This window comes from Aegilops tauschii, chromosome 4, assembly GCF_002575655.3.
Source record: "Aegilops tauschii subsp. strangulata cultivar AL8/78 chromosome 4, Aet v6.0, whole genome shotgun sequence".
Classification (NCBI taxonomy): Eukaryota; Viridiplantae; Streptophyta; class Magnoliopsida; order Poales; family Poaceae; genus Aegilops; species Aegilops tauschii.
The window spans coordinates 438,100,869-438,167,814 of record NC_053038.3 but is presented as its reverse complement, the minus strand read 5'-3'; the positions used below and the strand labels follow the sequence as shown (position 1 = coordinate 438,167,814).

General features: G+C 51.1%; 3 protein-coding genes across 3 annotated transcripts; 2 read left to right on the top strand and 1 right to left on the bottom strand.

The window, feature by feature from the left end:
• Positions 1–11,167: 11,167 nt before the first annotated feature.
• Positions 11,168–11,996, top strand: LOC141021942 (uncharacterized). Its single transcript, XM_073497802.1, has 2 exons — positions 11,168–11,888; positions 11,992–11,996. Exons 1-2 carry the CDS (start codon positions 11,168–11,170, stop codon positions 11,994–11,996), a joined length of 726 nt encoding a protein of 241 aa, XP_073353903.1.
• A 4,758-nt stretch (positions 11,997–16,754) lies between these two features.
• On the top strand, positions 16,755–23,023 carry LOC109762280 (putative protease Do-like 14). Its single transcript, XM_073497801.1, has 8 exons — positions 16,755–16,959; positions 19,071–19,231; positions 19,474–19,758; positions 19,840–19,967; positions 20,428–20,545; positions 20,620–20,712; positions 20,823–20,897; positions 20,976–23,023. The coding sequence occupies exons 1-8, from the start codon at positions 16,755–16,757 to the stop codon at positions 21,081–21,083; spliced, it is 1,173 nt and encodes a 390-aa protein (XP_073353902.1). The 3' UTR covers positions 21,084–23,023.
• Positions 23,024–40,123: 17,100 nt separating this feature from the next.
• Positions 40,124–40,735, bottom strand: LOC141021941 (uncharacterized). The gene has a single exon (XM_073497800.1). It carries the CDS (start codon positions 40,733–40,735, stop codon positions 40,124–40,126), a length of 612 nt encoding a protein of 203 aa, XP_073353901.1.
• Between the last annotated feature and the right edge of the window lie 26,211 nt (positions 40,736–66,946).

The following is a 66,946-nucleotide window of genomic DNA, read 5'->3' as shown; positions in this document are numbered from 1 at the left end:
AGGTGCGGCGCCTCGCTCACTCCGCCCGCACGATCAAGATCTGCCCCCCTCCTCCAATCCTTCGCGGCGGTGGTGATGGGAGATCGGCGTGCAGACAAGAGACCGATGGAGGTGTCAGATCCGGAGGCGGAGCGGCGCAGGGAGCGGGAGCTGCGCGACAAGGCGAAGCGCGTGATGCGCGAGCGTTCGGGTGGCCGCGAGGCCAGAGAAGAACGTGGCGGATCTCGTGACCATGGCGGGCGTGAGGGGGATTGGGGTCCTCCTCCCCCGTGGTGGATCCAGCAGCAGGAGCGCAAGAAGAAAAAGAAGGTTCAACAACGGCGGCGCGAGCTTGAGAGGAAGCATGAGACTCACCCCTACTGTAGTGGGGGCCACGGGGATCCAATGGCCAAGAAGCCGCGGGCACCTGCAGATCCACTGGCGGTGGCGCTGCCCTCTGCATCTAAGGGTACGGCGGAGGAGCCCATCCCAGTGGAGGAGGCACCGGACGTGGAGTGCTTCAAGTGCGGGCGCCTCGGTCACTTCCAATCCAAGTGCAAGTTCTTGCCCCTCTGTGTGCTCTGCAAGGAAGAAGGGCACGCATCCGCTCACTGTCCGACGAGGGGCCGGCAGCTTCACCTTCAAATCATGGGAAGTGCCATATCTGGGGAAGGGTTCTTTTGCCTAGAGTTCGAGGATGCGGACGAGACCGAAGCCCCCATCGATGCTCGCATCAAGAACGCTGCCATCCTCTCTGCGGAGCCGGGGAAGCTTAATCTTCGGATTCTCAAACAAGAACTGAAGCACATGGTGACCGGAGATTGGGATTGGCAGGTAACACAAGTGGGCGACGACGATTTCGTGGTGGTCTTTCCTTCTGCAGATCTGTTACACATGGCGAAATCAAGTGGTAAGTTGTTTTTGTCTATCAATGACATTACTGCGCGTGTGCGCGACATGCTTCACGAGGAGATCCAGCCCATGGTGATGCCTGAGACTTGGGTGCGGCTCCATGGCATTCCAAAGAAGCACAGACGTGAAGACCGCATCAGGGAGGGGTTCCGGATGCTGGGCCGGCCAATCGTGGTCGATGAACTGTCTCTGATCAGGTTGGGGCCTGTTCGGATGAAGCTCGCTTGCAAAGCCCCGGAGAAGCTGAATGGTGTTGTCGAGGTGTGGTTCAACCACGAGGGATATCAAATCAAGGTGGAGCGTGAGACCCTGTTGGGGAACGTAGCAGAAATTCAAAATTTTCTATGCATCACCAAGATCAATCTATGGAGTAATCTAGCAACGAGGGGAAGGGGAGTGCATCTACATACCATTGTAGATCGCGATGCGGAAGCGTTGCAAGAACGCGGATGAAGGAGTCGTACTCGTAGCGATTCAGATCGCGGTTGATTCCGATCTAAGCACCGAAGAACGATGCCTCCGCGTTCAACACACGTGCAGCCCGGTGACGTCTCCCACGCCTTGATCCAGCAAGGAGAGAGGGAGAGGTTGGGGAAGACTCCATCCAGCAGCAGCACGACGGCGTGGTGGTGATGGAGGAGCGTGGCAATCCCGCAGGGCTTCGCCAAGCACCGCGGGAGAGGAGGAGGAGGGAGAGGGGTAGGGCTGCGCCGAAAGAGAGACGTTCTCATCTGTCTTGGGCAGCCCAAACCTCAACTATATATAGGGGGAAGGGGGCTGCGCCCCCTCTAGGGTTCCCACCCCAAGAGGAGGCGGCCAGCCCTAGATCCCATCCAAGGGGGGCGGCCAAGGGGAGGAGAGGGGGGGGGGCGCCACTAGGGTGGGCCTCAAGGCCCATCTGGACCTAGGGTTTGCCCCCTCCCACTCTCCCATGCGCTTGGGCCTTGGTGGGGGGCGCACCAGCCCACCTGGGGCTGGTCCCCTCCCACACTTGGCCCACGCAGCCTTCTGGGGCTGGTGGCCCCACTTGGTGGACCCCCGGGACCCTCCCGGTGGTCCCGGTACATTACCGATATCACCCGAAACTTTTCCGGTGACCAAAACAGGACTTCCCATATATAAATCTTTACCTCCGGACCATTCCGGAACTCCTCGTGACGTCCGGGATCTCATCCGGGACTCCGAACAACATTCGGTAACCACGTATATCTTTTCCCTATAACCCTAGCGTCACCGAACCTTAAGTGTGTAGACCCTACGGGTTCGGGAACCATGCAGACATGACCGAGACGTTCTCCGGTCAATAACCAACAGCGGGATCTGGATACCCATGTTGACTCCCACATGTTCCACGATGATCTCATCGGATGAACCACGATGTCGGGGATTCAATCAATCCCGTATGCAATTCCCTTTGTCTATCGGTATGTTACTTGCCCGAGATTCGATCGTCGGTATCCCGATACCTTGTTCAATCTCGTTACCGGCAAGTCTCTTTACTCGTTCCGTAACTCACATCATCCCGTGATCAACTCCTTGGTCACATTGTGCACATTATGATGATGTCCTACCGAGTGGGCCCAGAGATACCTCTCCGTTTACACGGAGTGACAAATCCCAGTCTCGATTCGTGCCAACCCAACAGACACTTTCGGAGATACCTGTAGTGCACCTTTATAGTCACCCAGTTACGTTGTGACGTTTGGTACACCCAAAGCATTCCTACGGTATCCGGGAGTTGCACAATCTCATGGTCTAAGGAAATGATACTTGACATTAGAAAAGCTCTGAGCAAACGAACTACACGATCTTGTGCTAGGCTTAGGATTGGGTCTTGTCCATCACATCATTCTCCTAATGATGTGATCCCGTTATCAACGACATCCAATGTCCATGGTCAGGAAACCGTAACCATCTATTGATCAACGAGCTAGTCAACTAGAGGCTTACTAGGGACATGGTGTTGTCTATGTATCCACACATGTATCTAAGTTTCCTATCAATACAATTCTAGCATGGATAATAAACGATTATCATGAACAAGGAAATATAATAATAACCAATTTATTATTGCCTCTAGGGCATATTTCTAACAGACCCTGCCCAAAAGGGGTGGTGAACGGGCTGGGCTTGGATCTGGCCCTTCCAATCTTCCTGCCAAGGACGCGAATCCGGGCGCACGGCCGCTGGGCAATGACAAACAGGGTAGGGCTGAACCAGGCAATGAGTTGCATGGGTGCGAGGGTGGCCCTAGTGATGCGGCGAACCAAGATGCCAAGATGCAAGACAGGGGGGAGGATCAAGACGACAGCATCCAGGATACATCCATTGACACGGAAACTTGGGATAAGTTGGGTGCGTTGTCGGCTGAGACTTGTGCCATGGGGGTGGCGACTCAGGACACCGCGGTGAGCGTGCCTCTGCTAGCCCGGTCGCTGGAGCTTTCCTTCAACGAGTTCGGGACCAACCCTGCCCCGATCCAGGTGGCGGCGACTATGAGTGGCGCGGGCGGGGTCTCCTCGGCTGTTTCTCTTCCTGCCTCATCCTCTCCAGTGGCCGTGGGGGCGGACTCTGGTTGCGTGGTGATCGAGGGTGGCGACCTTACGCCTGCTCCGCGTCGGGGCTCCAACAGCGGTGGTAGGCAACCTAAGAAAACGGCGGGGAGGAAACTGGCTAACAAGCAGGCGATGGTGGTGGCGGAGGTGGAGACTTCTGACCTTGGTGGTGAGTTGGGGGCGGCGCTGGGGGTGATGGGTACTAACAACAAGGCCAGGCGCACCAAGGCGATCCCGGTAGTGCAGCGCGCTCCTAGCGTTCGGGCCAAGGCCAAGCTCGGTGATCTCTCTTCCTTGGAGAGCGCCAAACTCCGCATCGCCGACAAGAACATGGACGCCGCAGGTAACCCCTTGCCATCTTTCCGCATTCTAAATGCCTTCTCGGATGAGCACCTGGCGAGCATTTTAGACGATTGCGGCATGGAGACCCGAGGGTCTGAGTCCGATATTATATCGCTCGTGCGTGCTAGGGAAGAGGCGCAGGCTGCGCTGGCGGCCGCCGCCGTGCGCTGCGCTAACAACAACGAGTTAGCCATTGTGCCAGTAGAGGCTGGTGACGAGAGAGTGCCCGACGAGGTGACACAAGCTAGGGAAGCTGGTGTCCTTCCTTCTAATGGCCGAGCGACGGCTAGGAAGAGAGTGGCGAAGGCGGTGACCTCTCGGGGTGTGCGCCTATGTAACAGGGTTATTTAGATGAGGTACATGTTCTGGAATATCCGTGGCTGTGGCCACGGTGGTCGGCGCACACAACTTAAAGAATACATGGCCAAAGAACGTATTGACGTGGTTGCGCTCCAAGAGACGATTAAAACTGAGTTTACCTTCAGAGAATTGCTTGCTTATGACCCCCTACAACGTTTTGATTGGCATTGGGTTCCCTCTGTTGGGCATTCTGGTGGCATTTTGTTGGGTTGTAATAAAGATGTATGTGATGTTCTGCATTGGGATGTTGGCGTTTTCCTTTTATCCGCTACTATTAAACATCGTGTATCAGGTTTGTCGTGGGTGGTCGTCTGTGTTTATGGACCTGCCGACCACTCCAGATCGCCGGCGTTCCTGTTAGAACTGACCAACCTGGTGGGGCCAAAAGGGCAATCAACCTCCCTGTGCTGGTGGGGGGTGATTTTAACTTGATTCGCTCGGGGGCGGATAAGAATAATGCTAATATTGATTGGGCTAGGGTGTCCTTATTCAATAATGCCATTGCGGCAGCAGCATTGCGGGAAGCAGCACGGACTGGTGCCAGATATACCTGTACTAACAAACAAACGCAGCCGGTCCGTAGTGTGCTGGATAGGGTCTTTTTTACGCCTGAATGGGAGGTGCTGTTTCCCATGTGCTCTCTCGTGGCGGAGACGCGCATTGGATCAGACCATGTTCCGCTGATTTTTTCCTCAGGGGAGGATCTCATCCATCGTAGCCCTAGGTTTTACTTCGAAACGGCTTGGTTCGAAGTGGAGGGATTTGCCCAGTTGGTGGTAGAGCGTTGGGGCGAGATTTGTACTCATCTGGGGCCCCAACGCGGGCCAGCAGAGAGCTGGAACGTGGCTGCCGGCAAGCTTCGTGCCTTCCTTCGCGGGTGGGGCGCTAACCACGGTAGCGAGTCCAAGAAAGAGCGCGCGCGCATTGTAGAGACAATTGCGATGTTAGATGCTGAGGCAGATCGCCGCCCCTTCTCGAAGGCCGAGTGGCTCATAGGTACGCATTAGAAAATCAAGTAACGGCGATTTTGCGCGCGGAAGAGGAATATTGGCGACGCAGGGGCGGAGTCAAATGGGTCACGAAAGGAGACGCAAACACAGGATATTTCCATGCCTACGCGAACGGGCGGAAAAGGAAGTGCTCCATTCTGCGTCTCCAAACAGATCACGGTATCCTGTTGACGCAGGAACAAATTATGACTCACATCTACGAGTTTTTCATAGGTCTTTTGGGGACGGCCGTTGAAAAACCGTTACGATTGCGCGGTGATCTGTGGGATACCGCGGAACGTGTCTCGCAGGAGGAGAACGATAGGCTTGCCCTTGCTTTCCTACCTGAGGAAATAGACCAGGCCTTACACGACATGAAAACGAGCACGGCGCCTGGGCCGGACGGATGGCCTGTCGAGTTCTTTAAGAAGTTTTGGCCCTGCCTTAAACACTTGTTCTATGATATTGTCAACGGCTTCGCTTTAGGCACGGTGGACCTATCCCGTCTGAACTATGGAGCCATTAGCCTTATTCCTAAGGTGAAAGGGGCGGATAACATTAAGCTTTTTAGACCCATTACCTTGATTAACGTCCCGTTCAAAATCTGTGCGAAAGCTTATGCCTCGCGCTTGGCTCCGGTCGCTCAACGAGTTATTAGCTCTAGTCAAACAGGTTTCCTCAAACATCGTAACATCCTCGAGGGACCAATTGCGTTACAAGAGATCGTTCACGAGTTGAAACGGACCAAGGCACAGGGAGTGCTGCTTAAATTAGACTTCGAGAAAGCGTACGATCGCGTGAACTGGGAGTTCGTGCGAGAGGTCTTCCTCAAAAAGGGTTTTGAGGCAGGATTCGTACATCGCATCATGCACCTCGTGTGTAGTGGGCACACGACGGTCAATGTCAATGGCACAATGGGCAAGTTCTTCCGTAACAAACGCGGTCTCCGTTAGGGAGACCCAAGCTCGCGCTCATTTTTAACTTTGTTGCGGATGCCCTGGCGGCCATGATTAATAAAGCAAGGGCAGCGGGGCACATTAAAGGGCTGGTATCCCACCTTATTTCTGGTGGGGTTATGCATCTGCAATACGCAGATGATACGATGCTCTTATTCGAACCCGACGACCACAACATTGCTACCATCAAGTTACTACTACTTGCGTTCGAGATTTTATCGGGGCTTAAGATCAACTTTCTGAAGAGCGAAGTGATCACCATTGGGATGGATGATCTAGCAAGCACTCGGATTGCGAATCTACTTAATTGCAAGCTAGGGAGCTTCCCGATTAAATACTTGGGCCTCCCGATCTCGACCAAGAAACTTACCATAGCAGAATGGGAACCGCTGTATGGGAAAGTCGCTAACCGAGTGAGCCCTTGGAGGGGCAGGTTTATGTCCTCGGCGGCGAGGCTTATCCTCACCAACTCGAGCTTATCTTCCCTTCCTATATTCACAATGGGAATGTTCCTACTTGCGGATGGGGTTCACGCTAGACTTGATACTCCGCGTTCCCGGTTCTTTTGGGAAGGAGCTGGGACCAAGCGCAAGTACCACTTAGTGAAATGGGCAGCGGTGTGTAGGCCAAAAAAATTTGGCGGCCTAGGTATTACGAACTCTAAACTCATGAATGTGGCCATGCTTACTAAGTGGTGGTGGCGTCTCGCCCAAAACGAGTCGGGACTCTGGGCAGACATCCTCCGGGCTAAATATTTCCCGGACGGGAATTTGTTCAAGGCTAAAAGCAACGGTTCGGCCTTTTGGAACGGGGTCCAAGCGGTCCGACCGGCTTTTACAGTGGGTGCGCAGTTTTGGGTAAACGATGGCAAGTCCACACGTTTCTGGCTCGACCATTGGTGGGGTCAGGAACCGTTGTGGCAATCACACCCGGAACTGTACCAATTGGCAACGGACACCAACATTATGGTGGCCGATGCTATGCGAGTCCAACCTCCAGCCATCTCTTTCATTAGGACTCTAGAGACTATGGAGGCCGCTAGCTGGGACGCTTTGACGGCTAACTTGGGAGGGCTGACTCGTAGTAATGGGGCGGATACGATTACGTGGAAGTTGACCGCCTCCAATAGATTCACGGTCAAGTCCCTATACGACAAGCTCTCCGAGGGTAATACGCTGGATATAGCTAGGGGGCTATGGAAGGCTGGCATTCCTCTCAAAATCAAGATTTTCCTATGGCAAATGTTTCGCAACCGCTTACCTACGTCGGATAACGTGGCCAAGCGCAATGGGTCGGCGGACGGAACGTGCACCACTTGCGGTTTAGGGGAAAACGCGAACCATGTGTTCTTTGGATGTGTGCTCGCTAGATTTGCGTGGAGTGCGGTTAGAGACGCCTTCAAACAAAATTGGAATCCACAGTCTAGTCACGACGTGCTTGCTATCTTAACGTCGCAAAGAGGGGCCAATGCTAGGATTGTTTGGAGATGCGTTGGGGCGCTACTTTGGTCCCTCTGGACGGTTCGGAACAAAATTACGATTGAACACAAGTTCCCGGCCCATCCCGCTGATATAATCTTCAAATGTCATATTTTCCTTCAGGTATGGGCACCGCTGGGGAAGAAGCGTGACGTCGACCGCATGAACGAGACTATGGAGCTGATCAAGACGACCATGGTGAAGGCTCGGCAAGGGATGACGGCTTGATCACGAGACCTCTACTTTTAGCTAGCTTTTGCCTTGATGCTCCGCTTTTGCGCTATTGAACTTGTGGCTGCGACCTTCTTAGCTTTATCCTGAGCCATGGGCTCGATGACTGTTTTTATTTGGTTTGTAAGACTTTATCTGTGTGGATCCTGCCTAGTGGCTTTATTAATTTAAAGCCGGACGCTCCCAGCGTCTATGTTCCAAAAAAAATGATCACATGTATAGATTCGTGCTCTAACGACAAACTATGTTATTAAGAAGTTGGAGTCCCCCCTCTTAACGGTATGGGTGGAGCGGTTCGGAGGGACGACAAAGAAAAATTCATTGTCGTTAGAACAGTGGAAGGTTATTGCTAGCATGAAGAATCGGGGAGTAAATAGCATAAAACTACCACTTTTCGTGCTAGGGTTCCAAAAAACCACCACTTTTTTGTTTGTGACTGATACCTTCCACTTTTCTCGTCGGCTGGCTCAAAAAACCCAAATTGCCCGTTGCTAGCGTTTTGAACCGTTTTCTGACGGTCCGGGCCTGCCTGTCAGGCCACGTCAGCGCCGCGCGTGACGGCGAGGCCATTAACGGCCGTTACTCGGACCGACCATTGCGGTCAGACCGCACCCGCTCGCTCGCTGCCTTTCTCTCTCTATCGGCAGCATCTCTCTCTCGCTCCTCCTTTCCCCCGTGCTCTCTGTCTCTCCCGATGATGGCGGCGGCAAAGAAGAAGGACGACGGCGAGCCTGGGGCGACAGCTAGCGGCGAGGGCTGTGCTCACTCCGAGGTCAACAAGTGGCGAGGCAGCGCAAGTTTCCTGACCCAGCGCTCGCCTGGGCCACCGACGCAGGAGGTCCAGATCTCGCCGGCGTTCCGCGCGGCCAGGGCAGTGGCCAAAAGCATCCACGCGGATCCAGAAGGCGGGCACCAGTGGGCCTCCTCACTTGATGGCGTGGAGTAAGTTATGAATTGTTTTAATTATTTTTCTTAGTATATTTATGAACTAGGGTTAGGATTTGTTTCTTAGATTGTTAATGAATTAGTTTCTTTGGTATATTATTATGTATACATTGTAAGCAATATATGAATTAGGGTTTAGGTTTGGATGATATGTTGTGCAAGTGAAACTGTTGCATACTTTTTAACTTGAAAATCTGAAGAAATCTGAATGTGTTGTTTCTTTTTTTGCATAGTTTGGATGGTGAAGTATGGGAATTGAGGCTGCATTTTCAGGGTAGAGATAACATGGAAAGGAAAATTTCCTTATCAGAAATGAATTACCTGTTATTGTTAGCACTTATTGAACTTGAGGGCTATGGGTTGGATGCCTATCTGTCATATGTTAAGGATGAGGGTAAGGGGCTGAAGGGGATTGAGGTTTTGGACAGTGATGAGAAGGTGGAGGAGATTCTAGATTTGTTTGCTGAGAAGAACGTATTGAACATAACAGTGAGAGAGGCTAGTGACCCAAATCCAGCAGATGCAAACATGGACCACACCTTGCTTGAAGAGCAGATTCCAATGAGTCAAGTTGGTGATCCCATTGTTTATAGTGTTTCCCAAGAAGGTGTCCTTTTCCCTGTCTCAAATTCTTCACAGCCTCCAGTTGTGCCTGTTGATCCATATTTTAACACACAGCAGAGCTGTAATTTCAACAAGGGAAAAGAGGCAGTGGAAATTGAAGGCATTGAAGCAGAAGATCAAGATGAAGTTGAAGATGAGTTGGACAAATCCTCTTCAGATTTTGAGTTTTTCAGGGGTGATTACAGAGGAATGAAAATTTCATACAAGTCTTGGGCTAGGGGAGAAGATGAAGGTGGTGAAGGAACAAGTCAGCACTACAGGGAAGAGGAAGAGATGGCTGAGCATTATTTGGGGCTGCTTCTGAACCCTCAGAGTTTTGGCAGGAGCCAAATGGTTCTGAAGAAGATGATGAAAAGAAGCTTCAGATCATGTGAAAACTGTGGCACAGAAGATACCTGTGAGGAAACAAGGCCCAACAAGCAGATCACACAATGAGCCAGATCACATAAAGTTTGAAGATTTCGTGCCAGAAGTTGATGAGTTCTGCTTTCCAGGAGATGAAAGCATTTCTGATGAAGAATATGATGCACATAGGTTGCCTTGTGGCAGGAAGAGAAAATTGAAGAAGAAGAAGGAGAGAATATGGTATGATTCCTCTAGGCCTGATGCACATGAACAATTTAGGATTCATTTGTGCTTTCTGAATGTGGTAGAGTTCAGAGAAGCATTGAGAAACTACCATGTTAGGACACTTAGGAACTTTGAGTACCATAGGAATGATCCAAGTAGGATCATAGCCTGGTGCTCAGATAGAAAGCATGGTTGTGAGTTTTATATTACCGCTTCTAAGATTGCCCATGAGTCAACCTTTAGCATCAAGAAGATGAATCTTGATCACACCTGTGGAGCAAGTGGAGAGAACACAAAGGTTACCATGAAGTGGGTTGCAAAGGCTGTTGAGGATACTGTAAGATCCAATCCTGGTGCAGGTTTTGAGACTATACTGAGTTATACAAAAAAGAAATTTGGAGTACATGTTCCAAAAAGTTTGGCCTACAGGGCAAGGAGGAAAGCAGTTGATATTGTGCAAGGGGATCACAAGACACAGTACTACAGGTTAAGAGACTATCTGCAGTGTGTTTTGGACACAAACCCTGGTAGTAGGTGTGTTGTGACAACAAAAGAATTTGAACTCCACCCAGCACCTACCCCAAGGTTTCATTACATGTTTTACTGTCTGTTTGCTTGTAAGGAGGGGTTCTTAAATGGTTGCAGGCCTTTCATAGGTAAATCTAGTCTGTATAGTGCTTAAATAGGGATTGCATTACATGTTGCTGCTTACTAATGGCTTAAAATGCAGGTCTTGATGGATGCTTCATCAAACTAAGCACTGGGCAGCAAATCCTGGCAGCAACAGGGAGGGATGGCAACAACAACATCTTCCCTATTGCATTTGGTGTTGTTGACAAGGAGGAGACAGATAGTTGGACTTGGTTTCTTACACAGTTAAGGACAGTAATTGGTAGTGGCAACAAGTTTGGGCCCTACACAATTATCTCAGACAGGCAAGAGGTACAACTACTCTTCATGATTTAACTGCTTTTCCTTTCACTATGTACTGCTTTTCCTTGCACTATGTAATGATTTCTCTACTTACTTCACTAGTTATTAATACAAAATCAATGAACAGGGTCTGCTCAATGCAATAGAGGATGTATTTCCTGATTCCCCTCAAAGATTTTGTTTAAGACACATATATGTCAACTTCCAAATCAGCTGGGTTTAGAGGGGATGAATTGAAAAAACATCTAGACCAGGCTGCATATTCTTTCACTAAGCATGGGCATGATTTGGGCATGGAAGCATTGAAGAAAGAGAGTGAGGAGGCATGGAAGTGGTTGTCCAACATACCAGTCCATACTTGGGCCAGGCATAGAATGGATACTATATGCAAGACAGACCTTGTTGTAAACAATCTTAGTGAAGTTTTCAATAGGATGATTCTGGATGTTAGGAACAAGCCCATAAGGACAATGCTTGAAGGAATGAGGACAAAACTCATGATCAAGTTTCAGAAGATTAGGGAGAAGACAGAGACATGTAGGTGGGATATCACACCCACTTACTCTGAGATATTGGAGGAGGCCAAGAAGTGGGCAAAATATTGTGATGCATATATGGCTGGACCAGGCATTTGGCAAGTTACAAGTAGTTCAGAAAAGACCTACTGTGTAAACCTAAACAACTACACTTGTGACTGCAGGAGGTGGGATATGACAGCTGTTCCATGTAGTCATGCTATAGCAGCAATGCAGAAGGTGAAGCTACACCCTGAAGATTTTATCCATGAGTTCTTCAAGAAGCCCCTCTACTGTGAAACCTACAAGCATATTATATACCCTGTTCCAGGCCCTGATTGTTGGCCACACACCATGGGGGATGACATATCTCCTCCAGTATTCAAAGAAAAGAAGGGTAAAAAGCAGACAGCTAGGAGGAAAGGACATTTTGAGGTTCCTGCCAAGAAGGATACATCAAGACTTGGGACAGTGAATTGTAGCAATTGCAATAAGCAAGGTCACATATATATCACATGTGGTGTTCCACTGAAACCCAAACTGCAAATGAGAAAGAATAATCACCAGGTATGCTTATTGATAAAGAAATTTCTGTTTCATAGGCTAGGTGGTTTAATTCTAATTTGCTTTGTTAAATGTGGAGGAGAATAGGTCAGACTACTCTTCATCTACCAGAGCTACTACAGGTGTGGTTGCACCACCACCACCATCAGCACCAGCCATAGCTAGGAAGAGGCCTGCAACAGCCACAGCTACTCCAGGACCAGCAAAGAGGAACAAGGCAGCTGCTTCTGCTACTCCAGCACCTGCCACATCAGCACCTGCCAAGAAGACCAAAGCAACCAAGAAGACAAGGGCTCCTAGCACATCTTCACCAGCCAAGAACACAAGGTCATCCATTGCCTCTCCAGCAAAGAACACCAGAGCATCAACAGCTAGCAGAGGAGGGGGGTACACAAGTTTCAATGCTCCAAGGTAAGCTGCTCACTCTGAGATGGAGATTGGGTCCAAGAGGGTTAGGAAGCCAACTGGAAAGTGGAAGGCATATTTCACTGCTAGTGGTAACTATTGAAGATTCCAACATTTGGAAAAGTTGTCTTGTTTGTACTGTATGAGTGCTGAAACCTAAGTGTTTGCTTGCTGAAACCTATGTATTTGTTTGCTGAAACTTGAGTGTTTGCTTCCTAAAACCTATGTATTTGCTTCCTGAAACCTGAGTATTTGGTTCCTGAAACCTATGTATTTTCTTGCATTATGAAACCTGAGTGTTTGCATTATGAAACCTGAGTGTTTGCATTATGAAACCTGAGTCTTTGTGACTTCTGGGTTGCACTTCCTGATGCAAAGATTGTTTCAAACTTCTGGGTTGCACTTCCTGATGCAAAGATTGTTTCAAAGAATCAAACATTCTTTCAAATAATCCCAAAACACTGATGCAAAGATTCAAACATTCATAGATTCCACCATGCAAACATTCTTTCATACAAAGAGTTGTACAGAAAGTGGAAGGGATACATAGTTCATGCTCTTATTCATAATTAAAATAACTACTAACAACTCTCAATCGTAACGATCGAAGAAACGGCGCCACTTTGCTCTGGTAGAAGGGTGAGGAGCGATTACTGCCTGTGCCCTAGCCCACCTGATGATCTTCCCTGAACTCTTGCGCCTGCCGCCAGGGACAAGAACTGTGAACTCATCTGAGTTGCACTTCTCCAAGATCTTCTCTGCCAGCCTCCTCTTGAACTCCAGCTCCCACTCTAGCTCCCAAGCTGATGGCATGGGCACCACAGGGCGAGCCCTTTGCCTCCTCACATCCACTGCATGCACTGCCTCCTCTTCCTCATCTGTCACCTCCCCAAGCTCTGGATCCATCTAGGGTTTCTAGAGGTGGGGTGTGGCGGCTGGGTTCTGGAGGGAGGAGGGTGGGTGGAGTAGGCTATTTATGAGCAGTGGAGAGGCATCTAGAGTTTGTAGGCCTAGGTTTGTAAATATAACTGGGCCACAAAGCCCAGGTACAAAGCACTAATAAACATAACTACCTTATAAACATAAAAAACACATAACATAGTCCAGCAGTGCTTATCACTGACTCCATAACATAGCATAAGAGGTTCAAATACAGGCAGAACATTCATTACAACTTAGTTCATAACTTAGCATTAAAGGTTCTAGCAGCATAAACTACAGTTCTTAACATTGGCATAGACATAGACTAGATTAGCTTCACATTCCCCAGAATGTACACCCCATATCTTCACATCAGATTGTTAGGCCACATACTATAAAGGCCTTGGATGTACTTCTTCACCATCTGCAGAACACACTTCAATCAAGGATGGCCTTGATTTTCTCAAGTTTCTCCTTGCTTGCATGCCCATCATTCAACAGCTCATTCACCACATGCTCAAGCTTGGCCTTCTCTATCTTAAGCAAATCTCTCTCCTGTTCAACCTCCTTCATTGCCTTCCTGGTATTCTTGATAATGTCAGCTTGACTCTATAAAGTGCACCTCTGTTCCTTGGCAAGTTTGAGCTTCTCCATCTGAACCTCCAACCTAGCACTCTCTTCTACCTCTTTCTTCTTCTTCTCAAATTCTTCCTCCTCAACTGCCTTCTGGTAATCCATGTGGTCTACCCTACCATCCTGCCAATCAAACATCTTGGATACATCTTGGACAAGCTTTGTGTACTCAATGCACAACTTGTCATTTTCAGTCTTAAGCTTGGCCAAATGCTTCTCATACTTCTGCTTATCAACTACCCTGCCACAATTCTGTTCATGGTACATGTCCCACAGCCTGGACAAGCAATTCTGAAGAATTGGATGCCAGGGCTTGTCAACCCACTCAGTAACACCACAGTTAACACCTTCACTCTGCATTTGGAAATTGAAATATACATCACTAAGTGCACTCAATTTCATAACAACAAATCATATCAGACTAAGAAACTGAAGGTGAGGCTTAAGTAAACTGAATATGTTGTTTAATATAACTCAAACTATAACTGAAACCCAACCTGCTTGTACAAGTACATTCACAGATATATGCTTCCTATACATAAGCATTTTTGATAGTAACCATATCCCTCAATACCTTAATACAAGGCATATTGCAGTTCATCCTAAATAATACAGTGTAGGTTCAGAAGAGCAACTTGTCAACATAATACTGTGTGGGTTCAGAACAGCAACTTGGCATCCTTGTAAATACATGTGTGGGTTCAGAAGAAAATGATTCCAATTAAGGTACTATACCTGCGGCACTGGACAACCATAGAAACGCCTTCCAGTTAAGGTTCCTTCAAATGCCACACACTTAATTGGCCTCATGTGGTGCATCATGCAGGTGGGTTCAGAAAGCTCCAGCTGGCCACAGAAAAGAGGCTCCACGGTGGTGTCAGGGGTCTCCTGCATGAACACATCAATAAAATCACCTTAGCTCACCTTAGCTCAGACATAGATCACAAATTAATTCCCCAATCCAGCAAGAACCCTAACCCTAACCCTAGTTTTCAAGCATACATAAACATAGCTCAAACAGCAACCATAACCCTGCCTACTAAATAACAGTAACCAAAGCTTACCCTAGCTCATCAAGATGAACACTAATCTAATCTAGCTCCTAGATGAACCCTAACCCTAGCTCAGCAGATCGAAAAACTTACCCAAAGAGCCATGTCCATGCTTGTGATGTCACACTCATCCTCTGAGCTCGTATCCCCGTCATTCCAGGAAGACATGGCGGCGGTGGAGCTTCCACAACGCAAGTCGCCGCCGGCGTCGAAGAGCAGAGAGGAGAGGAGAGTGAGAGTGAGAGCAGAGATGAGTGCGGGCAGGGGAGCAAAGTGAGAGGGAGGGAGACGACTTAATGAGCGAGCGAGCGGGTGCGGTCCGACCGCACCGGTCGGTCCGAGTAACGGCCGTTAACGACCTCGCCGTCACGCGCGGCGCTGACGTGGCCTGACAGGCGGGCCCGGACCGTCAGAAAACGGTTCAAAACGCTAGCAACGGGCAATTTGGGTTTTTTGAGACAACCGACGAGAAAAGTGGTAGGTATCAGTCACAAACAAAAAAGTGGTGGTTTTTTAGAATCCTAGCACGAAAAGTGGTAGTTTTATGCTATTTACTCAGAATCGGGGATGATAAGCCGAAGCAGCTGCTACTGTGTTTGATGATTGTTATTATATTGCTTGTGACTTTTTCTGTTACTAGTTTTGAACACTCTAATAGAGAAGCTAATATAATGGCTCATGAGCTTGCTAATTTAGCTAGATATCTAATGAATATAGTTTTTTTGGGATTTTGTTTCAAGAAAATAAAAGGTTTTGATAATGAAAAACTATATTTTTTATAGTAATTCATTGGCGGGGTACTTCTTTCGTGGCCAACCCAGTAAAGAAATACCTCCTCTTGAAATTTCCTTAGAGTTTCTTGGGAGCTACCGCAGTCGCTTGTTTCAGCTAGCAAATACTCAACGGAGGACATTCTAAAGGGTAAAATGATGCTTGTGTTAGAACCGGAAAGGCTAAATCCGACGATCACAACGAGTTCTTTGGCCTGGGTCCCGCCTCCTAGGGACCACATTGCACTGTCAGTAGATGGGGCGTTTTAGGCGAGTGATGATACGACGGCGACTGGTAATTATAATATGACACCATGATGTGACAATCATCTTTGCTATTTATAAATTCTTGTTCTATTGCAATGATGCATTGGAAGCAGAGATACATGCTTTGATGCAGGGCATGGCCTTGACCATGCAACACACGGAGCTTTCAATTATCGTGCCGTCCGATCAAGATGAATCACTTGTTCGCTTTTCGTATAGTCATGTAGCATTGGAGGTAAAGTCCTTAGAAAAGAACTGGGTGTTTATTCGACAAAAGCTTCATCATAGTCAGAATAGATCGAGTAGCAGATTGCTTGACGAGATATAGCCATACCAAGCACAGCACAGCCCTATGGCTACACAAACGGCCCTGAATTCTTGCATCTAGATTGTAGCTCTGTAATCATGAAATAAAACACCTTTTGCCCTCGTAAAAAACCCACAAGCCCCAACACACGGGCGGGGGATGCTATGAATCTGCGACAATGCCAAAAGGAAAACAAAAGATATTCAAAGAAAGATGGGCCCACAGAGCAGAGAGTCTTAGCGGCAATGGAGCGGCCAGGCAGTCCCACCTGTCGGCCACACGCGTTTTTTGACTAGGAAACCCGGCCTCTTTAAAGTTGAGACTGAAAGGGGCTGGGGGCGGCGGCGGCGGCGTGATCGCAAGAGGTTCAGCCCGCTGCCACCGCTACGCAAGAGAAGAGGGTGATTCGTCGGGACCCCAGGCAGAGAAAGAAGATGAGCTCGGAAATGGGGAAATCCAAGAACAAAAGGGCCATGGCGGCCGGTCCGGAGGAAGTCCAGGCGAAGAAGATGAATCCGGGGCAGGAGGAAGATGAGAAAAAGGACTCGCTTGCACTGCTTCCCATGCCCGGAGGGAGGCCTGGCTGCTTCATCGATCCCAGGTGGCTCACTGCCAAGATTGCAAAGGACAAACTGGATGCCGCAAAATCAGGTCCGATTGGTTTCTCTCCCCATCCTCAGAATCCAATCAATTGCTAATTGTGTGTGATCGATGCACATCATGTTCTTGTAGCAGCCCCCCCTCCCCCGGTGAAGATTCCGACGCTCGAGCACTTTAGACCCCCCGACCAGGTTTCACACTCAAGCGCTTCTCCCCGTGCGTGAGTCTCGAGGCAAGGCGGCGCTCTCTGCTGCTAAATCTCTTGTTGGGATTTCATCATCTCTTGGTATGTATATGCTGCCCTCTGGGTTCAAGATTATTAACTAGCTGGCTGACCAAATGCGTGGATAGATTTACAATTTATAGCACTACCTCTGATTGTAGCGCCTATCTTCAAGGAAATCATGTGATGTTGTTTGATACTGTTGCGGAACATGTTGACGATTCTGATTAGCAGAGGCAGGCAAAAGAGATTGCCAAACCAAAATAAAATAAAAATGCAAAGGTAGGCGTAATGTTTTTTTTATAAATGTTTCTACCAAAATATACATGTGAAAATCCAACTTGTTTGGGACTGAAAGACTTTGCTGTTGTTCTATGTATGTACATGTGAAAATCAAACATCTGGTGGAGGCCATGTAAATGTCCAAAACAATATGCATTTATAAATGGGGCGACTATTATTTTTTTTTTGCTTACCCCGTGTACAACTGTTGTCCATTTAATTTACCGCTACATTAACATTGATATGTCAATTGAATAGAAAATAAAATAGACGCTAGGTCTTAAGAAAAGATTATTAGGATGTATTAAAGTTTCGGCAAGTCCTTCCGCATTCCATCTTCTGACCAATATCCTTTTTCAGAGACGATTTGCCAACTGGTACTGAAATGTGAACATCGATGGGTCAGGCATAAACCTTGTGTTCTCTATTTGTCTTCCATGACCGGCCACATTATGATTGTACTGCAACTGTATTTTTCGTTAGTGCCATATCATGAGTCTAGTTCCTTCCACGCGCTCATCTAAGTATAGTTATCTTTCGTTGAAAGATGCTAAAACATCATTTGACTATTCTACTTTCTATTTCCTCATGTTTTTAACTTCTTATCAAACATGAAGTGGTTTACTAATTTAATTAAATATAGTTTTATTCCACATCTCATTTTTTTTTTGCATTTCATATATAAATACGAACGTCTTTCATAAGTTGATTCCGAAAGTTAGTATTGTAATAAATTTTGTGTGGAGTAAGTATGAAAAATCAAATTTGTTGATTTTCTTATGCCTCTTATTCCAATTTGTTTCACCTTATAAGAAATACATTTTTTGAAAGAAAACTATAAGAGAGACCCTACTCTATAAATAGAACCTAAATTTACATGCATGAGGAGTTAAACTATGGTAGTGGGCTTGTTCATCCATTCAACCAGCCAACTGAGCTAGCTTCTATTGCATTGATTGCCGGTGTGGAATTTATGTGACTTTCTCTTTTTTTTGTGGGCATTTTTTTGTAAATCTCTGACAGGTGGCTTTATATGCATACACATGTATTTGTTATTTTGAAAGTTTAGATTGTTTTTTATGAACTTGGTCAAACTTTATAAAAGTTGACTTAGGTAAAAGCTAATATGCGGAGTAAATAAAAATGGAGGGAGTACAAAATATGTATGCATATACCCTGTTGCGAGTAAATTTCTCTTTCTTACTATTATTATCCCTATCTTATATACTATTATTGTATTTGCTTTAGAACTCTACTTATTTATTTACCTGTGCAAGTTCATCTCCTTCTGTAATTGGCTACTTGTAGTTGCCTAGATGTGTACATGTTGAATCCGTATCGGTCTAAATATATTGCTTGAACGTCTCTTTCTTTTCTTACTATATATCTGACGCTATTAACCCTGTCTAATTTATTTTGTCATGTATGTCTAATTAGTTAACACTAGCCATTGCTTTTCTACTACTTTAATAATAATATAACTGATAGATTGATTGATCGTCCCACAAATTGATGTATATACTATTAATCCCGGTTGTTCTTTTTCTGATGTGTATGTCTAGTTAACCATGGCCATTCATTTTCAACTACTTCAGTAATATAATAGATAGATAGATTGTCCTGCAACTTGATGTATATTTTGCACTCATCTGGATAGATATAGGTAGCAAGCCTCTAAAGCGGTGCTCTGGTTTATTGATTGATTGGGACGAGGAGAGCAAAACCTGCGTTGTTTTGACAACTGCACATCTGATTCGCACAGAGGATTCTCCTGTCAATGTCTGGTTAGGCGGAGAAGAGTATACTTCCAATGCTGATGTGAGCCAATGTTTTGTCTTTTAACTTCTATGCGTGTTTTTTCATTTTAGTTGATTCCAAATCACATTAATAATTACTTGGTGTAAGATAGTTAGTTTGAAATTGCATTTCTTTTGCTATTGGACTTCTCTAGTAACACAAAGAAGCAACAAATATGTTTGATTAAAAACATTTATGTACATCTAGATTTTTTTGTAGGCATTACTCAGAATGTAATCTGATTCTTTCTCCAACGTTTTTAGGTCACTGTTCATTTACTAGATGGCACTAGTGAAAAGGGTCAGCTGCTGTACTACCAGCCACACTATGATCTTGCTTTTGTGCGGGTTAAAGTGGACCAGCCTATCCAGTTGTCGTCTTTCAGTGAAGAAGTGACATTTGCTGAAGAAGTTCTTCGGCTAGGAAGAGACAATATGTTAGATCTATGGATAACTTATGGTAGAGCTGCATATCAGAATCCAGATATTGATGAGCGGTATCATTACATGTACTTTGATTGTGCAGATGATGATAACGATGATGACGAGGTAATATTTATTGTCACGAGATTGCATAATTATTTAATGTTGTATATTGCAATATGTTATGACTATTTTTGTATGTTGTAGTATGACAACGGAGGGCTAGTCATTAGCTTGGATGGAAAAATTGTTGGAATGTTCAACATTAGCTCGAGGGGGTCTTTCATACCTTCTTCTATTTTGCTCAGTTGTGTGGATTTGTGGAAGAAATATGGGTGCGCTTCTCTCTATTTTTTCTCTCATGCAATTTAATAACCGTAAACTATGTTTGAGTAAATAGCTGCAATGGTTAATTCATGTATATATTGTTATGTTTGAACAAATAGCTACAAGTAATAATTTATCAATGATGGTCTAGCTGGGCATGTTGAGACTTCAAAACAATTCATGATGCTTTAATAGAGATCAATTGTGATAGTTGTCCAGTGTGTATCGAAATATGTTAATTTATTTTAACATAACATCATGGAAGATCGTTTTTTTAGTCTTTTTCAACTCTTACTAATGTATCATTCCCTTTGAGTGAACTCTATTTGAATTGACATATTGCTTACTATTGGTTTTTTTGCAACATGCTAGAAAGAAGTTGAATTCCGCTAAAGATGGCTCATTTAGAAAGTATAACTTGCTTTTACCATGTTATAAATATGTTAATGATTATTTGGTTTGGTATAGGCGCATCCCCCGGCCCCAACTTGGAATGACGTTTGAGGCCATCAAGCTTCTAGAGCCTGCTCATGTTGACAAGATATGGTGCATGTGCCACATTGATGATGGTCTTGTTGTTCAAGAGGTATATACAGTGCCTTCTTGAATGTACTTAATTTCTCATGTGATAGTGGTTAATTATTGCCAATTGAACCTTAGGTCTTGAAAGGATCTCCTGCTGATAAATTTGGAATCGAAAGAGGTGATATTGTTGAGTGTTTCAATGGAGAACCCATTTCTAATACTGTTGAGGTGAGTGCATTAGATATTTGTAGGTTTCAAATGAAGTGACAATAAGTTACATCTGAGTGACATTGGGTAACTTCATGCTCTTGATTCTGTGTTTTTTCTGCAATTATCAGTTGGAGAATAGGTTGATGAACACATGCAAGGGCCTTTCAGACAATTATAATGACCTTGTTGAAGTTCATGTTTCTGTAAGTTCAGTTCTTGATTGATCCTAATCTTATTACTAAAATGCTAGCACTAACAAATGTGTTATGCTCACTCCATAGGTTGTGGTGTTTCACACGCTTAAAAAACAGCGAAGGATTGGAGAGTTGACTGTAAGTGTATCAGATCTTGGAGAAATTATTGCAAGAGGTACACATCTCCTATTTTAACCTAGTCCCATCTAAAAATTATCTTGAGGGTTAATTTGATTTATTCCTCTCTGAATTTCTAGAGATAAAAAAATGCCACTGCAGAAAAACGACTTGTCAAAAATGCCACCACAGCTTCCCTATACTTTGAAATATGTCGTTATGCCCGATTCCACACTAGTACCGGTCAATAGCCTCTCGTATTTCGCTTCGTATGCCTGTAGATAGGACCCTTACCTGTAGAGACCAAATTTGCCCTAGCCTCTTACCACACATCTAGCTATCTCAAACCCCTAGCAGAAAACCCCAATCCGCTTCTCCCCCGCACAGTCTTCACCCAGCCTCCAACCGCCTCTGCCTGACTGCTTCTACCTTGGCGATTGCTGCCACTACTTGTGCTCTTTCCTTACTTAGCTCCCCGCCGGCTCCCCGCATCCTACGGTCCACAGCGACGAACTGCACAGTTTCTCCCCTGCCTGCTGACTTGGACTCATGCTCATGACAGCCCACAGGCTCCAACTGCCTTCGCTGCCTCCCAATGTTCGAGTCGTCACGGGGAGGAGCTGTAGTTGTGCCTCCTCGTTCGCCTGTTCTAGTCACCGTGAACTGCAGGTTGCTCCGCCCTGCTCCATGTCTGCAATGTATGTGCTGCAGCTTGCTGCAATGCGGTTTTTCTATTTCAGGTAGCTAAGTCTGTTACCAAAATATTGAGCATGATGACCATGATGTTGACATGTCCAGAAAGGATTAGTTTTTACCAAAAACTTGAGCATGACATCTACACATTTTACCAAAAGATTGAGCATGACTTCAGGTTGGAACAACTAGAAATCTATGAGTTCACACAATATAAAGCATCAGATTGGCAATAAAAGTTCCATGTTGTGTTGAGCATCTGGTTCACCAAATATTTCAATGTTCAAACATGCAAGTTGAAGTTGACAATAAAAGCTCCAGAATTCTTCACATACAAGTTCTCAGCACAAAATATAGTTGACACGTTCTTGTGCAACGATCTATAAGATAAAACATAGTACCGAGTAAGAAGCAATGATATGTAAAACAAATTAACACGAGGGAAAACATTAGTTTGAAGTTGGGTCTTCACCAACATCAGATAAGATCATAAGAGTTCCTGTTCGGGTTCTGGCTCATTGCATGTTTTCTTTGTATGGCCCACTCCTTTACATATTTTGCACCTGACCACCTTTCTACCAGGTTCAAGAAAAATCTCATAATTCTCTGCTTCTTAGGTCCGTCTAGAGTCCTTGGAGAAGGTGAGTGTAATTTGCAACCCAAGTCGACTTTCACTCAATTGTGTCTTATTTGTGAATCTGTCATGGATGGTGCTGACCCAGCATATGCTGCCCTAAACTTCTCAATGCTGTAAAATTATCCACATGTGCTTGAATCTCAGCTCCCCTGATTGAGCAGATGAAGGCCAATGCATGAAGGCATGGCTCCCCAGAAACTTGATACACTCTGCATGAACATGTGCTATCTTTTATGTTCATGACGCGTCTCCTCACATTAAACTTACCCATAATGAGCTCTCTAATACAGCCCCTTGAAGTCCTTAATTTGACCATCAAAACTTTTTTCAAACCATGCAAGAGGGCTGCATGTATTTCAGTATAAGAAATAAAAGAGGTTCTGGTAAATGGCTGGTGCCCAGCAAAAGTAAGTTGTTGAGAACAGAGTTCATCCATGCTTTCTTTACCAAAGCATCCATGTTAGGTTGTGTGTAGACTTGTAAATTTTAGGATTATTTTGGGCTAAGAGATCCATGTTTGTGCTTGTAGGTTTGCCAACCCATAGGATTTTGGGCATGAATTTTGTGTTGTGTGACATGTTGCAAAGAATGTGGATTAAATACTGCTTGCATTTTTCTCCCTCAGTTTATATGGATACAAAACATTGGCCTCGATAGAGGCGTCGTTATTTGGCACTCATGTTGATGTTATTCTTTGTACATGTCCTACTGTCTCATGAACTCGCTGCCAGAAAAGGGATGCCAGGCTACTAGATGTTTCTGTGCTGGGCGTACTGTGATGGATACTTGACCTGTGACCATAGCTAGTACTCTAGATATTAGAAATGACTTCAAAATTTGTATATATGAGTAAACTGCACAATCCGCCGGAAAAGCTTTTTGGGTGTGTCGAATAGCGACACACCACATTGATCCGTTGCGTGTTCTTCCACATCGCAAGTGGAGCTCCGAGTGCATTCTCCTTTGTGGTGTCTTTGGTGGGATGAACTTGATCGACTGCACATTTGGCAGCTTGAACTTCGTCAGCCACACATTCTTCTTCTTTTTTGGTGTCAGCGGTTGGATACTCTTGGCCCGGTGCATTCTTTCTCTTCTTTTGGTGTCACCGGGAGTGGTCTTGGTCCGCGCAGATTCTTCTTCGGTATTTCTGGTGGAGTGATCTTGATCCGTGACACATTCTTTCTTGGCAACGCTACCATGCCAATTCAGGCAAGATCCATGGTAGTTGTAACGAAGAGTTAAAATCACTTATTGAACATTCTTTCCTTTTGAAATCAATTCTTGAAATCATATTTTGACAATGTCATGCACATTGTTTCTTTCTGAAACCATTTCTTGACATAATAAAGAAGTGTTAAAATCACCTTTTTGAACTTTTAAATTATTTTTTTAATCTTTGAATTAATTTTTATTCTATGATAATATTTATACTTGATTTAAAAATTATCTTGAAGCCAGCCAACTCATGACCTAAAAAGTGAACAACGTGTGTGTTTTGAGAGGGACCAATCATGTGGATAGACTCTAGAGGTGTGTACAATATGATAATTTTGCATATTCTATATTCTTAAAAAGTCCATCCCAATTCTCTCAACATGCAATGTGTTCACCTCAACGTTCACACTAAGTGATGCGGAGCATCCCTCGACCACCCACACGGACACTTCATCACCACCGCAAGCACCGAGAGGACCAATGACAAGAGCACGTGCACGCGCCATCGAGAACGAGGTCGATTCTTTCCTCTTCGAGTTTCGTTTGGATTCGCATGAGAATTGGGTTCTACCTCATAAAGACATGTTATGCATCCTTAGATACCAAGGAGATGACCGTGAGAAGGAGAGGATGGAGACCCGAGCATCCACGGAGAAAGAGAAGGAAGAGGAGGACAAGAAGAGTGAAGGAAAGGAGCTCCTGGACACCCCGGGTACCTGGACAGAAGGACCCCGGGTGCCCGGACTCGAAGCCACGGGGAGGGCCAAACCTCCTTGACACCCCGGGTGCCCGGCCGCAGCCTGGGCCTCGCCCTAGCCCACCCCGGGTGCCCGGCCCCCACCTGGGTTGCGCCCAGCTCGCCCCCGGGTGCCCGGCCTTCCCCGCGCCAGCCGCCAGCCCCACCCGGGTGCCCGGTCCTCCTTCAGCCGGCGCCCTGTCCGGTTCGGATGCCCGGGCCACTTTACCCCGGGTGCCCGGACCTCTCCGAGAATGCCTGCGTGCAAAAAGGGGTCTTGACCCTTGTATCCCTCTCCCCCTTCTAATTCGTCCCTAAGCTATATATACTCCTTCTCTAGCTCAATTGAGAGGTTAGCAAAGTATTAGAAACACAAAGAGAGAGCTTTGCTCATCTTCCTCCTCTAGGAGATCTAGACCTCCTCTTGGAGAAGCTCCTCTTGGAGATCAAGCCCTCCTCTTGGAGAAGATCCTCTTGGATATGAAGACCTCACCTAGTGGGAAGAACTTTTACCCTAGTGCTATTTTCCTTGAATTGTTCATGTATGCTTGTGGATCTCTTGTATGCTACTCTAGTGGATGTGTTATTTGGGTTTGTTAGAGTGATTTCCTCCTTGTGTTCTTGTGTGCTCTTGCTCTTTCCCCCTCCAAGTGTGAAAAGATCCCCTCTAGGGTTTCACCCTACAACATCTTGGTATCATGAGCGAGGTTGATTCACATCTTGGAGTCCCATCCCCCCATTTGCTAGCTTGATTTTGTTGTTTTTCGTCCTAATTCGAAAATCCCCACAAAAATAGCCCCAAATTTTTTTCTTGCAATTTGTTTGATCTTGTGAGATTTGGTTGTTTTGGTCCATGGATTTGTTGTTTGGCAAGTGGATCTAGCCCCTACCCATCAATCCCCACCCTTCCCACCACGAAATCCACGGAATTTTGCCACCCCCCCAAAAAAATTCGCCCAAATCCGACAACCCCGGGCACCCGCACCTTGAACCCTCGGGCACCCGCACCCCCGGGCTGTTTTCCCCGGACCACCCCGGGCACCCGCACCTCCCACCCCCGGGTGCCCGCACCCCCCCCGAAACAGCCCAACTCCACCTCCGTTTTGGCCATAACTTCCAACTCCCAAGTCCATTTTTCCTGTTCTTTAGCTCGTTTGGAAGCTCTTGACATTCCCCATCCACATATATCATTACCACCACCATTAGACTCCATAAAAAAATCCATCATAAAAGCACCCACCTTCTGCATTTGACCGATTTTGAGTTGCGGTTTCCGTTTCCTAAGGTGTTTCGGCTACTTAGGAACGTGTGAATTCGACATTACCGCCATTCATCATCGCCTCGGAGTCATCTTCGCCAACGGCCGTCACCGTTGACACCGCTAACCGTAAGAAAGGACGGTAACCTCGACGACACTTACTTCATACCCTTGCTTTTGCATTGATAACCTGAGCCATTTTGCGTCACTTACCCATCGAGACTAGCGAGTTGAGAATTGTCGGGCCATGCTATTGTGCACTGTAGTGATTTTGCTATCATCATTGTGCCATAAGTCTCTCCCGTGCATATCTTACATACTTGTCTCATATCATATTTGGCTCGAGCATGACGCATAGTGAAAAAAAGAGAGAAAGAAAAGCTTTTAAGCAAAAGAGGAGAAACAAAGAGCTTGTAAGCAATAGCATTGACCCTTTTTGCATCGACATATCATCTTGGTCACCTCATACATCGCATAGTTGGGATTGAAGACGACACATTTCTCTCATAGGTTGGCGCACAAGCGTATCTTGCCCATTTGAGCAATCGAGCTAGTGTCTCTCTAGCATCCGTACAACAAGAGCATTTACCATGGTCACACTTTTTTAGCTCACTCCTTGGTTGTGTGGATCCCATCTATCGTCCGTGTGTGTGTTCCTAGTGATATCCTTGGGTTTGATCTATTTGCTTTACTTACAATTTTTTGAACCTTCTCAACATTATCGATATCTTGACTAACATTTGCTTGAAATTTTTTATACCTTCCTAACCGAGCTACTCCATAAGCTTTACATGTCTAGGTGTGAGAAACAAACTTGGTAACAATTCTCCTATTGTGGCATTACATTGAGTGGCACTTGATACATCCACAATCCTCGAAAAGGTAACTTCGGTATTGTTCTCTCATTTTCCTACTCACCCCACTTGGTTATGATGGATAGGCCAAGTTCTTCGGCGAACCCACTTTTCGAGGAGCAAGGTGATGATCGCGACTACGTCACCAAGAGCCACTTCTTCGTCGTGCAACGAGCTCTCCATCAAGAAAGTGAAGCCTTGGGTAAATGCATTGAGAAACTCGCCACCGACCTTCGTCAATCGGAAGCAAGGAACCGCGACTACATCGATGCCAAGTTCACCACCCAAATGGAAGAATTCCGTAACATGATCATGCGACGCCCGTTGTGACGCCCCCGACTCGACCGTACACTAATCATACACGCAAATGTGTACGATCAAGATCAGGGATTCACGGGAAGATATCACAACACAGCTCTAGACACAAATAGAAATAATACAAGCTTTATATTACAAGCCAGGGGCCTCGAAGGCTCGAATACATAGCTCGATACACAAGCGTCAGCGGAAGCAACAATATCTGAGTACAGACATAAGTTAAACAAGGATGCCTTAAGAAGGCTAGCACAAAAGCAACACGATCGAAGAGGCAAGGCCTCCTGCCTGGGACCTCCTAACTACTCCTGGTCGTCGGCGGTCTCCAAGTAGCAGTTTCCGTCGGCGGTGGCATCTGGCTCCAGGGACCCACCATCTGGTTGCATCAACCGGAAAGAAGAAAGAAGGGGGAAAAGGGGTAGCAAAGCAACCATGAGTACTCATCCAAAGTACTCGCAAGCATCAGATCTATACTAAGTATGCATTGGTATCAAATGGAAGGGTTGTATCTGTGGACTGAACTGCAGAATGCCAGAATAGAGGGGAAGGCCTAGCCTATTGAAGACTAGCATATTCAAGAAGCTCCAAGCATCTTGCAGCATGTAGAAGAGTAAAGAATAGCACTTTATATATAACAAACATGTTGTAGCATCAACGCCCAGAGATCCTTCCTCGACTCCCTGCGAGAAAGCAATCCCGGGGCCACATATCCATCACATATCTCAAGTATCCATTTCTAGTTATATAAGATCCGGATACAAGTCTGAACGTCCATTACCATGGACTTGGTATTCGAATATATATCTTCCCTGCAGGGGTGCACCACGTTACCCAACACGCTCGATCACTCTGGCCGGACACACCTTTCTAGGGTCAATGCCCGGCCTCGGAAGATCAACACGTCGCAGCCCTACCTAGGCTCAGCAAAGAGGTCCCCGCCAGTCTACATCCTAAGTGCCCCGGGGTCTTGGGCCCATCGCCCGTTGCACTCCGGGTCATTGCGCGCAGGGTGATTACTAGCGCCACCTCGGATGGTCAACGCGATCCGACTGTGCCGCCATGCTGAACTGGACGTCTGACAAAGCTTCGGCTGATACTGCGATCGAGGCCCATAACTATTCTCGCGTGGTGGTTAGTGCGTAAAGGCCAGAGGCCAACTCAGAACAAATACCCAAACATGTTAGCACATTGGGGGCTCGCGGAGACGAGCAGAGACTCACGATAATGTGACCCCGTCGCCCCGTCTCATGGACGCACGGCAAGGGCCCAGAGTGCCCGGCCATGCCACGTAGAAAACTCGCGGGCGCTCCACGGGCCCGCCCGACTTTCACATCAACTCGCGGGTACCCCTCAGGGCCGACCCGACTTCAACAATGGCCTCAAGTAAAGTCAAGGTAACCATGTCTCCAAACATCAAGGGGAAAACCCGAGGAATCACCCATGGAGGATTCCGCTCAATGTAATCATCAAGGTGAACGTAAGAGGATCCACCCTTGAGGTTCACACTTGAGGTGTTGCACGACAGAGCCGTATCGGGAATGGTGAAAGAGGAACCACCCCCGTTGACCACGACCGAATAGCTACACTATAGAATTATCATATGGAGTGCGTTATGAGGGATCACCCTCGGCACTCGATAGTAGCTCTGCAGAGTCGAGCAACTAAAGGGGCGTGATGTGATGTGAGGTGTCAGGCTCTGGTCATCGATCACGTTGATCGAGTCTTCGATGATGAAGCAGGGGCAACAAGGACAATGTGGGGGGTCACTGATGGATCACTAACCAACCTATACTGTCGGCGTTCTGGGAACGGAGGTCCCCAGACTTGACTGCCTGCGGCCCACGGCGTGGCTGTGCTAGCAGGCCCGTACGGCCCATCTTCATCAACAAGGCATTAGAGACCCTCGCGAGGGGCCAAGCCTCGCGAGGCGGGCGACACAAGACCTCCTCAGGAGCAGCCTCGTTAGGCAGGCTCGCGAGGGGCAGAGAGATCAAGGCAAGGCAAACCTCGCGAGGTTCTCGTGACGTAAGCCATGACGATCGAGACCAAGCGGGCGCCAGCGCGCGCAGCGTCCTTGTTTCCTCTTTGGTGTTAAGGGGGCAAGCGCAGGCGTGGAGTACCGAGGCATCAAGCAAAGGTTTCCATATCAGTGCAAAGAGACCAAGACCAGCAGGACGGCAAGACGGAGGTCACCATGGAGCCCAAGGCGGCGTCACCACCAGAGCCTGTTGCAGGCGAAGACCGCTTTTGTCAGGATAAGCTGTACTAGTTGTCCCCTTTCAAATTGGCCGTTGTTGGCTCCCTTCCCGCTCAATATTTGGGAATAGGACCAGGGCCTATATAAGTAGAACTAGTCACCACAGTAGAGGCATCTGATCCAGTGGCATCTCGCCTGATCCTTAGCCACACACCAAGCTCAAGAACACCTCAACCTCAGGAGGCTGTTCTTCCCCTTGTACGGTTCATCATCAGCCCAAGAGGCAATCCACCACCACCACACTGGAGTAGGGTATTGCACCACAACGATGGCTCGAATCAGTATAAATCTTGTGTCTTTTGTGTTGTGAGTTCATCGAGTTCGTCCGCGAGATCTTAGCTAGTTAGGGCGCGGATCGGCAGGAGGGAAAGAACTTCGTGCGCACCCCAGAGTTCAAACCTTAAGGGTTTTGCCGGAACCCGTGATCCGACATTTGGCGCGCCAGGTAGGGGTGCGCCGAAGCTTCCCTTCCGTCGCTCCGCGTCGCCTCGCTCTGTCGTCTCCATGGCGGACGCTCGCCGTGCTCGTGTTGAGCGCCAGGCTGCCCTCGCCACCCGCGTCGCTCAGACGGCTCCCGTCGGCGGGCCACCTCGTCGTTCTCCGTCGCCTGCCGCCACCGGCCTGGCGGGGAACGAGCAGCAAGCGTCCTCACTGCACCCCTCAGTGCGGCGGGATGGACGCACCACCACTCCATCGCCGACTCCCGCTGGTTCGTCGTCCCACGCCCGTCGCGCTCCCATGGACGCACGGGCCGCGCTCCTCATGGCGCACGAGCTCCTGCGCTACCGCCCGGTCGACGACCTCTATGAGGACTGGCTCGACCGCATCGCCGAGCTTGTCCGCGCCGCAAGGGGATCCCCTGCGCCGTCCCTCTCTCCGCCTCGCCCTCCGCCAGCTATGGGCGACGTAGCTCATGGAGCGCCTCCGCCACCTCTGCCCCAAGACGGCGCCCTGGTGCCAAGGCGTGCGGCTCCGCGGCGCGACCCACCGTGTCCGGCGCCCGCGCATGAAGAAAGAAGCTGTCGAGAAGCCCCTCGACCGCAAGAGAACGCTCCGCCACTCCTCCCACCGCCGCGGCAAGGCCATGCGCCGCTCGCCGTGGCGGCGCGCGGGCATCAAGACCAGGCTCCACCTCCAAGACGGGCCCCGGTGACCACAGCCGGCTGCCACGCCTTCACCCCCGAGCTGCGTAGCGTTGCCTGGCCGGGCAAGTTCAAGCCAGATCTGCCTCCTCGCTACGACGGCACCCCCGACCCCACGGATTTCCTACAGCTTTACGAGCTGAGCATAGAGGCGGCCAACGGCGACGAGAAAGTAATGGCGAACTGGTTCCCCATGGCTCTCAAAGATGGCGCCCGCTCCTGGCTCCTGAACCTGCCTCCGGGCTCAATCTCCTCCTGGGACGAGATGCGCAACCGCTTCGTCGCCTACTTCCAGGGCACTCGCGACCGCCGGCCGGCCGCGGGTGACCTGCGCCGCGTCAAGCAACAACTAGGAGAGACCCTCCAAAAGTACATCCAGCGCTTCAACAACGTTCGCCTCAAGATCCCCAAGGTGACGGACGAGGCCATCATCTCCGCTTCTCTGATGGCGTCCAAGACGTCAGATGAAGGAGGAGCTCGCTATCCATGAGGAGTTGTGCACATCCCTGGAGTTGTTCAACCTGGCGACCAAGTGCGCAAGAGCTGAGGAAGGGCGCCTCTCCCTCCTCGAGCTCCCGGCTGCGGACCCGGAGGAGAAGAAAGCCAAGGCCAAGGACGTGAAGCACAAGGGATCAGCCGTACTCGCAGCGGAACCAGACACCAAGCGCGACAGAGACCAGCCCGAGTGATCCAAGAGCAACCGACCGTTCTGCGGCTTCCATAACCTGCATACCCACAACACCAGCGACTGTCAAGAGCTCAGAGCCATTCGAGAAGGACGCTTTGGTCGACGCCCCGAGCGCAACGACCGGGGCTACGGCCGAGAAGGGGGACGTGGTGGCGGACGCTGGGACGACCGTGGCCCGCGCCAAGAGTGGCGCGACATGCCTCGTGAGGACCGCTGGCAGGATCAGCCTCGCGAGGGCGCCTGGAGGGACCACCCTCGTGAGGATCGTCCTCAGGGCAACGCCGGTCTTCCCCCACTACCGCCACCGCCGAGAAGGAATGACGACCACCATCAAGACGAGGGGGCTGGGGGCTTCCAGGAGCCGCGTGCTACCGCCTGCATCTTGGGCGGAGCTCGGGCCCCAGCCTCACAGCGTATCTTCAAACAGTTTGCTCGTGAAGTGAATGCAGTCCTCCCCAAGCTCGAGGCCACACGCCCGCTCAGGTGTGCACCATCACCTTCAGTTCAGCGGATCAACTCAAGTGCGCAGCTACCGCTGGCGCCCTCCCGATGCTCTGCTCCCCAGTCATCAGCAACGTGCAAGTCACCAAGACCCTCATCGACGACGGCACAGGGCCCAACATCCTGTCCGTCGACACGTTCGACAATGTCCAAGTGTCATATGACCAGCTTCAGCCTACCAAGCCTTTCTCAGGAGTAACCGACGGCTCCACCACACCGATAGGGCAGGTCCGCCTCCCTGTCACCTTCAGAGAACGCAAGAACTACCGCACCGAGCTCATCGACTTCGACGTCGCGCACATCCACCTGCCGTATAATGCCATCCTCGGGTATCCAGCCCTGGCCAAGTTCATGGCGGTGACCCATCACGGCTACAATGTCCTCAAGATGCCGGGAAGCGGCAGAATCATCACGGTCCCATGCGAAGAAAGAGATGTGGTGTGCTCCCTTGAACGTGCCTTTCAAGCTGCAGCAATCGACGACCCCGACAGCAAGGGCGAGTGCCTTCTTGAGGCCACCCCCAAGAAGAAGAAGCAGCTGCGCCGTGCCGGACCTCAGGAGGGTGGCGGCGCAGCTGGAACCTCGTCAGGATCAGCGCCCGCGCCAGGGGCGCCTCCCTCCATCGCATAGGAAGGCGCGCCCGGCGCTCTCCTCGGGCACGGCTCGGGGGCTCTCTTCTGGAGGGCCTCCGACCTTGCCAACATCACGAGGGAGGCGCTCGGGCACCACTTGGAGGCGTGCTTCGCGGCACATTTCCCTCAGGAGAACACAGGGCGAGGAGCGCCCACCGCTCAGGAGTTCCTCACCAGGACCACTCAGGAACTGCAAGACGCGAAGGCCATACGCGGGGGCCGCCGCTCACCAGGCGCAGCTCCCCATCCAGGCGAGGATGTCGGGCTGCGCATCTGCATTGACGTCCCAGGGCTCAACAGGGCCGCATCTCAGGAGCTCTTCTGGCCTTCGCGCGTGGGCCGCTGCGAGGGTCCACCGCACAACTACGTTCGCATGCCTTTTGGCCTGCCGAGCATGTCGTCCGCCTATCAGCGCAACTTGCGGCGTGTCCTGGCAGCTCAGGAGGCCAGGCATCACGCCGTCCTGACGGAGATGGAGACGGTCCTCAGGGAACCACCTGGACCCGTCCTCAGGGCCCCGGTGGCTCGTGAGGAGCAGTTCCTTCGCCGCGTACCTTCAGCTGCCCCAACTCTCCTTCGTCAACAGAACCAGGTGACATTTTTCAAGTTCATTTAGCTGGGAGCGCCCCTCGGGCTGCATCATTCCCAGGCCGCGTGGGTCCGTCCCCGTGGCATGTATCCCTTTTATGTCTTTAGCTTACCTTGTTGGGGGCGCCCCTCGGGCTGCATCATCCCCAAGCCGCTCAAGCCTGGCCCGGTGGCATGTATCTTCCCTGCATTTACCTAAGCCAGTTTGCTTTCCATGCTTAATCTGCCTATGACTACTACTTCTACGATTGTCACCTCCCATGAGGGCTACTCACGCCGTCACGGCGCTGGTGCACGGGTCCGTCCTGCCACGTCGACAAACCTGAGCGGTCGAGCTCTGGCTCGCGGCACACCCCGCGCACGTCACCTCACCAGGACCTCAGTGCCTTCGTCTCCTCGCGGAGCAGCTGGCGGCGAACTGGCAACCATAATGGCAAACTGTGTTTCTCCTTGTGCTGGCTCGCAGGAACCTCATGAGAATGACAGCAGGCGGCACCGCAAGCTCCCTCTTCTCCCATGCAATCCGCTTGCGCGTTAAAAGGGGGGCTCCTGAGCATCGCGACTCAGGAGCTCCTACTGGCTCTCCAGCCCTCACCCCCTGGCCTTGACCACGGCACGCGACCTGGCATACCAGCGGCGGCTGAGCTCGCTCGAGGGCCGGGACCTGAGGACGTAGAGCATAAAGGAGAGCGTGGAGAAGAGGGGGAGGCTCGCACGGGCCTGGCCTAGCTACGCATTAACGCGGCGCATCGCAAGGAATCGACCCCAAACCACCAAGATAAATCTCGCGCTCAGATTGGCTAATCGTTGGAGCTCAAGGGTCACGCACGCCGCAGCCCTGTTGCGGCAACGTCGCCTCCCTTTCTTACCTTACCACGGCTGCTTGAGCACTAAAGGGGACCTCCTGAGCATCGCGCCTCAGGGGCTCTTCCTGGACCTCGGGCCACTCACCTGCTGGCCTTGACCACGGCACGCGACCTGGCATACCAGCGACGGCTGCAGCTTGCCTGGGGACCGGGACCTGTCAGCGTAGAGCGACAAGCCGTCGCGAGGTTGGAAAGGGGAGACCGAGCCTAAACAGAGCAGGCATTCGCAAATTTTCATAGCAAGGATAGTATCAACAAAAGACATTACAGACCCTTTACACACCCCCGCGGGGTACTTCTTGATTCCTCGCAGGGAACAAGAGACGAGAACCTAGGAGAATCCTATCTACACCCTCCCGCGGCCGACGCCATCATCAACAGTGGGCCGCAGGAGGCCAGCACCAACCCCATCCAGATCAGCGGCGGCGGCGGCAGGACGCCGCAACCTTGCTCCGGGCACGGCGAGAGCTCGGGGGCACGTAGTTGTCGTCACTAGTCTCCGGAGTCTCGTAGAGCTCGGGAGAACCGATGGACGCCCAAGAGTCATCGCTGCTGGAGGTCCGCAGGCCGGGCGCGCGTCGTCCTGGTGCACCCCTCCAGCGCAGCACTCCTGGCGGCGACCCTCAGCATCGAAGACCTTGAAGAACAGCGTGGAAGTGTCGTCATAGTCGAAGTGGATCGCGAGGGCGCCCTCAGCACGGCAAACCCACGCGACCTCACCCCAGCCACGGGTCATGAAGATCTTGCCTGAGGAGACCACTTCAACCTCTGCTCCGGTCGCCGGGGCGTGCAGTCAGCATGCTGCAGCCAGAGCTCGAGGGGTCCCCTCGGTGGCATCACGTCAGAAAAGAACTGCGGGAAGCGGATCCAGGTGCTTGGGGGCATTGCCGCCCACAACATGAGCTCGCGGGAGGAGTCCGCAGCATGGGTTCCAGGGGCGACGACGCGTATCACCATCGCACGCCGGCAGCGGTCGTGCTGCGGGCGGCGCCACTCATCGCTCCTTCCTCCCGAGCCCCCGGCCTGGGCGTACAGGGGTAGCGGATACCCAGGAGGAGGCCACTCGCACCAAGGCCTCGTCACCACCTGCATCGCCGCTGCGTCGCGGCGGTGAACCGACCTCTTCTTCGGCGGAAGCGGCCCCGGCTCGTCATGGGGGGCCTTTCCTTTCTCCTCGGCGGAGAATCTTCGGATCGGCGCCATTGTTGCTAGCAGAGGAGCAAGGAGGAAGAAGCAAGTAGAATGGGAAGAGATAGGCGACGGGGCTTTGCCCCCTCCCCATTTATAGCAGGAGAAGGCCAGCCGGCGCCTGCCACAATCACAGGGACTTGTCAAGTCGGGCAGTTGCCGAGGCAGCATGGGGAAGCGGAGACGCCCACGTCCAATCAACCGCCATGCGTTGACCAAGGCCGCAGGCTTTTGGGGCCCGCGGCGCTCCGTACTTGACCCTTGGCTTCGCCTCGAAGCCAAGCCCGAGCGTGCCTCGGGCCTGGGGGCTACTGTCGGCGTTCTGGGAACGGGGGTCCCCAGACTTGCCTGCCTGCGGCCCATGGCGTGGTTGTGCTAGCAGGCCCGTATGGCCCATCTTCATCAACAAGGCATTCGAGACCCTCGCGAGGGGCCAAGCCTCGCGAGGCGGGCGACACAAGACCTCCTCAGGAGCAGCCTCATCAGGCAGGCTCGCTAGGGGCGGAGAGATCAAGGCAAGGCAAACCTCACGAGGTTCTCGTGACGTAAGCCATGACGATCGAGACCAGGCGGGCGCCAGCGCGCGCAGCGTCCTTGTTTCCTCTTTGGTGTTAAGGGGGCAAGCGCAGGCGCGGAGTACCGAGGCATCAAGCAAAGGTTTCCATATCAGTGCAACGAGACCAAGACCAGCAGGACGGCAAGACGGAGGTCACCATGGAGCCCAAGGCGGCGTCACCACCAGAGCCTGTTGCAGGCGAAGACCGCTTTTGTCAGGATAAGCTATACTAGCTGTCCCCTTTTAAATTGGCCGTTGTTGGCTCCCTTCCCGCTCAATATTTGGGAAGAGGACCAGGGCCTATATAAGTAGAACTAGTAAGCACAGTAGAGGTATCTGATCCAGTGGCATCTCGCCTGATCCTTAGCCACACACCAAGCTCAAGAACACCTCAACCTCAAGAGGCTGTTCTTCCCCTTGTACGGTTCATCATCAGCCCAAGAGGCAATCCACCACCGCCACACTAGAGTAGGGTATTGCCTGGAAGCTCCGCTGAAAGGGAAGAAGGGTCGTCGTCGATGTAGTCGATCACAGGGGCATCAGCAGCGGTCTCGGGGTCTACCGGAGAGAAGAGGGGGAAGAAACAGTAAATGTAATGCAAACAGATGCAACACAGATGCATGACGGCGATAACACGCAGGGCTAGGGGTGTTCTAACATGGTGCTACATGATACCGGCGAAGGGGAAAACATCCGGGAATGTTTCCCCAGTGTTAGGCATTTTCGGATAGATGAAACGGAGGGGAAAGGTTGCAGGTTCGCTATGCTAGAGTCGTGTGACAGGCGAACGGACCGTGTATTCGGATACGTCTCGCTTTTCTAAGCAAGTTTCATGTATAAAACTTTTTCACCAGAGTTATAGTTTATTTAATATGATTTCTCAAAGTTTTAAAGCTTTTATTGATTTATTTATACTCCAAAATCTAATCAGTAAATACTATTGTCACATAGTGCAGTGCCAGCCATAGTGTATGACAAGTGGGGTCAGGGTCAAAGTCAACAGTCTAGTCAGCTGTTGACTGGGTCACCATTGACTGGTCAAACAGGGCAATGGGGCCCACTGTCATAGACTAGTTTAATTAAGCAGGTTTAATTAGACTAAATATGTTCATTAGGCTAATTAATCAAAGTTAATTAGGTAGTTAACTAAGCAAATTAATTAATTAATCAAATTACTAACTAATTAAATGATTATTTTGATTTTTTTCACTTTCATTTTCTTTTAACAGGGGCATGGGCCCCCTGGTCAGTGGCACAAGGCCAGGGGATGTGCGGCCCAGGAGCGGGCGCCACGACACCCAGAGGGGCACTGGCGGGCACGTCACCGACGGGGGAAGGGGCGAGGTCAGGCCGAGGCAGCAGGGGCCATCGCCGGACGTCGGCAGCCGAAGCGGGGGGTTGCGGGGCGGCACCAGCTGCAGTAGCAGCTCGGGAGCAGCAGCAGCAGCTTGCGGCAGCAACGGCGACAGCGGGTGCGGGGGCGACGGGCGCGAGCCGGGCGAGCCCAGTGCGCGGCCGGAGCGAGGTGGCCGTGCACGGGCGTCGGGACGGCCGCGGTGAGCGCGAGGACGCGGGCCGGAGCGCGCACACGCAATAGGGGCTTCAGGAGGGGAGTCGGACGAAGGAGGCTCACAGCGGAGCGTATGGGGTGGCAGTGGGCTCAGGGTGGCGATGTCGAGGGCGCCGGCGTCGGGTGGCGGCGACGTCGGGGCAGCCTCCCCCCGATCCAGACAGGATCGAGCAGAGGAGGGGCGGGGCGGTGCCGCCGGTGACGGCGTCGGGGACGTTGGGGCCGGGGCGCAGCGGGGGCGGATGGCGTCCAGGTCGGGGAGAGAACGGGAAAGGCGACGAGGTTGGGGCGGCGTCGATGGTCGTCGGGGAGGAGTTGCCCTCGAACCAGATCCAATCGGGGGAGAGGAGTGGGGGAAGTGGGGAGAGTGGCTAGGGTTTCGTGGCCACCAGGGGGTTATAGCCAGGGGGTGAGGGTGCCGCGTGGGCCGGCCTGGGGGTTACCTGGGCCGAGGTCCATTGAGGGGTGGGGGCCTCTCCCCTTTTTCTGTTTTTTAGTTTAACTTTTTAAATATCTGTTTTAAATAGATTAGGGCATTAAACCACTTTGCAGAAATGTTGGTTCACCACCATAATTGGTTATGGAAAATTTGCCACACTTTGAACATTTGGGTTTTCATGTTTGACAAATTTGAATTTTGACTTTAAACTCAGTTTTGAATTTGATTCGTGATTTGGACCAAATGAAGATTAGCAATAGTAATGTAATGACATGGCATCATTAGCAGGGGATTAATGTAGCTTAATTATCCGGGCGTTACAAATCTCCTCCACTACAAGAAATCTCGTCCCGAGATTTAGGAGGTAGAAGGAAACAAAGCGGGATATTCTTCACGCAGGCGATCCTCGCGTTCCCAAGTGGCTTCGTCTTCAGAGTGATGCGACCACTGGACCTTGAGGAACTTGATCGCCTTCTGACGTGTGCGGCGTTCAGCTTGGTCGAGAATGCGGACTGGATGCTCTTTATAGGAAAGGTCCTATTGCAACTCAAGCACTTCATGATCCACTGCTCGGATTGGGTCCTTGAAGCGGCGGTGGAGTTGAGACACGTGGAACACATCGTGAACCTGAGAAAGGTTCGACGGTAGTTCCAACTGGTATGCCACTTTTCCACGCCTTTCGAGAATAGTGAAAGGACCAATATAGCGAGGAGCTAGCTTGCCCTTGATCCCGAAGCGGTGTGCACCCTTCATTGGGGTGACCCGAAGATAAGCCTTTTCGCCAGGTTGATAGACCATGTCTTTATGATGACGGTCATAATTACTCTTTTGACGTGACTGAGCAGTCTTGAGATTCTCGCGAATGACGCGGACTTGTTCTTCGGCATGTTTGATAATATCCGGACCGAAGAGTGGACGTTCCCCAGTTTCTGACCAATTCAGAGGGGTTCGACACTTTCGTCGATATAACACTTCGAAGGGGACCATCTTCAGACTAGCTTGATAGCTATTGTTGTTGGAGAACTCAGCATACGGGAGAGATTCCTCCCATTTCTTGCCGAAGGAAATGACACAAGCCCGAAGCATGTCTTCGAGAACTTGATTGACGCGTTCAACTTGTCCCTGAGACTGGGGGTGAAAAGCGGTGCTGAATGACAGATGAGTTCCCATAGCTTCTTGAAAACTTGCCCAGAATCTTGAAGTGAATAAGCTGCCACGGTCTGAGCTGATTACCAGCGGAATACCGTGAAGTGAAACAATTCTGGACATATAGAGAGTTGCCAGCTGACTAGCAGTGATCGTTTCTTTGACGACCAGAAAGTGTGCAACTTTAGAAAGCCGGTCAATGACGACAAGAATAGCATCATTACCTTTCTGCGATTTGGGAAATCCAGTGACGAAGTCCATTTCAACATGGTCCCATTTCCATTCAGGAATAGAGATAGGTTGCAGAGTTCCATCAGGCATTTGATGTTCCGCTTTGATACGACGACAAACGTCACATTCAGCAACATAACGAACAATGTCTTGCTTCATATTAGACCACCAGAATCTCTGTCGAATGTATTGGTACATCTTGGTACTACCGGGATGAATAGACAAAGGCGTATCGTGAGCTTCTTTCATAACCTCCTTCGTCATATCCAGGTTTTTCTCCTTACACGGCACCACTAGGCGGCCTTTGAAGTACAAAGTGCCATCATCAGCAACAGTGAAGAATGAGGGCTTTCCTTCTGCGAGGTAGCGTTTAATCTTCTCAACTTGAGAGTCATATCCCTGCATTCTCTTGATGGAGTCCAAGAGATCTGGTTCGACAGCCAGGGTATTGAGGGAACCCTGGGAAACAACGCGGAGGTTCATCTTGCGGAATTCTGGAGGAGGGGGTGCGAGTGCACCAGGAGGAACAATATGGTGGTTCAGCTTCCTGAATTCTTCAACAAGCGAGGGCTGAACTTTATGAACCTAGAGGTGGTTGCAATAGGACTTGCGGCTCAAGGCATCAGCCATTACATTAGCCTTGCCTGGTGTATAAGAAATGCCTAAGTCAAAGTTTGCTACGGTCTCCATCCATCTCTGCTGACGGAGGTTCAGGTCTGGCTGGGTAAACAGGTACTTCAGACTTTGGTGGTAGGTGAAGATCTCGCAACGATTACCGAGAAGGTAATGTCGCCACTGTTTCAGTGCATGTATAACAGTAGCAAGCTCGAGGTCGTGAACTGGGTAGTTCTCTTCGTGAGGGCGCAACTGGCGAGATGCATATGCAATCACTCTACACTCTTGCATTAGAACACAGCCTAATCCTTGACGTGAAGCGTCGCAGTAAATGAAAAAATCCTTCTTAGTATCTGGAGGAGCAGGCACTGGGGCAGAAGTCAGCTTGTCTTTGAGTGCTTGGAAACTTTCCTGGCACTTTTCTGTCCACTCGAACTTGACGCCTTTGTGAAGCAGACCAGTCAGGGGCTTGGCGATCTTGGAGAAGTTCTCGAGAAATCGACGGCAATATTTGGCGAGTCGGAGAAAACTTCTGACTTGTTTGACATTCTTCGGAGGAGTCCAATTGAGAATAGCCTGAACTCGCTCTGGGTTGACGGCAATACCATCCTTGGAGATGACATGCCCAAGGTAGGTTACTTCGGGTAGCCAGAATTCACACTTGGAATACTTAGCATATAGTTGATGTTCTCGAAGCTTTTCCAGAACAAGTCGAAGGTGTTCAACATGTTCTTCTTTATTCTTGGAATATACAAGGATATCATCTAGATAAACCACGACGAACTTGTCGAGGTATTCCATGAATATATAGTTCATCAAACGAGAGAATATCGCTGGAGCATTTGTCAAACCAAAGGACAGGACGGTGTACTCATATGAACCATAGCGAGTAACGAAGGCGGTCTTGGGAATATCCTCTTCACGAACCCGAATCTGGTGGTAACCCAACCTTAAATCAAGTTTAGAGAATACTAAAGAACCAGCAAGTTGATCATACAGGTCGTTGATTCTGGGAAGCGGATACTTGTTCTGAATTGTTGCCTGATTGATAGGGACGGTAATCTTGGACCAAACGATTAGTTCCATCCTTCTTCTTGACAAAGAGAGAAGGTGCTCCCCAAGCAGAGGAACTTGGACGAATGAAACCCTTGCTAAGAGATTTGTCAATTTCCTCCTTAAGCTCAAGGAGTTCATGCGGCGGCATCTTGTATGGCCGCTTGGCAATAGGAGTAGTGCCCGGCTTCAAGTCTATGATGTATTCAATAGCTCTAGCCGGGGGTATTCCTGGAAGTTCTTCTGGAAAGACATCTTCAAAATCACGAACGACTGGAATGTTCTCGATTCCCTCAAGAGGTGAAGCATTCAATGCATTGAGAACATATATCTGACCCTCAGCATTCTGGATCATCTGAGCTGAGTAGTGGATCAACTGGCCAGAAGGGTGTGTGAGTTGGACTTTCTTAGCGGCACAGTCGAGGAAAGCATTATGTGCTTTCAGCCAATCCATACTGAGAATGACATTTATGGTAGAACCCTTGAGGGCCATGAGTGAAGCAGAGAACACTAATCCTCCAATTACAATGTGGTTGTTGTGGGCTACCATCGAGGTATCCCACCTGGATCCTGGAGAGTTAATCACCAACGGAGGGTACACGTTTTCAAATGATAAGTCTTGCTCGCGTGCAAATGCCTCAGATATGAAGGAATGCGACGCTCCTGAATCAAAAAGAACAGACGCTGGCACTGAGTTAACAAGGAGGGTTCCCATCACGACAGTCAGTTCCTTCTGAGCCTTATCAGCATCGATGTGGTTGGCTTGGCCAAGTATAACAGCAGGCGGTTGGGTATTGCTATTTCTGGAACGATAGCTTCGACGACTCTTCTTACGACCAGTGGAAGGACATGATGCATTCTGCGGCTGACCCTAGCGACAATCGAGGGTAAGGTGTCCTGGCTGTCCACACTTGTGGAATAAGCCATCATTATGGGGAGGAGCCATAGCATTAGATTGTCCACCCTAAATCGTTAGTTGTCTCGGTGGCGGAGGCAAACGAGGTGCAACATAAGACGGACTTGGTGTTGGAGCAGGTCGGTGATGAACATTGTGTGGGATCCAGACTCAACGTTTCTGAGCAGCCTGACTTGAGGATGGGCCAACATCTCGAGCACGCTTGAGCGACTCCTGGTACTCGGTCAGACCAGTTTCAGTTCGAAAAGCTTGGCTGACAAGCGTCGCAAAGTCTGCGCAATCATGAGCAACAAGTGCAAGCTTTATATCGGGAGGCACTCCTTCACGGAATTTCTCCTGCTTGCGAGCGTCAGTGCAGATGTCATCCACAGCATAGCGAGATAATTCAAGGAATTTCCTATGATATTCATCCACAGTCATTGTGCCCTGTGAGAGTTTGCGGAACTCCTTCTTCTTCTGGTCTATCAGGCCTTGAGGAATGTGCTGTGCACGAAAGGCTGACTGAAATTCTTGCCAAGTGGTTACAGTCTCTGCTGGCAGCATACCCCTGTGGCTTTCCCACCATTGAGCAGTTGGGCCCTTCAGGTGAAATGTCACAAAGGTGATGTAACTGGCAGGGGCAACATTAGCTGACTCCATCTCAAACAGGATGTCACGGAGCCAATCATCAGCATCCATAGGATTAGTGGAGTTGCGAAAAATGGACGGGTTGAGGTGCACAAATTCTGGCGGTGTTATTGGGGCAGGCTGTTGATGAGCATTCTGGTTCGGGAACTGATCGATTACTCCAGACATAAACTGACGATTCAGCTCAAACTGTTGCATCATTGCGGCAATATAGGGTGGAGGTGGAGGATCGCCAGCCATCCTGCTAGAAATATGTCGGAGTAAATGGCCACGGGTAGCCTAACCGACTGCCCCTGGCTCTTCTGAAAAATTATCAGGCCTTTTGGGCCTTCAAGCATTTCAAGCATTAGGCCGCCTTCCCCGGTCGGCTATTTCTAAAGCCGACTCCCAGAAGGCGACCCAGCCTCAGCAACCTCCCTCCAAGATAACCACGGGATGGCCGACTCTAGGAAGCCGGTCATAGAGGATGCCGACTCCCCAGAGCCGGCCATGAAGAACGCCGACTCCCCAGAGTCGGCCACGAAGAGCGCCGACTCCAAGGAGCCGGCCAAGACCGCAACCACCAAAACTACACCCACATAACGGTGACAAGACGGGGTGTGGCCACAGTGCGGCCCACTACCCCCGAAGCCCGAGGCAGGCATGGCCACAGGACGCCGTACGGGACGGCCATCTCCCGTCCGGCTCGGCACTGTAGCCATGCTGGCCTCAACGTCACCCACGGCAGACGCCAGTACTGCCCACGGGCGGCGGGCCCCTTCAGCCAGAGAGAGGCGCGAAGGCGGCCCGGCCTCCCCCAGTCGGCCAAGGGCGTAGCCGGCCCCCAGAAGCCGGCTACCCCCTCCCTCGAAGCATGTGCCACATTAAGGAGACAAGACGAGGTAAGGCTACAGTGAGAGCCCTCGAGGCAGCACACTGTAGCCACGCTTACCTCGACGGAGCCCTCGTCATCAGGGGCGAGGCTACAGTAAGCAGCCGCCGACAAGACCCTAGGCGGTGGGGCCGGCCTGTCGACCAAGAGGCCGGCAGCCGGCGGGACCTACCAGTCGGCGGGCCCCAACGGCCGGCGGAGAAGCCGGCGAGCGTAGACACTGACGGCTGGGACCAACGCCCAGCCGGATTACAATTGTACCCCCGGGGGGTAGGCCTATATAAACCCCCCGGGACACCCATGCAAAGGGTTGGCTTCTTAGCATTTGACACACACCATAGAGAGAGAGAAGCAAGAGCTAGCCTTGTTCTTCTTCTCCCTTGAACTCAACAGCTCTAGGAGCGATTGTAGCTACTCTTCCTGATCTAGTGATCATGCGGAGACCCCGCAGAGCAGGACTAGGGGTGTTATCTCCTCGGAGAGCCCCGAACCTGAGTAAGATTCGCCGGCGTGCATGTCTTCGCCTCATCCCGTTTCCAGGCACCGGCGACGTCTTACTGGCACCCACTATGATAAGCCACCCGTTGGCATATGTCGCACCTACCACCCAACATTTGGCGCCCACCGTGGGGCCAGGTGCACCGTCGTCCGGAGACCTATTATGGACGGGAACCCTCTTCCTCCCTCGCGAGCGCAGCCAGCCTGCTGCGCCCGATGGCGTTTGCCTCGACGCGCTGCAAGGCATCGACGACGCCTGCGCAGCGAGCTGCCTCGCCGATCTTCTCGGCGAGACTCGCATCTTCGACGAGCCTGCGTCCGACGCAGGCACGGACTACCCCGAGAGCCGCCTCGTCAGCCTCCTCGACCAGCTTCACGTCTAGAGCGAGCCTGCTGCAGATGTGGAGTCGGTCGGCTCCACCGACCCGATGCTCGTCGACTCCGACACGGCATCGCTCGATGCCTACCCCTCCGACGTGGTGGTCTTCGATGATCCTCTCCCTCGAGCTGACAGTGGCAGCAGCGCTGTCACCGAAGTGTTGGTTATCAGCCACGTTGCCAACTCGGGCAAGAATGCCCACGACGCCCTGCAAGCGGCGATGCACGACCTCTCCGTCCCCATCCCGGCCGACGCCGACGCCGAGACCCTGGAGGCACGTCGCCTCGCCCTCGTCGCGGAGGGCCAGAAGATAGCCTCCCTGAGACGCCTCACCGAGGCCCACCAGCGCGAAGTCGACCGCGCCGCCTTCGGTACGTCGCCGCCTAGCGGCCCGAGCCGAGCCGGCTTCGTCCAGAAGCGCGGCGCGGCTATCGCTAGCATGCTGGGGGCAGATCGCCCCGTCTACGCCACCCCGCTCGAGAATCTGCGAGCCGCTCAGGCGGCCGCAGAAGAGCTCAATGGGCTGGGAGCCGATGAGCTCCCCTACATGACAAGACGGATCCAGCAGCTGATCGACGCGGCTGCAGAACGGCACGAAGCCGGCGCCCGTGCTGATAGTCATCCCCCGCGCCGGGAGCACGCCGCGACGTCCCGCTCGCCGACTGCGAGCGGCGCCCGCCAGAAGAAAGACAAGGAGCCGGCTGCCAGCCGCAGCCGGACTCGCATCACCATCGAGCGCGACGCGGAAGGCCGCCCTCGAGCGGTGGAACGCCAAGGAAATCTGCCTCCTCCCCCGCCTCGAAGAGAGAGACGTCTCACTCCGCCGCCTATCACGCACCCGACTCTTGGCGACCGACTAGGCCGCCGAGAAGGATTCGGCGAGAACGACGCCCGCCACCGGATCGACCGCCTTGCTCGATCCCTGGCTCTAGAAGAAGAAGACGATGTCGGCCCGCCATGCTTCGGCCCCCGCATCCGCGACGAGCCCTTCCCCAAATGGTTCTCGCTCCCCGGAGACACGCCCAAGTACAACGGCTCAGTGAAGCCGGAAGATTGGCTCATCGACTACTCCACTGCTGTCAGCATTGCCAATGGCAATCGGCGCGTAGCCGTGAAGTACGTCCCCCTTATGCTGCAAGGCACGGCGCGCACCTGGCTCAACAGCCTCAAACCTTACAGCATCAACAGCTGGCTGGACTTCACGGAAGTCTTCGTCTGCAACTTCACCAGCACGTACAAGCGGCCTCCGAAGCCTCGCCAGCTCTCCCTGTGCATCCAAGGACCCAATGAGTCGACCCGCGACTACCTCACGCGGTGGACCGAGCTCCGCAACTCCTGCGAGGGGGTGCACGAGGTTCAGGCCATCGAGTACTTCACCACCGGGTGCCGAGAGGGCACCCTCCTCAAGCACCGACTCCTCTACGACGAGCCGGCTACCCTCGACGAGTTGCTGGTCATCGCGGACAAGTACGCCACAGCCGACTCCTCGATGAAGACCGAGCTCCGAGTGGACGCCTCTGGGAAGGTGATTGCTCCGGCTCCCAAGACGCCGGCTGGCGACTCCAATCGGCGCCCTTACCAGAACGATCACAAGCGCAAGGCCCCCATGCCAACTTCCACCAGTCGGCAGGTGGCCATAGTTGAAGATGAGCAGCCCGAAGAATGGCCCGCTCCCAAGAAGAAGGGTGGCAGGCCGGCTTGGCAGCCGGCTTTCTCCTACGAGCAGACTCTCGACGCCCCCTGCAAGTTCCAAAGCGGCGCGAAGCCGTCCAACCACACGACCCGAAAATGCCACTGGCTCACACGCATCTCCAAGGGCAAAGGGTTGTTGCCGCCTCCGCCTCCTGGCCCGCCGCCTCCAGCCCCTCAGCAGCCGGCGGCTCGGCCGGCAGTCGGAGCCATCCAAGACGAATTCCCTGAAGAGCACGCCGCCTACGTCGTCTTCACCAGTCAAGCCGACGACAAGCGTAGTCGGCGCCGTCAGCATCTAGAAGTCAATGCAGTCGCCTCTAGCGCCCCCGAGTTCATGCACTGGTCAGAGAAGCCAATCAGCTGGAGCCAGGCCGACCACCCAGAGGTGATGCCATCCCCTGGCTCCTATGCATTGGTCTTGGATGTTACCCTCGCGACGGAGAGGCGAGCTGCCCGATTCTCGCGCGTCCTGATAGATGGTGGAAGCAGTATCAATATACTGTACCGCGATACCATGGAGAAGCTAAACATCAAGGCGAAGCAGCTTATGCCAAGCCGAACCGTGTTCCATGGCATCGTCCCCGGCTTGTCTTGCTCCCCAATTGGCAAGATTAAAATGGATGTTCTCTTCGGAGACAAAGATCATTTTCGCCGAGAAGCGATCTGGTTCGACGTAGTGGATTTGGAGAGCCCCTATCATGCTCTGCTTGGCCGACCTGCTCTGGCCGAGTTCATGGCTTTGCCCCACTACGCCTACCTGAAGATGAAGATGCCAAGCTCGAAGGGGATCATCACGGTAGCCGGCGATTACAAGAAGTCCATCGAGTGTGCCATGGCCAGTAGCCGGCTGGCCGAGTCCCTCGTAGTGGCAGAAGAGAAGAAGATGCTGGAGCGGGTTGTGGCCATGGCCAGCAAGCAGCCGGCCCTGTCCCCCAACCCCAAAGATTGTGATGCACATGGCTCGTTCCAGCCAGCCAAAGAGACAAAGAAGATACCTCTGGACCCGGAGAACCCGGAGAGGTTTGCCGTCATTGGGGAAAACTTGGACAGTAAATAGGAAGGCGAGCTCGTCGACTTCCTCCATGAGAATCGAGACATTTTTGCATGGTCCCCAAAGGACATGCCGGGTGTCCCGAAGGATTTCGCCGAGCACAAATTACATGTCCGAGCCGACGCGAAGCCGGTCAAACAGCCCCTCCGCCGACTGTCAGAAGAGAAGCGAAGAATCGTAGGAGAAGAGATAGCCCGGCTCCTTGCCGCTGGCTTTATCATGGAAGTGTTTTTTCCAGAGTGGCTTGCCAACCCAGTTCTGGTATTGAAGAAGAATAACAAGTGGCATATGTGTATAGACTACACCAGCCTGAACAAGGCCTGCCCCAAGGATCCGTTTGCCTTGCCACGGATCGACCAAGTGATACACTCCACAGCCGGATGCGAGCTGTTGAGTTTTTTGGATGCCTACTCAGGGTACCATCAGATCAAGTTGGACCCAGCTGACCGCCTGAAGACTGCCTTCATCACACCATTTGGAGCTTTCTGCTACCTGACTATGACATTCGGCTTGAGGATTGCCGGTGCCACTTTTCAGCATTGCATGCAGAAATGCCTCCTGAAACAACTCGGCAGAAATGCCCACGTCTATGTAGACGACATTGTGGTGAAGACAGAGAAGCGCGGCACCCTGCTGGAAGATCTCCAAGAAACATTCGCCAACTTGCGCCGATTCCAAATCAAGCTCAACCCCGAGAAGTGCGTGTTCGGAGTACCAGCCGGCCAGCTGCTAGGCTTCCTGGTCTCCGAACGCGGCATCGAGTGCAACCCTGTGAAGATCAAGGCCATCGAGAGGATGGAGATTCCCACCAAACTGCGAGATGTGCAGACGTTCACCGGCTGCTTGGCCTCCCTGAATCGCTTTATCAGCCGACTAGGAGAGAAGGCTCTCCCCCTGTACCGACTCATGAAGAAGTCCACTCACTTCGAGTGGAATGACCAACCGACCAAGCCTTCCATGAGTTGAAGAAGATGCTGACCACTCCGCCTGTCCTGGCAGCGCCGACTGAGAAGGAGCCCATGCTCCTCTACATTGCCGTGACCAGCCGAGTAGTCAGTACTATTGTTGTGGTGCAGCGCCCGGAAGAAGGCCGAGCCCAGCTAGTCCAGAGGCCGGTGTACTATCTCAGCGAAGTGCTATCCAGCTCAAAGCAGAACTACCCGCATTACCAGAAGATGTGCTATGGGGTATACTTCACCGCCAAGAAACTGAAGCCCTACTTCCAAGAGCATCCCATCACGGTCGTGTGCACCGCTCCGCTCGCCGAGATCATGGGCAGCCGAGATGCATCCGGCCGGGTGGCTAAGTGGGCCATTGCATTGGCACCATACACGATCTTCTACCAACCCCGCACCGCCATCAAGTCCCAAGCACTGGCCGACTTCCTCATCGACTGGGCCGAGACCCAGTACCTACCGCCGGCTCCCGACTCTACCCATTGGCGGATGCACTTTGACGGGTCCAAGATGCGCACCGGCTTGGGAGCCGGCATTGTCCTCACCTCTCCCAAAGGCGACAAGCTCAAGTACACGCTGCAGATCCACTTCGCCGCCTCCAACAACGTGGCCGAGTACGAGGCGCTCGTACATGGGCTCCGGCTAGCCAAAGAGCTCGGCATACGCCGGATCCTGTGTTACGGCGACTCAGACTTGGTGGTCCAGCAGTCGTCTGGCGACTGGGACGCCAAGGACACAAACATGGCGAGCTACCGATTCCTCGTCCAGCAGATCAGCGGATACTTTGAAGGGTGCGAGTTCCTTCACGTGCCAAGGGCCGACAACGACCAGGCAGATGCCCTAGCACGGATCGGCTCCACCCGACAAGCCATACCGACTGGCGTCTCCCTCCAGCGCCTCCTCAAGCCGTCCATCAAGCCGTCTCCAGAGTCGAACTCTATCTTCGTACCGCCTGCGCCAGATGCAGCCAGATCCGACTGGAGGAACCCTGCAGGCGGCACGGGGACTTCGGCAAATGGCTCGGGGACTGCCGTAGTTGCACCCGGCCCGGGGACTGCAGCAGTCGGCCCGGGGATTGCAACGACACAAGAAGCGGTGGCCGACTCCGACTCCACGCCACCCAACCCACCCACCCGAGTCATGGTGGCTACGCTAACAGAAGAAGAAGTCACAGCTCCATCATGGGCCCAGCCCATCCTCAAGTTCCTGGTCAGCAGAGAACTGTCGGCTGATGAGATCTCAGCAAGACTAGTGCAACGACGAGCCAGAGCATATGCAATAATCAACAGAGAGCTTGTGAAGCGCAGCGTCACTGGAGTCTTCCAGCGTTGTGTCGAGCCAGAAAAAGGAGTGGCAATCCTCAAGGATATCCACCAAGGCGAATGCGGCCACCACGCAGCCTCAAGATCACTTGTGGCCAAGGCTTTCCGCCATGGTTTCTTTTGGCTGACTGCCTTGGAAGATGCCAAAGAGATAGTCAAGAGCTGCAGAGGATGCCAAGTTTTCAGTTCGAAGCAACACCTGCCGGCTTCTGCACTCAAGACCATTCCCCTTACCTGGCCCTTTGCCGTCTGGGGACTGGACATGGTGGGCCCTTTCAAGACAGCCCGCGACGGCTTGACACATCTACTTGTCGCCGTGCACAAGTTCACCAAGTGGATCGAAGCGAAGCCGATCAAGAAGCTGAACGGGCCGACTGCCATAACATTCATCACCGACATCACTACTCGGTATGGCGTGCCGCACAGCATCATCACCGACAACGGCACGAACTTTGCCAAAGGAGCACTGGCACGTTTCTGCGCGACGCAGGGCATCCGACTGGACTTAGGGTTCGTTGCCCACCCGCAGTCAAATGGCCAGGTCGAGCGAGCAAATGGACTCATCCTCTCCGGCATCAAGCCTCGACTGGTTGTATCACTGGAGCGATCAGCCGGCTGCTGGCTCGATGAGCTGCCGGCTGTCCTCTGGAGTCTGCGCACTACACCCAACAAGTCAACCGGCTTCACTCCGTTCTTTTTTGTATATGGTGCCGAGGCTGTCATCCCAACCGACATCGAGTTTGACTCGCCTCGGATCACCATGTACACGGAGGCGGAGGCCAAGGAAGCAAGAGAAGACGGCGTCGACCTACTGGAAGAAGGCCGGCTGTTAACACTCAGTCGGTCCGCCATCTACCAGCAAGGGTTGCGCCGCTACCACAACCGCAAGGTCAAGCCAAGATCCTTCCAAGAGGGCGACCTTGTGCTTCGGCTGATCCAGCGAACAGCCAGCCAGCACAAGCTCTCGGCCCCTTGGGAAGGCCCCTTCGTCATCAGCAAGGCACTAGGCAACGACTCCTACTACTTGATCGACGCGCAAAAACCAAGAGCACGCAAGAGAGATGACTCCGGCAAGGAGTCGGAGCGACCATGGAACGCGAACCTCCTGAGAAGATTTTACAGTTGAAAGCAGTATGTATCATGCTACCCTTTTGTATTAAGTACGAACCAACAGGCCCCCCGAACAGTACTCGGGGACTGCCTTTATTTATCTATGAATGACGAGTGTCATATCCACGAATGTATCATTACATTTGATTTCTTGTCTGGCACCGGGTTCGACTAGTCGGCCCGGGGACTGGCCGCCTTGAGCTATACTAAAAGTTCTACCTGAAGTCAGACAAGTAGTGTGCCGGTTCCCGAGTCCTCTCTTGTTGAAAGTCGCAGCTCGAAGAACCGACTGTCCGACTAGCAAGAGACAAGGCAGAAAGGATGCCCACACGAAAAACGGCTAAGGACCAACGAACTTATATAGCAAAAAGATGGCCTCCAACCACGCTTGCCGGCTGTCAGAACAGTCGGCTGGCCGGCTTCCTAAACACTTAGCTCTAGTCCAGCAAAGCTAGAGTACTTGCCCCCCCCCCAATTGGCCAAGCACTCCTCCAGCTACAGATTGTAGAGCAACTGTTTGACTGGGGAGGCAGCAACCAAGGGAGGGCGGCAAAGGAAACAACAGAAGGATGAAAAGCAAAGTACGAGGAAAAGCCAAATGCATTCATAAGTTATATATACATATAAAAGCCCCCAACAGGCCGGCAATCGACATAGTTCGAATACACCCCCAGTGGGTGGAATTGTGCAGACTTAACAGAATATCGTTCCAAAAGTGACAAGACAGGAAAACAAAAGATAGCAGACTAGACTAAGGCGCGGTGCGGGAGCCAGGCTGGTCGGTGGAGATGGCGTCGCCGGCTGAAGGAGTGGACGGCTAGCGGTTCTCGGCTTGGTCACCACCAGTGGTGGGCGACGCACCCGCGCGTGACGTGGTGCTGGAGGCGCGGTCAGGCTGAGGCTGGTCGGCCGCTCCACCATCCGGCTCGGCGTCTTCACCCTCCTCCTCCTCCTCGCCCTCGTCGCTGGAGTCGATCTCCTCCGCCGAGTCTTCACCGTCTGCCGGGTTCAGCCCGAACCACTCCTCCGGCTGGGCGACACCGTTGTCATCTACCTCAGGGGCAAAGACGCTGGTGTCGGTGTAGTCGGCGATCGCCGAAGCCCGCCGGATGATAGCCGGCCGCGCCGGCTCCAGCTCCGTGTCGGCTTGCTGCCGCCAGGTAGCCAGCTGATCCAGGCTCAGGCCGGGGTACCAGGCCTTGACGAACTCCAGCGCCCGCCTGGCGCCGGACCGAGCTGCCGAGGCCTTCCAGGTTTCGAAGCGACCGACCGCCACCTCCAGCCAGTCGGCAGTCCGACTGGGGGTGCGGGGAACCACTTCGCCGGGCCAAAGGGCGGCCAATACTTGCACCCCGGCACGCTAAGCCGGCGGAGCAGTCGGTGAGCAGGCTGGAGACGGGCCTGGATCGCCAAGAGCTGCTCCTCCAGCGAACGGCCAGCGGTTGGTGCAATCTCGAAGCCAGCCTGCCCTCGCGCTTGGCGGCGGGCCTCGATGATCTGGTTGGCGGCGGTAGAGTAGCCAGGGAAGTACTCTGTGCAAGAAAGAAAGAGAAAGAAGAGAAAACACCAAGTCAGAAAACGAGCCAAAAGCGGCAGACAGCAAGAAAGGACGAAGAAGTAGGCGGCTTACCGTCAACCAGATCTTCGATCTGACCATAGCCAGTGATCAGAGTCTGCCTTGCTTCAGCCCAGCCAGCCGCTTCTGTCTCGTACTCGGCCTGGAGGGCGGCTTCGCGGTCCTGCACCGCCTTCAGAGCCGCCTTGTGGCCCTCCTCCTGGTCGACCAACTTCTTGGCCAGGCGGTCGCGTTCCTGCACCAAGGCTGTGAGCTCGGCATCCTTGGCACGAAGGGCAGTCTGAGACTCTCCCAGCTGTGCCCTCAGACCGGCGTTGGCTGCTGCAGAGACGGCAGAAAAAGAAGAAACAATAAGAGGAAGTCGTCAAGGAAGATCCGACCCGACTGCTCAGCAGTCGGCCCGAATCTCGGGGACTACACCCAGTGGGTGCGCTGACGCGCCCCCACGTGAGATAAAGAACAAAGCACTTACCCCGGCTCTCAGTTAGGTTGGCGGTCTTCTGGGTCAGCTCCCGAGCCTGGGAGTTGAAGGCGGCCGCACGAAGATTGTGGTAGTCCTGCAAGATAGGCAGAAGATCGAAGTAAGAACAAGAATAGCAAAGCCAAATCCACTAAGAAGTTCCAAGCCGCCTGCTCAGCAGCCGACTCGGAACTCGGGGACTACACCCAGTGGGTGCGCTGACGCGCCCCCACGGAAGAAACCAAGATCAAGAAGAAGCAAGATAAGAAGCCTAACCCGGATGGCCGCCTGCGTCGCAAGGAACTCGTCGGTGTATTGCCTCAGCGCCGTAGCCTGGGCTTGGAGCCGGGTCCGGACGTCCTGCGCGGCCACGTTCATCACAGCCGTCCCTCCGCCCGGCGTCCACCCTGAGGTGGCGCTGGCCACCTCCACATCCTGGGCCGACGAGCTGGAGCCCACGGCCGGCTGCGGCTCCGACGCCGCCTTCTGTGGCTCTGACGCAGCCTTCCCCGCGCGCCGGCTCGGCGGCATCCGGACCGCCAGCTCGGTCCTCGCGGCCGGCTCTCCCCCCGCCGACTGCGCAGACGGCAGATCAGGCCGGCCGCCTTGAGCCGTCCCAGTCGGCGGAGTCGGCACCGGCACCCTCTCCAGGATGACGACGTCGTCATCCCTCTCCAGCCCCGGCTGGTCGCCGCCGGCCTCTTCTGGCGGGGGCTCCGGGGCCCCGGGCGCTGCGACGCGCAGTGGGGTGACCAACAAGGCCCCCTCCGCCGTCGCCGCAGCTGCAGCCTCCGCCTGGGCCTTGGCTGCGGCGTCGGCGTGCGCCTTCGCTGCCTCCTCCTCCTGCGCCGCCTGGGCGGCGGCCGCCTTCCGTGCCTCCGCCTCCCGCGCCTCCCGCGCGTTCCGCTCCGTCGCCGCCTGAAGGTCGGCTCGGGGGTCCACGCGACGAGTGGTGCTCCCAGACCCCCTCGGCGACTCAACGACGGAGGTGGCAGCCGCCCGCTCGAGCGACAATGGAGCTCTGGTTGTTTGGAGAAAAAGACAAGGATTCAGGAACCACCAGAGAAAAGAAAGAAAAAAGAGTACATGAAGGAGTTTGAACTTACGCCGACACCGTCTGCGGTTGCTTCACCGTCTTGCGGAAGCGAGCCGCCTTCGCGGCCGCCTCCTCCCGCCTGGTTGCCGCTGGCCCACCCCTGGGCTTCTTCGTCCGACTGCCGAACAAACCATGTGCGGCGCGACGCTTTTGCCCGCCGCCCCGAGCAGGCGGTGCAGCGGAGGAACCCGCGTCGTGGCCAGATGCCGGCTGACGGCGCAGGACGACTTCGGCCTCGTCGTCGTCCGGCCAGTCGTCGAAGGTAACTCCATGCCCGGAGCCGCCTGCTTCGCCGCCGGCTTGGCCACCACCCGGCTCGGTGTTGTCGTCCATAGCGGCCGCCCCCAAGTCGGGGTCCTCCAGATCGTGCTCCGTCCGGTCGGGGGCGAATCGGCGCTCCGCGCCCGACTCGCCTGCAGGCCGAAGAAGAGGGCTCTGTCGAAAACAAGCCGACTAGTTAGAGTCGGCCAAACCGACTGCCCCTGGCTCTTCCGAGAAATTATCAGGCCTTTTGGGCCTTCAAGCATTTCAAGCATTGGGCCGCCTTCCCCGGTCGGCTATTTCTAAAGCCGACTCCCAGAAGGCGACCCAGCCTCAGCAACCTCCCCCCAAGATAACCACGGGATGGCCGACTCTAGGAAGCCGGTCATAGAGGATGCCGACTCCCCAGAGCCGGCCATGAAGAACGCCGACTCCCCAGAGTTGGCCACGAAGAGCGCCGACTCCAAGGAGCCCGCCAAGACCGCAACCACCAAAACTACACCCACATAACGGTGACAAGACGGGGTGTGGCCACAGTGCGGCCCACTACCCCCGAAGCCCGAGGCAGGCATGGCCACAGGACGCCGTACGGGACGGCCATCTCCCGTCCGGCTCGGCACTGTAGCCATGCTGGCCTCAACGTCACCCACGGCAGACGCCAGTACGACCCACGGGCGGCGGGCCCCTTCAGCCAGAGAGAGGCGCGAAGGCGGCCCGGCCTCCCCCAGTCGGCCAAGGGCGTAGCCGGCCCCCAGAAGCCGGCTACCCCCTCCCTCGAAGCATGTGCCACATTAAGGAGACAAGACGAGGTAAGGCTACAGTGAGAGCCCTCGAGGCGGCACACTGTAGCCACGCTTACCTCGACGGAGCCCTCGTCATCAGGGGCGAGGCTACAGTAAGCAGCCGCCGACAAGACCCTAGGCGGTGGGGCCGGCCTGTCGACCAAGAGGCCGGCAGCCGGCAGGACCTACCAGTCGGCGGGCCCCAACGGCCGGCGGAGAAGCCGGCGAGCGTAGACACTGACGGCTGGGACCAGCGCCCAGCCGGATTACAATTGTACCCCCGGGGGGTAGGCCTATATAAACCCCCCGGGACACCCATGCAAAGGGTTGGCTTCTTAGCATTTGACACACACCATAGAGAGAGAGAAGCAAGAGCTAGCCTTGTTCTTCTTCTCCCTTGCACTCAACAGCTCTAGGAGCGATTGTAGCTACTCTTCCTGATCTAGTGATCATGCGGAGACCCCGCAGAGCAGGACTAGGGGTGTTATCTCCTCGGAGAGCCCCGAACCTGAGTAAGATTCGCCGGCGTGCATGTCTTCGCCTCATCCCGTTTCCAGGCACCGGCGACGTCTTACTGGCACCCACTATGATAAGCCACCCGTTGGCATATGTCGTACCTACCACCCGACAAAACATCAGGGAGCAGTTTAACAAGGGGTGGAGCAGGTGTATGGAGTCATTCATGATGCAACTTGAACATGAGCAAAGGCGCAGTATGTACAAAGCAGTAGTCATTAAAGACATACATATACATATACAGAGCCATTTACACGTTGTTAGTATGAGTTCGGACAAGAGAATCATCCTAGACATACTAGGCGGCACGCTGGCACGCGATGGAAGGATACAACAACGAGACATAGCAAAGGCTACATCCACGTCGGAGAAAACCACTAGAGCGAGGAATCTGCAGGGGACGATGCAGGGTGCCCTCAATAAAAGGATCCTGCGGCCCATGAACAATGTGAAGCAGATCCTGGCTCCCAATTCAAGAAAGGTGTAATACAAATCTCCAGATGGATGTGATCACGAGAACCTAGGATAGAGTTAGCAAAATCATTTAACCTGAATAGAAGAGAGATCAGAGTCCCAGAGTATAGACGAGGAGTAAAAGATCCTAATACCACCCAATGGCGACGTCGGCCCGTAAGCCACACAGCCATGTTAGTAAATTAGTTTTCCAAAGACTAGACTCAACTTCGGCCAAGGAGTTGGAAAGGGGGTTCCTACAGGCAGTCGGTCTGATACCAACTTGTGACGCCCTCGACTCGACCATACACTAATCATACACGCAAATGTGTACGATCAAGATCAGGGATTCACGGGAAGATATCACAACACAACTCTAGACACAAATAGAAATAATACAAGCTTTATATTACAAGCCAGGGGCCTCGAAGGCTCGAATACATAGCTCGATACACAAGCGTCAGCGGAAGCAACAATATCTGAGTACAGACATAAGTTAAACAAGGATGCCTTAAGAAGGCTAGCACAAAAGCAACACGATCGAAGAGGCAAGGCCTCCTGCCTGGGACCTCCTAACTACTCCTGGTCATCGGCGGTCTCCAAGTAGCAGTTTCCGTCGGCGGTGGCATCTGGCTCCAGGGATCCACCATCTGGTTGCATCAACCGGAAAGAACAAAGAAGGGGGAAAAGGGGTAGCAAAGCAACCGTGAGTACTCAGCCAAAGTACTCTCAAGCATCAGATCTATACTAAGTATGCATTGGTATCAAATGGAAGGGTTGTATCTGTGGACTGAACTACAGAATGCCAGACTAGAGGGGAAGGCCTAGCCTATCGAAGACTAGCATCTTCAAGAAGCTCCAAGCATCTTGCAGCATGTAGAAGAGTAAAGAATAGCAGTTTATATTTAACAAACATGTTGTAGCATCAACACCCAGAGATCCTTCCTCGAATCCCTGCGAGAAGGCAATCCCGGGGCCACATATCCATCACATATCTCAAGTATCCATTTCTAGTTATATAAGATCCGGATACAAGTCTGAACGTCCATTACCGTGGACACGGTATTCGAATATATATCTTCCCTGCAGGGGTGCACCACGTTACCCAACACGCTCGATCACTCTGGCCGGACACACCTTTCTAGGGTCAATGCCCGGCCTCGGAAGATGCCCGTCTTCCTCGACATCTTCGTCAAGATGACGCCACTCAATCCGCCGCTCAAGTCGGCAATCCTCGGACTACTCCTCTTACAATGCAAGTCCTCCACGAGCTCGCTTTCCTTGATGTGATGATCCCCAAGATCGACAAGCTCAAGAAAATCCATTCCAAGGCAATGCTTACAAGACCAAGTCCGAGCACGTGAAAGGGCGCGACAACAAGCGCAAGAAGCAATGGAGAAAGAGAAAATACCTCCACAAGTGCAACGTCAACCACCTCAAGACGGTGATGCAATTCGACAAGCACAAGAGCTCCGTGAAGCACAAGCCCTCGAACATGAAGCTCAAGCACTCAAAGCTCAACGCACACTCAACGAGGCCACTAGAACCATCGAAGAGCACAGCCGCCAAGTCCGTGAACAAGAAAAAGCACTTCGCCAAGCACGGCAAGAAGAAGTTGCTCGACTTGAAGAGCAACAAGAAAGAAGAAACCAAGCGCACATGCCTCGCCCTCCTCCACGACAAGAGTGACATCACGAGGAACAAGCATTTGAGGACCTTCCTCCTTGTCAAGAGCAACATCAAAACCTCCACTACGACGAAGAACTCCACTACGGCAAGCTCAAGTTCACCATGCCCAAGTTCTCCGGAAGCAATGATCCCGAAGAATATCTCTCATGGGCCTTGAAGGTGGACAAGATATTCCGTCTTCACAACTACGACGAGGAAAAGAAGATCGCCATGGCCTCCCTCGAGTTTCAAGACTACGTCCTCATTTGGTGGGAACAAGTGATCGAGCAACGGCAAACAAGAGGCGAACCACCAATAACAACTTGGACGCAAATGAAGGATGTCACGAGAGCTCGCTTTGTGCCTACACACTACACCCGTGATCTCTTCAAGAAGTTGCAACTCCTCAAGCAAGGAACGAAGACGGTGGAAGAATACTACCAAGAAATGGAGGTTGACATGATACGAGCCAATGTCAAGGAAGATGACGAGCAAACTATGGCACGATTCTTGAACGGCCTCAACCTCCCAATCAAGCGGATTGCCGACTTCAAACCATACTCCAACCTTCTCGAGCTAGTACATCAAGCTACCAAGGCCGAGCGACAAGTGCAAGATGACTTCAAATTCGCCAAGTACTCGTCCAAGACCTACGGCTCCTACTCTCAAGCTCCCGCGTCTTCGGCACCTCCTACCTCAACTAGAGCATCACCAAGTACCGGTGACAAATCAAGTTCCAAGCAAGTTACGCTTTCCTCGACTCGTCCTCCGGCAAACACCTACAAATCCAAGACTCCCTCATCTTCGGCGCCACCGAGTGACCCCGTCAAAACAATTTCTATCAAGTGCTTCACATGTGGTGGTCGAGGACACAAGTCCTTCGAATGCACCAACAAGCGAACCATGACTTCAATGATGATGGCACATACGACTCCATGAGCGAAGAAGAAATGGAAGCCCTTGAGCGCGTGGCCATGCACCGGCACGTGAATGAAGATGAAGATGATCAAGTCTTTTGTGACAAGATGATATAGAGGTTACCGTGGATTTATGTCTTCTCTCACACTAAGTCATGCATTTATGTCTTCTCTCACACTAAGCCATGCATTTTAAGTCTGCCACATAAGCAAGCCATGCATTTAACCTATAAATTACAATTATTTTTTGCATTAGTCTATACATGTAACGCTCTCATATTATACATGCATGTTAGTCATACTTCATAGTTTGTTCAAAATTGCATTTTAACTGCGATTCAAAACTTTTTTCCCTATTTTAGACACATTTTTTCTTGATTTTCAGGAGCATATTTTTTATTATATTTAATTATTTTTAGCAACTATTTATGCCTTTTTCACAAAATTATAGCTGCAGGCATCATCTAGTTGACAAAAATGCTTCTGGCATACGCTGCTTCTGCAAGCAGCATGGGTGCAACCCTAGCTCCGTCTCCCGCTAGCATTTTCCTTCCTCCCTGATGTCGTCAGCGATCGTCGCCGAGTGAAGCCCGCGTGATACTGGTGGATGCAGGGCCTATCCTCCTCTCTCGCTTGGCTCGAGGGGTGTCGCGGGCGGCCCTCCATGGCAAGGGTGCATGATTCCTGGTGGCTTTTGGCGGTGGGGGGTTACGAGTGAAAGGGTAATAACATGGGTTTCGCAGGTAGTTGAGAAAAGTATTTAAGTTGTGATTTAAGACGAATTATTAGGCCATGTTGGATTACGATAATTTTAATATAGGGCCAATGTATGGAAAGGAGTAATAGAAGATGGTATTGGTTACGACAATAGATAAGGCCATATGAGTTGAGATGAGTTGAGTTATGACCACTGATACGTCTCCAACGTATCTATAATTTTTGATTGTTCCATGCTATTATATTATCTGTTTTGGATGTTTTATATGCATTAATATGCTATTTTATATTATTTTTGGGACTAACTTATTAACCTAGAGCCCAATGCCAGTTTCTGTTTTTTCCTTGTTTTTGAGTTTCGCGGAAAAGGAATACCAAATGGAGTCCAAACGGAATAAAACCTTCGCGATGATTTTTCTTGGACCAGAAGACACCGAGGAGACTTGGAGTGCAAGTCAGAAGAGGCACGAGGCGGCCACAAGGGTGGAGGGCGCGCCCCCTACCTTGTGGGCCCCTCGGTGACCCCCTGACCTAGATCTTCCTCCTATATATTCACATATATTCCCAAACCATCAGAAGTATCCACGAAAACACTTTTCCACCGCCGCAACCTTCTGTTCCCGTGAGATCCCATCTAGGGGCCTTTTCCAGCATCCTGCCGGAGGGAGATTCGATCATGGAGGGCTTCTACATCAACTCTATTGCCCTTCCGATGAAGCATGAGTAGTTTACCACAGACCTACGGGTTCATAGCTAGTAGCTAGATGGCTTCTTCTCTCTCTCTTTCATTCTCAATACCATGTTCTCCTCGATGTTCTTGGAGATCTATCCAATGTAATCTTCTTTTGCGGTGTGTTGTCGAGATCCGATGAATTGTGGATTTATGATAAGCTTATCTATGAATATTATTTGAATCTTCTTTGAATTCTTTTATGCATGATTTGATATCTTTGTAATTCTCTTCGAACTATCGGTTTGGTTTGGCCAACTAGATCGGTTTTTTTTGCAATGGGAGAAATGCTTAGCTTTGGGTTCAATCTTGCAGTGTTCTCTCCCAGTGATAGTAGGGGCAGCGAGGCACGTATTGTATTGTTGCCATCGAGGATACAAAGATGGGGTTTACATCATATTGCTTGAGTTTATGCCTCTACATCATGTCATCTTACTTAAAGCGTTACTCTGTTCTTCATGAACTTAACACTCTAGATGCAGGCAGGAGTCGGTCGATGTGTGGAGTAATAGTAGTAGATGTAGGCACGAGTCGGTCTACTAGACACAGAGGTGATGCCTATATTTCATAATCATTGCCTTGGATTTTGTCATAACTTTGAACTTTTCTATCAATTGGCGACAGTAATTTGTTCACCCACCGTATTATTTGCTATCTTGAGAAAGCCTCTACTGAAACCTATGGCCCCGGGGTCTATTTTCCATCATATAAGTTTCTGATCTACTATTTTGCAATCTTTTATTTTCCGATCTATAAACCAAAAAAACCAAAAATATTTACTTTATCTTTTGTTTAGTTTTAGCTATCTCTTTCAGATCTCACTTTTGCAAGTGACCGAGAAGGGATTTACAACCCCTTTATCGCGTTGGGTACAAGTGTTTGATTGTTTGTGCAGGTATTGGTGATTTGTGCGTTGTCTCCTACTGGATTGATACCTTGCTTCTCTAACTGAGGGAAATACTTATCTCTACTTTGTTGCATCACCCTTTCCTCTTCAAGGGAAAAACCAACGCAAGCTCAAGAAGTAGCAACCACCTGGATTGTGTTGACTTTAATTTAGTAATAGACAAGTTTGGGAAAGGCACAGTGTTGTTCAGACTGCACGCGAAACGAGGTCGCGGTAAGTCAAGTGTATTTACTTTCTAGTCTAGCGGTAAGTTTATTTGTATTCTTGCTTGGATAGTATTGTTGTTGTTGCTTAAACTTTGTTATTGCTTTGTTGCTGGTTTGTTTGATTGCTATATATTCAGATGTCTTACAAGTTCATTCAAAGTACTTACCTGGCCTTGTACGTGGCCAGATTTTGAAGAAGATGAATAAGCTAAATGGTCGCCTCAGCCAGTATTGTGAGCTGTGAAGCCCATCCAAGCTGCCAATGTAGTCTTCTGCTGCCAGATAGCTCTATCGTAGAGATTTACACCACATACTCTTGTAATCGTGTTGTAAACTCTGTTATATTAATAAAGTCATGTTTGGAGCATTGTGTCATGAGTCTGGCGCAGCGGGAAGTTATCCTAGGCCGGCATGTCTAGGGGCCCGTCTGAGTCAGATCGCGGTGCCACAGCCACCTTGCTGAAGAGTGGTCGTCTGCTCGGTTAATCTCTGAAAGCACAAGTGCTCCATGGGTGATTTTGGTAATTAATGTCAACATATCTCTTGTTGGACTAATACTTTTATCTAGTATATTTCAGATAAGTTCAACAGTGGAGTGGCGTGGACAAGAGGATGTGGAACCCCTTCAAGATGCTAAGGACAAAGGATTGGCTCAAGCTCAAGACTCTACATTTTCATTTTAGTGATCCAAGATCACATTGAGTCCATAGGAAAAGCCAATACTATTAAGAGGGGGTGAGGTGTTGCTTAATGGCTTGCTTGCTCAAAGTGCTTAGTGATATGCTCCAAAACCCTCAAGCACTTTTCATATCCACATATGTCCCAAACCAAAAGTCAAACTCGGCCCCACCAAAACATTCTATCCAGCGCCACCGAGTTCAATTGACATAGCCACTGCCAGAAACCCTAATCAATTCGGTCTCACCGATGGGATCCCTTTCTCACCGAGATGGGCTTGCAAACTCCCTAGTTCTTGTTGCAATAATTTCGGCCCAAGCGAGATTTGTAATCGGTCTCACCGAGTTTGCCTGACCAACTCTCTGGTTAGCTCATTACCAAAATTGGTCCCACCGAGTTTGTGTAATCGGTCAAACTGAGATGAGGTTTTACCCTAACCCTAGCACATCGGTCCCACTGAGTTGGTCATATCGGTCCCATCGAAAAGCCTAACGTTCGCATTTTGAACTGAATCGGTTTGACCGAGTTTTCTGATTCGGTCCCACCGAGTTTGGTGAATTGTGTGCAACGGTTAGGTTTTGTGTGGAGGCTATATATACCCCTCCACCCACTCTTCATTCATGGAGAAAGCCATCAGAACATGCCTACACTTCCAGCATACACTTTCTGAGAGAGAACCACCTACTCATGTGTTGAGGTCAAGATATTCCATTCCAACCACATAAATCTTGATCTCTAGCCTTCTCCAAGTTGCTTTCCACTCAAATCATCTTTCCACCAAATCCAAATCTGTGAGAGAGAGTTGAGTGTTGGGGAGACTATCATTTGAAGCACAAGAGCAAGGAGTTCATCATCAACACACCATCTATTACCTTTTGGAGAGTGGTGTCTCCTAGATTGGTTAGCTGTCACTTGGCAGCCTCCGTCAAGATTGTGGAGTTGAACCAAGAAGTTTGTACGGGCAAGGAAATCGCCTACTTCGTGAAGATCTAGGCGATGGCCATGGTGGGATAGACAAGGTTGCTTCTTCGTGGACCCTTCGTGGGTGGAGCCCTCCGTGGACTCGTGCAACCGTTACCCTTCGTGGGTTGAAGTCTCCATCAACGTGGATGTACGATAACACCACCTATCGGAACCACGCCAAAAATCTCCGTGTCTCCAATTGCGTTTTCACACTCCAATCCCATCCCTTTACATTCTCGCAAATTGCATGCCTTACTTTCCGCTGCTCATATACTCTTGTCATGCTTGCTTGATATGTATTGTGAATGTTTAAACTTGTGCTAAAACTCCACCTTAACTTGAAGAATATAAAAACTGCAACTTTTCTTTGCTAAGAGTCTATTCACCCCCTCTCTAGACACCTCTTCTCGATCCTTTCACTCTCCATGCAATGCTTTCATTCGATCTCCCCGTGAAGACCATCACGGCCATGCACAAGATAATAACGGGTTTTCTGTGGTGTGGCAAGGCCGAAGCCAATGGTGGGAACTGCTTCGTCGCTTGGGACAATTTGTGCATGCTAAAATGGGCAGGAGGCCTAGGCATTCCGAGCCTTAAATGGCTAAACATAGCAATGTAGACCCATTGGGCTTGGTTGAGAAGGGTGGATTGCAAAAGACCTTGGAGAGAGTTCACCATCGCCATCCCAAAGGATTCCTTGGCGCTGTTCAGCGCTGCGACCATGGCAACTATTGGGAACGGGAAGGAAACGCTATTTTGGGAGGATCAATGGTTGGATGGGACACAAATTGAGGAGCTAGCGCCGATGCTCTATGCTTGCATCTCGCATCGAGCCAAGGCCACCCGAATAGTACACGAGGCAGTGGCACAAGGAACATGGGTGGAGGATGTTAGCCCGGACCTGGGGTTGGGGACGCTTATGGACTAAATGGTAGTTTGGTAATGGGTGGGAGCACTTGAGTTGGAAGGAGTCAAAGGCACCATTGCTTGGTCTCTGGAGGGGGATGGACAATTCTCGGTAAGATCCGCTTACGCTGCTAAGTTCGCAGAAAGAGAGGTGGTGTCAACCACGGATGCCACATGGAGATCAAGGGCCCCACTACAATGTCGGTTCTTCATGTGGCTTGCAATGAGGAATCGATGTTGGACCTCGGCCTCGCTAGACGAGGCTTACCACATCAGGACGCCTGCCCTTTCTGCGAGCAAGAGGAGGAAACTATCAACCACATCCTGTTGACATGTGTGTTCACCAGGACCATATGGAGGGCGTTGTGCTCGGCTCTCGGCAAACAAGAATGGACACCAATGACACAAGACACTATGAGGGGCTGGTGGGTGGAAACAACAACCGCGGTGTACAAGCTAAACGAGCTTCGGCGTTTTTCACCCTAGTACTTTGGGAGCTTTGGAAGCATATGAATGCTATCGTCTATGACCGCGCATATCGTTCTCTTGAGGTGGTGGCCATGAGATTAGCGACCGAAGGAAGATCATGGCAACAAGCCCATTTTATAAAAGGAGACCTCGATAACCTTTTCAAAATGTTGCTAGGGTGGGCGAGGCGAGAGTGATACATCCTACGTAGATTAGCGGTAGATTGCCGGGTTATTGTCGGTGTTGTAGTTTTACCTTGTACTCTCTTCAGTCCTTTTTACTCCACGTATTAGATTTTTGTCAAGTCAAACTTTACAAAATTTGACCAAATTTATATTAAAAAATATCAACATCTACAATATCAAATATATACACTATGATACTACATTTCATAATGAATCTAACAACATTGATTTGGCATTGTGAATGTTGATATTTTTTCTATAAGTTTGGTCAAAATAGAGATATTTTGACTCCAGACAATACTTATATGCAGATTAAAAAGGACCGGATGGAGTAACATCTGTTAGGATGATCTCCTCCGTGTGGGCCCAACGGCCCACCAGGCCCTTAGATCCGCGCCCTGATCGGGGGCGCCCAGCCCACTATGGCTGGCGGGCCCCTGTCACACTACACCATATAAAGAGGTGGGGGCCAGCGACTCACAACACGAGGTTCATCGCCAGCCGCACATCCCACCGACAATCCCTTCCGATCTAGGGTTCTCGCAGTAGTGACGGGAAGCACCGCCACCACCTCGTCCACTCTCCGCCATCACCGTGCGCCACAGCACCATGATGGCCTCCGGCTCGAGCTCGTTAGGCCAGGCAGAAGGTAGGACCATCGATGATCTAACCTACCCGATCCAAAGCAATCTATCAATGGTATCAGCCAGATTGGGTTAGATTTTTTCGGGTTGAAAAGAAATCACAGAAAAAATTTCCCCTCCCTTAGAACCCTAAAGTGACAGGGGAAAGATCTCACCGGAGAGGGCCCAGTGCTCGCCGGCAAAGTGCGCCGCCGCAAGGCCGCGCTAGTTCCTCTCGATCCCGAATCACATCGGCATGTCGAGGATCCGGGAAGAAGAACAACCCCGCAAGGGGAAAAGGGAACCACCACCGTGCCATTTGACAGCGGCGCATTCACCCTGGAGGTGCTCGTGCACGCCGGCAAAAGGGGACAGGGAGGGCGCCGCCGTATCACGCGTCGGCCGACGGCGCGAGGGAAGCAGAGGAGGGCTCGACCTCGCATCTCTCTCTTTCTGTCTAAGGAAGAAAAGGGGAAGGGGAAAGAGGAGAAAGGGTGCTCGCGCGGCGCCGTGGCGATGCCGTCTCCGGCGGCCGGCGGGGCCCTAACCCGCAGCTACTCAGCCACGTCTCTCTCTGGCACTGGATGCGGTGGGTGGGGGAGAAGTGGAGGTAGAAGGTGACGGGGAGGGGACTCGTGCGCCGCGGTGGCTCGACGCCGCCACCGGCGGCCGCCGTAGCGCCCACTGCTACAAACAGGTAGCGGCGCTCTGGAGGCGAAGAATGATTAGGGTTCCCCTCGGTCTCGCTGTTGCGCTGGTTTTCGTCGATCTAAAATCCCGCGTGGCCGTTGGATCGACTCAGACGGCTAGGATGCTCAGCGGGAGCTGGCCACGGGCTGGGCGTGCGGAGTGGGCCTTTTGGGCCGAAAGTGGAGGCGGACCAGGCCGAGGCCAGGCTGCTATTTTTCGTTTTCTCTAGAAAATAGAAAAGTTTCTAAAAAGTAAATAGAAAATTTTCAAAAAAAGAAATGTTCATGAATTTTACAAAGAAAATAATAAAGTTCATGAATTTTTATTTGGTCAAAGAAAAGTTTCTGTAAAGAGTAAAAAGTTCATGAATTTTTATTCATGTTTTTCTGCTGCGTAAATAATTAATGGTGCTCTTTTTACAAAGAAAATAAAAGTTTAGATAGTGTTAAAGTGATTATTAAAATGAATATGATTATGTTATTTTTATGACCAACGTTGTTAATAACATGATCATGTTTTATTATTGAAATTAAAGGTGCATTTATTTCTAATATTTTGCCCAACGGTAATATAGGTTTTATTGCATAGACAATTGTATGTTTAATTTGACCAACGTTAGATTAATGCATATGATTGCTATAATGACCTCACTTAAATTGTGATTTCAGGAGGCTTCCACTTGATGAGTTGCCTAAAAGATGTTTCGACACTCAGAGGTGACAACTACACTGAGTGAAGGAAGAAAGTAGAATTGGCATTTGTCTGTGCTGAGGTGGACTGGGTTGTGGACACTCCACAGCCAGTCAGACCATAGAGCCAGTCAGAGAGGCCACTGATGATGATGCTGCGTGGGATAAAAAGAGGGGTGATCATGCTCCTGTGGAGATGTTATATTCCATCGAAAACCAAAAGTGGGTCAATGCAAACAAAAAGTGCATGGCATTTATAAAGAATACAATTGAGAACGCCATCATGGGCTCAATTGTAGAGTGCACTTCCGTAGGGGAGTTGCTTACAAAGATAAAGAACCAGTATACTGGTTCTTCAAAGACATATGCCACCCAGTTGATAAAGCAACTGGTGACAAAGAACTACACTGGCAGTGGTCATGGAAAAAGAGAGCACATCCTCAGGATGAGCAACATGGCAGCAAAGCTCAAGCCCATGGATGCGGATCTGGAGATCAAACTAGCGCTCCTGGTCCATCTGGTCATGGCTTCACTGCCGAAGGAGTTTGAAACCTTTGTTGTAAACTACAATATGTCACCTGGAACATGGGACATTGAAAAGACAATAGCAATGTGTGTCCAAGAAGAGGACAGACTCAAAGCCTCACATGGTGGTTCACTCAACTATGTGAAGGATAACAAGAAAAAGAATTACAATCAAAATAGCAAAGGTTCTCACTACTAGGGAAATGCCTAGCAGTAGCGCGGGTATTTTGCCTAGCAGTAGCGCGGGGTGCCGCGCTACTGATAAGGCACTATAGCTAACATGTAGCAGTAGCGCGTGTCGTCCCACGCTACTGCTATACATGGCTAGCAGCAGCGGGCTTTGGTGCCACGTGCTGCTACTAATAACTGCAGCGCTTTTAACCAGGACACGCTACTGGTAAGAGAGCACTACTGCTAACTTTATTCCCCTCGCTACTGCTAGTTTTTTAGTTTCTATTTTTTTGCATATTTATTTTGTATTTGAACAGACTTTATACAATAATCTTTAGCATATCAAACACATACAAATGTAATCATAGCATATACATACAGATAGTCTCATCAAATCATGTCATCATCATAATCATCATCCAACACAAAGTGGTCTCTCATCATCATCTCGAAAATAGCGATACAAGTCTCGATTACTTGCAACTACATCATCATCCATATATACAATGATATACGCGAGAAGAGCTATCACTATGAGTGAGAGCGGAACTATGCAATACATGAGTTCGTATCCCTCTCTCGCATTAGCGTGAACCTAAACTAACTACTGGCTGTCGCTCGGAAACCGGAAACCGGTACACCTGGGCCTGACACTCCGGCCGCTCGTCGTATACTCCTGACGTTGCACTTCTTCGTCATCGATGATCTATGGACCTGCATCGTCACATGAGTCGATGATATGCAATATACATAGTTGAGCAACAGAAAGAGACAGACTTGGCAAAAATAGAAGCAACATATCATAAGCATAAATAACAAAGTTCATCGTACCCAAAATGCCCTAACTAGAGTGATCTTCGCTAGTTCAGGAGGACGGTTTAATTACATCACAAATAAAGTTTCGTCGTGCATAACTCAAAGTTTCGTCATTCAAAAAGTATGGACTAAACGGAGACATTGTCATATATCGACAATCACTCCAACATGTCGTTCCATCCATCCAAGTCAGGGAGATAGTCCCCGAGCTTAGTGAAAGGCTTCAGGTCGAGACGCTGAGCGCCTAAGCGTGTTCGGACGTCTTCCCGCGACATTTGCCCTTCCTCGTAGAACATATCTGTTTTGTCGAGGACCTCCTTCACGATGACTTGGGCA

What these genes read in the sequence shown, in the direction of transcription:
- LOC141021941 (XM_073497800.1), bottom strand. Translation starts at nt 40,735, where the DNA reads ATGGTAGCCCACAACAACCACATTGTAATTGGAGGATTAGTGTTCTCT.
- LOC141021942 (XM_073497802.1), top strand. Translation starts at nt 11,168, where the DNA reads ATGGAAGCATTGAAGAAAGAGAGTGAGGAGGCATGGAAGTGGTTGTCC.
- LOC109762280 (XM_073497801.1), top strand. Translation starts at nt 16,755, where the DNA reads ATGGGGAAATCCAAGAACAAAAGGGCCATGGCGGCCGGTCCGGAGGAA. An exon ending in ACTGGATGCCGCAAAATCAG is followed by an intron (nt 16,960 to 19,070) that starts GTCCGATTGGTT and finishes TCATCTGGATAG; the next exon opens with ATATAGGTAGCAAGCCTCTA. An exon ending in CCATTTCTAATACTGTTGAG is followed by an intron (nt 20,713 to 20,822) that starts GTGAGTGCATTA and finishes TGCAATTATCAG; the next exon opens with TTGGAGAATAGGTTGATGAA.